This window comes from Mercenaria mercenaria, chromosome 12 (assembly GCF_021730395.1).
Source record: "Mercenaria mercenaria strain notata chromosome 12, MADL_Memer_1, whole genome shotgun sequence".
Taxonomy (NCBI): Eukaryota; Metazoa; Mollusca; class Bivalvia; order Venerida; family Veneridae; genus Mercenaria; species Mercenaria mercenaria.
The window spans coordinates 71,136,819-71,205,442 of record NC_069372.1 but is presented as its reverse complement, the minus strand read 5'-3'; the positions used below and the strand labels follow the sequence as shown (position 1 = coordinate 71,205,442).

At 33.3% G+C, this 68,624-nt stretch overlaps 2 protein-coding genes across 2 annotated transcripts; one reads left to right on the top strand and one right to left on the bottom strand.

Annotated features, from left to right (window-relative positions):
- The first annotated feature begins 9,494 nt into the window (after positions 1 to 9,494).
- On the top strand, positions 9,495 to 11,557 carry LOC123534802 (tomoregulin-2-like). The gene is made up of 4 exons (XM_045317226.2): positions 9,495 to 9,634; positions 10,097 to 10,202; positions 10,637 to 10,927; positions 11,455 to 11,557. The coding sequence occupies exons 1-4, from the start codon at positions 9,595 to 9,597 to the stop codon at positions 11,519 to 11,521; spliced, it is 504 nt and encodes a 167-aa protein (XP_045173161.1). The 5' UTR covers positions 9,495 to 9,594; the 3' UTR covers positions 11,522 to 11,557.
- Positions 11,558 to 12,350: 793 nt separating this feature from the next.
- LOC123535494 (uncharacterized) lies at positions 12,351 to 43,926 on the bottom strand. The gene is made up of 3 exons (XM_053520640.1): positions 43,403 to 43,926; positions 13,068 to 13,298; positions 12,351 to 12,550 (listed from the first exon to the last, which is right to left on the bottom strand). The coding sequence occupies exons 1-3, from the start codon at positions 43,842 to 43,844 to the stop codon at positions 12,351 to 12,353; spliced, it is 873 nt and encodes a 290-aa protein (XP_053376615.1). The 5' UTR covers positions 43,845 to 43,926.
- Positions 43,927 to 68,624: the final 24,698 nt, after the last annotated feature.

The window sequence follows — 68,624 nt, the reverse complement described above, 5'->3', positions numbered from 1 at the left end:
TTAAAACCAGTGAGCAAAAATATAATGGTCTGATATCATTTTACGATATTTCAGATATGGACTGGAAATTATTTTAGGGACTATATCATCCGCTGGCTTTACAGACCTTCATTTTGGAAATCTGTATAGAAATGTTGTTTTATTTCATTTTATTTTTGAAAAATATATTACGTACTAGTAAATCAAACAATAATTTGTTTCTAAATGCTTAAAAGCATCCAGTTCAGTTAAACGGTCAGAAGTTACTTCATGAATGCAATTACTAATAATGATGGCGGGTTATGGTTTTATCGGTCACACAAAATATTGCAAAGGGCTCTGTCTTACCTACCTTGCAGTATTTAAATTATATGTACACAGAGTATAGCTTACGGATAACTGATCAGAGGCTAATAAATTATATATTTCGAGGAATCATTGACGAGGAGTATGTATTAAACAGTCGTATTTTACATGCGGAGAAAGCTATATCCATAGGGAATCTATGGAAGACCGGTGCGCAATCAACTGCCAAATGCCGAATAGTTAATGTTAAATGCCAATAACGTAATGCAAAATTACAGTTACTTATTGCTAAATGACAGTTATTTTATGCTTAATGCTTCATACCAAATGCTTTATACCATATAATTAATGCTGAATTCCTAATGTTAAATGTCAATTGATAAATAATAAATGCTAATTGTCAAAATCTTGTACAATCTGTGTTGTTCAGAGACAATCGATCCTGCAGTACTTTCAGTCCTTTGATTGATATTTGTTTGTATTCGAGCTGTAATTTGATGCATAGACACACTATAAGAACATTATCACGCATGCAAATGGTCTAAATATGTACGATACTTACACAGGCAAACATTAGCAGTAATAAAATCTCCCTTAAAAAAATATGCCAGTATTTTTTTAAAAGTGGTGGCGCTATCGCATTAGTGATGGCGCTAAACAATAGTGGTGGCGCTGTGACTATAGTATGCGTTTTCATTTCAATTGCGGCTTCCAACGTACACATCTACCTTGTTTAAGTTCTGAGCAAATTGGACAGTTTTATTTCTCATATTACTAAAACATCTCAAATCAGTAAAATAAAATACACACAGAAAAAACAACAGTTCGTAGCTAAGACCTATGGCCATTTTCCCTCGAGAAATGTATCGTTATACATATCTAATCAGCTGAACTCCATCTGCATTGAATCATTTTATTACATCTAGAAACAACATACATGTAACATCAGCATGTGTGGCCACGACTCTGAAATGACAGAAACTCAATTTTTACATTTTCTTTTTCAAATATTTCCAGAACATCTATTATTACTTCTGAAATGGTTTTCTCTTTGTTAAGAAGAAAGGAATCAATCAACTTATCTGCCTATTTAATGACAGAGTCTTCACGCGCACTAAATTAATACAATTAAGTGTCGCATTCCTCCATTTCGCTTATATTTTCAAGTACTTCTCCATATTCATTGTCATGGTTGGAATCGTCTCATATCTTAAAGTGTTTCTTGATTTGAAAGTGACTGACATGTCAAAGGTTTTGTGTTTTATTTGGAATGTGATTTCAGTTTAATGACCAATTTTTTTATCTGTGAACAAATTAAGCCCTTTTTGAGTGACTGTATCTTGGAGGAGTATTTGTTCTTGTCGTAGAACTTGCCTTCAGTGGGATGATTGTGTTCATTTGAATCAATCCCTTCGGAGAAAAAGGCTTGGCAAGATATTGTTCTAATTTTAACTTGTTAGGAGAGGTCTACTTTTCTCTTTTCGCCTGAGACTTCCCATCTGCAACGGATAAACATTGTCTGCATGATACTTGAATATAAAAAAAGTTTTATAATGAGATTAAAAAATTAGTCGTTCAATCGTTATTCACACACATGCTTCTCTTAATTCGGAAATAACTTTAGGACATTAAATTCAAAAAGGTTAATGACAATCCCTGTAATCATATCTTATTTCTGATGAATAAAACTACTTATTTGTAGTCAGACGTTCTAACGCTAACCGTCCGCCACAGCGCCACCACTACTGTTTAACGCCATCACTAGTGCGAAAGCGCCACCACTTTTACAATGCTGGTGATGTATGTCTGTGTGAGTATCATAGACATTTAGACCATTTGCATGCGCGATAATGTTCATTCAAAATTTAGCTGGAATGCATACAGATGTCAAAATTTACAAACATTAGAATCAGGAGAAAAGCTCTTGACACCACAATTTAATAATATCTTAGCGACATTACAGTCAACCTATAGTAAAAATGTTCTTACGCGGCACTACATTCTCCCATTTTTGAAATAAGTTATATCGACGAAAGTGTAACGTAAAGTATAAATTTTCTTGCATACCAGACGGGGATTTCCGGTATTTTTACCGGTGCTGGAAAAATCCATCTAACACCCCGGGTGTAAGATGACTCTCGTGCTGTAAATGACGTATTACGAACTACATATATGTAGAAGATTTATGTAGTAATTTATATTTTATTTAGATTTTTTTTAAAGATTTTCCTATGTAAAATCAAGTGACCCCTAGGGCGGAGTCAATTTTGACCCCGGGGGACAAGGTTTGAACAAATTTTGTAGAGGTCCACTAGGCAATGCTACATGTCAAATATCTAGTCTCTACGCCTTCTAGTTTATTTTTACAAAATTTTTGAAGATTTTCCTATGTAAAATCAAGTGACCCCTGGGGCGGGGTCAATTTTGACCCAGGGGGTCATGATATGAACAAATTTTGTAGAGGTCCACTAGGTAATGCTACATGTGAAATATCTAAGCTCTAGGCCTTCTGGTTTATTTTTAGAAAACTTTTGAAGATTTTCCTATGTAAAGTCATGTGACCCCTAGGGCGGGGTCAATTTTGACCCCCGGGTCATAATTTGAACAACTTTAGTAGAGGTCCACTAGGCAATGCTACATGTCAAATATCTAAGCTCTAGGGCTTCTGGTTTTTGAGAAGAAGATTTTTAAAATATTTTCCTATGTAAAATTAAGTGACCCCTGGGGCGGGGTCAATTTTGACCCCCGGGTCATAATTTGAACAACTTTAGTAGAGGTCCACTAGGCAATGCTACATGTCAAATATCTAAGCTCTAGGGCTTCTGGTTTTTGAGAAGAAGATTTTTTAAATATTTTCCTATGTAAAATCAAGTGACCCCTGGGGCGGGGTCAATTTTGACCCCGGGGGCCATGATTTGAATAAATTTTGTAGAGGTCCACTAGGCAATGCTACATGTGAAATATCTAAGCTCTAGGCCTTCTGGTTTATTTTTAGAAATTTTTTGAAGATTTTCCTATGTAAAATCAAGTGACCCCTGGGGCAGGGTCAATTTTGACCCCGGGGTCATGATTTGAACAACTTTAGTAGAGGTCCACTAGGCAATGCTACATGTCAAATATCTAAGCTCTAAGGCTTCTGGTTTTTGAGAAGAAGATTTTTTTTTAAGATTTTCTTATGTAAAATCAAGTGACCCCTGGGGCGGGGTCAATTTTGACCCCGGGGTCATGATTTGAACAAACTTGGTAGAGGTCCACTAGGCAATGCTTCACACCAAATATCTAAGCTCTAGGGCTTCTGGTTTTTGAGAAGAAGATTTTTAAAGTTTTTCCTTTCGGTTGTCATGGCAACCAGTGTTCTGCATGGAATTCAATTCTTTGAACAATTTTGAAAGGGGGCCACCCAAGGAACATCCCTGTGAAGTTTCATCAAAATTGGCCAGTTGGTTTAGGAGGAGATGTTGTTTAAAGGAAAGTGTGGACGGACGACGGACGGACGTACAACGGACGGACGGACGTACAACGGACGGACGGACGCCGGACGGTGAGGGATCACAATACCTCACCCTAAGCACTTTGTGCTCAGGTGAGCTAAAAACGAAATAAAAATTCAATACCTTGACAGTTCCTATTGGTTCCTGATGATATATTATTCGATTCAAATCACGTTATTTTATCAAAAATTCATAACGTTACGCTGCAACTGATAAAACAAAACCGGAACTAAACATTGTTATTTGTTTTGAAACGTCATGCCGCTCTTTCCTGTTTACGGACGTTGCTTTCCCGCGCTTTGTTTAAATACACTGCTATAAGAAATAGTTCTAAAAAGAAAGCTGTTCGATTGATTTTATTTTTATCATTATTTCTTGAAATCGGCATGCAAGAAAAAGATTCTGTCACTGGTTATAGGTGCAGATGGAAATATCCGGCTCTCGGGTAACTGTTTAGGCGGTAACGAGGCTCCCTGCCGACAGTTACCCTCGAGGCCGGATATTCCAATCTGCACCTACAACCAGTGAAAGAATCTTATAGTACTCGCCTGTTTACATTTTGAAATCGGTGATAGCTGCAACACAGAAATGTCGATATCTCTTTTCCTTACCACATTTTGGTGGTGGCGCTAAGGTTTAGTAGTCGTGTACTCACTTTAGAAGACGGAATGTGTTTACTAAAATAATGCAAAATCACACGCGGACATGTGTACTGTACTGCGACAGATGCATATTCGAGATCAGTTTTAAGTTTTACAGCCACATCAAATCCAATACTTAAACGTGCGATCAGATCAATGGTTTGTCAAATATTATTTTTTACTCGGATAAAGGCAATGGCAGACATGTTTTGAAGCATTTTGATAGTGACAGAATCAATATTTCAAATTTGTCACTGTTTATAGCCTATACTACTGCAGTATTGTAGCGAGGATTGTTTCGCCCAATTAACGGCGATTTTTTTATATTTCATTTCAAAAGCTTTTATTGATGGAAGAAGAAATATGCAAAACAAAACTCAAACATTTCCGAATGCTGTGAATGGTCAACATTATAAAACACTACCAATGTCTGAAAATGGTCCAGAGGTACCGCCCCTGCTGCAAACGAATTGAAAAGGAGCAATTACAATCTGGCACGTAATCAAATGAGACCAAGAAATCTGAAATATTAAGCGTATTAACATGAGGGGTGTCTACTTCCCTTTAAAAAAAAATGTTCCATGCAAGCGCAGAGACTTTTTTGCTTGACGTGAAAACCTATGAATTCTTAGGAAATATACATATTGGGAAAATTAGACCAGTTGTTGTGAAAATTAACACTATTAGATGCAGTAATCATTTTTTTCGAAATGATGAATGATCTGTGAGTTATATATCAATGGCATCGCGTCCTGATATGTCTTGCGTACGTGTGTGTGTGTGTTCGTGTGTGCGTGTGTATCTAAGCTTATCTATAGTCATCGCCGTTAACTGACATGGGCGACCCCACCATAATAATATTTTTAATAGTAATAAATATTTTCAGTTAGAGGACAGACCTAGACAAAGATGGCGCTCCAATTTAAGCTTTACTGGTTCATTAGTAGGTCAGGTGTAATATATCCATACACGAGACTTGTTATTTAAGTTGGAAGTGCAAATGATCCCTGGTTTTCTAAACAGGCAGTGGTAACACTGGACCACCGTGTGCTGTGATTTCCGGCGGAAGCGGTCACGTTTATAACAATCGGAAACGGTCAACAATGAAGTAGTTAAACTGATATCTTGTTGGTCTGAGCTGAAGACTTAATTCATTTGATTTTCCAACTAAACCGACAGGCCAAGCTGTTGCATTTTGATAATAAAGAATCAATACACATCGTTACATTGAACAATCGGTGACACTGGAGTATTGTTCTCAAAGCCTATAATGAACGTTGCTACACACTCGTTTTTACTCTCCGTTAAGTTAAAGTGGAATCCGAAACGTCAATAATTTTCCATATAGACGCTTGAATTTCCTATGCATATCGGTGCATACGGTGTTCCGTTTGGACAATCGTGACTTGTTATTTAATACTAAACCGCGATGCACGATGGTACGATGACGAAAACGCGATGGCGCGATGGCACGATGATGAAACAACGATAGTACGATGTTGAAAACGCGATGGCACGATGATGAAATCGCGATGGTGCGATGGTACGATGGTGAAATGTCGATGTGATATCGCGTTTTCATCATCGTGCCATCGCGTTTTCACCATCGCACCATCGTGCCATCGCGTTTGCATCATCGTACCATCGTGGCATCGCGTTTTCACCATCGTACCATCACGTTTTCACCATCGTGCCATCGCGTTATCATCATCGTACCATCGCGTTTTCACTATCGCACCATCGTGCCATCGCGTTTTCATCATCGTACCATCGTGGCATCGCGTTTTCATCATCGTACCATCACGTTTTCACCATCGTGCCATCGCGTTATCATCATCGTACCATCGCGTTTTCACTATCGCACCATCGTGCCATCGCGTTTTCATCATCGTACCATCGTGGCATCGCGTTTTCATCATCGTACCATCACGTTTTCACCATCGTGCCATCGCGTTATCATCATCTTTGTACTTTATGTATGCATGAAAGTAAGTAAAAAGCTGGATGTAATAGTCACAAGGTATTATTCAAACTCAGCTTTTTCTTGTTAGGATGTAGAAGGTACATAGTGCAATGTGAAAATGAGATTGTATCAAGCCTGTATTTTACTGACACATATACTGTACCACTGCGCATGACCACCGGAAGGCGATGGTACGATTGAGAAAATGCGATGGAACGATGGTGATAACGCGATGGTACGATGGTGAAAATGCGAAGGTACGATGATGAAAACGCGATGGCACGATGGTGAAAACGCGATGACACGATGATGAAAACGCGATGGTACGATGATATGATGGTGAAAACGCGATGGTACGATGATACAATGGTGAAAACGCGATGGTACGATGATGAAAATGCGATATTACAACGACATTTCACCATCGTACCATCGCATCATCGCGAATTCATCATCGTGCTATCGCGTTTTCATCATCGTACCATCGTTGTTTCATCATCGTGCCATTGCACCATCGCATTATCGCCATCGTACCATCGTACATCGCGGTTTAGAATTCAATAAAAAGGTCACGATTGTCCAAATGGAACACCGTAGGTGCATGACGTAATTTCGATGTGAAATACGTCAGTTTTGTCTTTCTTTCATGCTATTTAAGTTCATAATACTTTTATGATATTAGTATATGTAGATACGTATGTAATAAAAAGAACAAGAAAAATGCATTCTTTCTTTAGTGGAATAATTGCGCTCCTAAAGTCGCATAATATTTTCGCTTGAGAACTCGTGCATATTTCTCAATAATAACCTATCAGTATTTGTAAAACGGTGACGGTATAGACCGGTATGGCATTTAATCTACAACTAAAGTATATAAGTGTAGTGAATAGTTATACTGAAACTAAAAGAAATATTCCAATTTTTAAATACCTCCATATTACTTGTAATTGGGGAAGGATGGGGGTCGTGGTGATCATGAATTTTCACGGAAAAATAGTGAATCATACAATTCTATGCAACGAGGTTTTTTGCTCCTTGAATGAATTTATAGCAGATTTAAAAAAAAAGAAAAATGTCTTAAAATGTCGCTCTGATACGGTGTTCCGTTTGGACAATCGCGACTTGTTATTTAATACTAAACCGCGATGCACGGTGTTCCGTTTGGACAATCGTGAATTGTTATTTAATACTAAACCGCGATGCACGATGGTACGATGACGAAAACGCGATGGCGCGATGGCACGATGATGAAACAACGATTGAAGGATGGTGAAAACGCGATGGCATGATGATGAAATCGCGATGGTGCGATGGTAGGATGGTGAAATGTCGATGTAATATTGCGTTTTCATCATCGTACCATCGCGTTTTCACCATCGTATCATCGTACCATCGCGTTTTCATCATCGTATCATCGCGTTTTCACCTTCGTGCCATCGCGTTTTCATCATCGTACCATCGCATTTTCACCATCGTACCATCGCATTATCACCATCGTACCATCGCATTTTCACCACGCATTTTCATCGCACTTCCGGTGGTCATGCGCAGTGGTACAGTATATGTGTCAGTAAAATACAGGCTTGCTACAATCTCATGTTCACATTGCACTACGTACCTTCTACATCCTAACAAGAATAAGCTGAGTTTGAAAATACCTGTGCCTATTACACCCAGCTTTTTATTTGCTTTCTTGCATACATAAAATACAAAGGACGTGGCCTTGAAGATTTTACAGTTTTAATGAACTAACATTTTGAAAAACATTTTGCGAAACAGCAGAATCTAAATGGTAAATTTCTTCTCACAAAATACATTGAGATACATTTAAGTATTGTTGACAAAATACATGTGCACGGGACTACGCATTTCTAACCAGAAGGCGATGGTACGATGGTGAAAACACGATGGTACGATGGTGAAACCACGATTGTACAATGATGATAACGCGATTGCACGATGGTGAAAACGCGATGGTACGATGGTGAAACCACGATGGTACGATGATGATAACGCGATGGCACGATGGTGAAAACGCGATGGCACGATGGTACGATGGTGAAAACGCGATGGCACGATGGTGCGATGGTGAAAACGCGATGGTACGATGATGAAAACGCGATATTACATCGACATTTCACCATCGTACCATCGCATTTTCACCATCGTACCATCGTTGTTTCATCATCGTGCCATCGCGCCACCGCGCCATCGCGTTTTCGTCATCGTGCCATCGTGCCTCGCAGTTTAATATTAAATAAAATGTCACGATTGTCCAAACGGAACACCGTACTCTAATGTGATTGACTACCTTTAAAGTTTGACAGATATAACTCACTTCGCCTCTAGAGGATATCATTACTCCCAATTGTGTTCCAGCATTGTCTCGTTTATTTTTCGACATTGAAAATCTGCAAACTTTCTACTGACAAACAGACACATCTTACTAATATCTTTAATGCATGTACTGTAAAAGAGTGTACATCAAAAGCTCCTTGATCAAAACTCCTTTTACTGAAAAAAAAAAGACAAGATGTTACAAAATCCCCTTTATACTTTTACAGGGTGTAGCATAATCCCCTCTGTGAAAACGTTCACCAAAAGCTAGATATTATCAGATAGGTATGTAATGTGTTTCATATCATCATTTCCTATGACCATTGTGTCGGGTAAATCAATTGTTTTAGATATGTTGGCTTCCCCCTCTGAATAGAATACAGACATATCTGGGGTACCAGGCCAGTTTCGATGTATCTTGTCTTCGGCGTTGGGATTGGGTTTGCGTTGCTTTTGCTGAGTGCTTTCAGCAACTCTGTCTGACTTTTTTATTTCCTTGTCCAGAGACTTTTAAGTAATTAAAACTAAAACAAGAAGACTGTATCATTATTTCACATAGACTTTCTATGGGAGAAAGGTAAAGTTAATGCTTAAACAATATTATCTGTCAAAATACATGTATATTGCTAAATAAGGTGGCACAAAAGCACGCTAAGAGCCAGATTGATACAACGAGTAGATAGTGAATCAAAATCGTGATATCTAGTGGAGAAATGGAGAGTTTATAGATATATTAGTCTTAATAAAACTGCTTACATAAATTCTACAGATAGGAACCACGACATACTTTGATAAGCACGATTATTAATACATTTATCTTATTTTATGCTGTTCCAGTTCCTTTTTTGTAAGATCTGTAAAGAGTAAAGAAATAATTATGTTCGGATATTTGTTTCTGGTAGCCTCTGGGGTTGCAGGTAGGATAGTTGTCAATGGTTTTGTTGTCAGCAAAATATTGCTTGATGAACAATATAAACAGCTGTTACTCATTCTCTTGAATGGCAGAGAATGCTGTTATTAAAATATCTTATTTTAGACTTTTTGATACTGTATGTGTATATGGAAGAATATAAATTTGTAATTTGCTTCGTCAAAACATTCCATAAACGAAGGCCAGGCAGTCGGAGGAGAAGGTTTTCTTTATGAATGTATAACCTGTATTTGTAATTCTACGTTTCAAATAACACAGAAATACGTGTTTAATCAATACTTTATCGATAAAGACGGCTATGTACAAATCGTCCCGCAATTTTCTAAACCAATCGTCCTTTTACTGTAAAAAAATTTAATATCTATTTATTAGCAATCTTTTAATATGGATTTTCTTCATTGGAGTTTTCATCATTCTAAGTTGATTTTTCTTTTTCTTTTTTTTCTAGTCGCAAGCGGCCAATTTTTGAACTGCAACTGGGTCAACAAACTTGACTGTGTGACCTATGCAGCTGGAGTGATATGTGCAAGTAATGGTCAAGATTATTCCAATCGGTATGTACATCATTGTCCATAAGTAAATCTCGGGTTTGGTACACCTGCGGCGAACTTGATTTAAAACTTATCTCAAAAGGTTGAATAGTCCACCACTTCATTCATTGTTTTACACCGAATTCATCCTAAAGAATACATGGTGCTTAAAAATATCATTGTCAAAAATGATATGGCAAAAATATGCATATTTGGAAGAACCATAGTAATTACTTATTCACTTTTATGTTGTTTTTGTTTCTTTATTTATCATTATTATTAGGTTTTTGATAGTTCTTTAGAGACTGAAAATCAGTTTTGAAAACATTGTTTGATTGAAAATATTGCCGTTGAGATCACCACAGATGCTCACCATATGGATCAAATCGTATTTTCAAGAATATTTGTTTTAATTTTATTGTAACCATCTCATACTGGCTTCTTGTTTAATTTTATAGTTGCTACTTAGCTAAAGCTCAATGCGCAGACAGTACATTGCGAACAGTGAGTGAAGGGACATGTGCATCTAGTGGCATTACCAAACCTCCAAGTAATGCACCTATTGTTACTTCCGGCGCCGTTGTCACTGCCGGGGCAACGAAACCAGCAGGTCCGACAACAACCCGAGAACCAGTGTTTGTTAATCACAACCAGCTTTTAGACTTCTTCTGCCTGGAACTGATGCACGAGACATGTCCGACAGATACTGAAAAAGTCTGTGGAACCGACGGGGTTACTTACGCAAACTTGTAAGAACGACATAAACATAACTTATTATATTTGCTTAATAAAAATGGCTGTCTACGTAGTTAGCTATTTTTTTAATTGAAAGCGCTGTATCTATTTCAACATCGGACAGATTTGTAAAACTTTTTCAGCGTTATAATTGGTTGGACGGATAGGTTTCATATAAAATCAAGTAATTGGTTAGCTGTCTCTTCTGCTTTACATAAATGCAACATTTTCATATAAAATATTTAAAAACCAAAGCGCAGTTCATATGTGTTTAGCAATATATTTTTTCTAAATAGGAAATATGTTTATGCAGTGCCACTTTGATCTATCGCATGCAAGTTATACTCCCAGACAAGACAAGTGTCTTAAAGAAAATGAAAAGCTGTAACAAACGCTACATAACTATATACTTATAAGGTCACTGTCAACTTGAACAAATGCTGTTTCTTTAAAATCACTGAAACATTTTAACCCAAATCTAAAGTTATAAAAATTGAACCTTAAATGTCCTTTATTAAATGGTAATATTTTCGGTTTTCAGCTGTGAATACGAAAAACAAAGATGTGGACATCGTGATCTACAAGTGAAAAACTTTGGTGATTGTTGAAATGTTTTCTTGAATAAATAAATGACTATTAAACTATGAGTTCACTGATGATTTAGAAAACAATCGATAAAGAAAAATGTTTGTATTTCTATGATACTGATGTGTTTATACCTCTGTTATGTGTCCACTGTCATAATGGAACTACATAAGTCCTTCGAAACAAAATCTATGCATAGAATAAATAGCACTGTGCTAGTTTACACTTTGAAACTTTTTTGATCCTTTAAATGTAAGATCGAGAAGTACAAAGTTCCTTATCCCTCATACTTCACTGTTTCTAATTTAACGTTAGTGAAAAAATCGTATGCGTGAAATCGTAAAGGTCATGATTTCATGCTTCATAATTTCACTTTTTATCAAATGGTAAAGTCATAAGGTGTGTATTAGTCAAGTTCATGCTGTAATTCTTTACAATATTACGCATAACAAATCATGAAGTCGTGAATAGTTCGTAAACTCTACTAATGATTGCTGTCAAGCTCTTCCATTATCTGCAGCAGGATTGATTGATTTTCTGCTGGCTGATTGACAAAATCACTACGCAAGAGAACATGACATAGCTACTTCATCTGATCCAAAAATGTGCAAGAAATATTAAATTTTTAACTACCAGTAAAGCTGTCATGAAAGCATTACATTTTGTATTACTTTTGTGTCAAACGAGAGGCGGTCTTGTCTAATACACACAATGAACAAACTGCTGCATACTTTGCGGTTTTTTTTCTATGAGAACAGACAATAAATGCTAAAATAACATATTATTAGTAAACAAAAATCTTGGCTATGACTGTCAGTAAAATGTTTGCGATAAGATATTGTATGGTATTTTCTAAGAATTATCAACAGTTTTGTCTGTATGATAATGCGCATTAGCGTTGTGCCTTGAATTGTCTCTTTGTGTGGATTCTGCACACTCTGCATTGTCCTCTGCAGTCTGTATCTTTCTTTTCAGGAAGAAAATAGTACTAGCCAAAATTACCAGACCAGCAAGACTTCCAAACACAGCTCCCAAAATGACGCCAATAGAGTCTTAAATAAAACAGAAAAAAAAAGATTATCACACCCTGCTATAACGTATTCTATGGTACCCATACATCATACAACTTTATGAGTATCTTGTAAATACTCGAACTTCGAACCCTATCAAAGATAGCGTTTAAAAACATTTAAGAGAACTTTAGTAGCAGTCGTTGCACAAGAAGGATGTTATCGCATGTAAAAATGATGTTAAAGGTTGTTAATCACCACATGTTGAGGCCAAACAAAAATGTACTGCCTAACTATACAACTTTAAGTTTCTCTTCTCTTTTAAACATTGAAAGTTGCCTTATGACCTTAATGTTGCAAACCTATTAAAGTAAGAATTGTCCTAAACGGAGTATATAGTAATCTTAATTAAATCTCTAAAATAATTCACCAAGCTTGTCATTTGGAGAAACTATTATATATGCTATTATATATACAGACAGTTATGAATAAAGGGTCAATAACGTTTGGTTTTTCAATATACGTATTGACACAGACAACAACAAAATGTTAAGCTGACCTTGTGTTCTTTCATTTTCACTTTCTCCAGTACTAAAATTGGCATGAGACTGAGACCCGTTTGTAGACTGGACTGAAGACGTTGTCAATGGTATGTCACTGTTAGCAGAAAACAAACTTGATATCGAAATAAATGTTGATGTCTGTGTATCGGTAGATTGTTTGGTAGTAATGAAAGAACTTGCCGAAGCATTTTTTACTGACGATGACGGCGTTGTTATCGATGTAAAATCTGCAAATGTAAACAAGAAAGATTAAGCAAATATATCATGGCTTCAAGAGTAGTATAGTAATTGTTTGTGCGAGCGTTATTTAACCTTACCTTTACCCCTCCTTTAAAAAATTCAACACCGGCCAATTCAAATTTAAAAAAATCCAAAACCAGCCAGTCTTTAAGAGAAATAGAGTTTCTATCTTTGATGGACGTAAGGTTGAAGGGATAAAATGAAAACCAAGGTCCACTCAAATTAAAACACATTAATTAAACAGAAAAAAACGGAAGAAAATGTCCTTATTAATTAAAATAATTTATAATTGTTTGTTCATTTACTCTTTGATTGTTAACTTTTAGTATTTTATATAGTAAATCATACAACGGTACTTTGTTTTGTAACATTTTTATGAAAAATAAACAATAGTAACCACAGAGTGTACTTGTTTTGTTTTGATATTGAACATTGTTGTACTTTACATTTGGTATATATTCAATTACCTCCTTCGGCGGAGGAAGTCCAAATGGATCAAAGTACAAAGTATTTAAATAACAAACCCAATGTGTTCCAGACCCAACAGAGTCATCCAAATTTATAATTCCACATTCTTTATTTAATTTTGTTTTTGGTAAACCTGTGGTCTCCGAGAGTTTCACTCTTGGTAAATTATTTCTACTAAATACACCCCTTAATTTTTTAATTTTTAATTTTTTAACCCATTGTTCAATTTCAAAGTTAGAAATTGGTTTGTTTATAAATTTTTTTTTTACTATAGGAATTCGTCTGTACGGCCTCCGTTGGGAATCAATCGTTAATCCTTTCCCACTTAACAAAGATGTAATCAAAGGTATTCCTAGACTAGCAGCCAGCATACTCAAAAAACCACCATTGTTTCTCTGTTTTTGTGTTAATTTAATCACCCAGACCCTACTAGTTGCTTTCTTTGATTAAGTGTAAGATATGGCGATATCATATTTCTCTTATCATTAGCTATCGAAATCATACCATTCCCAAGTAACTTACTAACACCGGTACTGGCTAACCCAGAGAGGGCTCCGATGCCTAGAGGGGCTAATATTTTTGGGGCTATTTTTGCTGCCATTGGAAGAATTGTTTTTCCTAACAAACCAGCCAAAGCTCCTAAAAATCCACCATTTTGACCCTGACTGGACATTTGTTTTTTTGAAATTGTAATTTCTAACCCCTTATTATTTCTAATAGACTTTTTAATTTGATTGATTTGTGTTTTTGTTAAAAGGAAAGGGAAGTTTCCACGCAGTTGTTCATATTTTAATCTAAAATTATATGGAGTTTTATTATTATAAGCCTGTGCTAAATGTTTCTTTTGCCCATCTGTTAGGTTAACCTTATATTCAATATAATTTGATACCATTATATACTTTATATTTATTTTAATTTTATTTTATTTTAATTTTATTTTATTTAAACAATAATAAGTTCATTTCCAATAGTATTTATTTCAACTGTTTCTTCATACAATACAATTGCATAAACACGGACATTTTCTGTCGGCCGAACATTTAATTTAGCTGTTAATGTAATGTGTTTAGGATCTTCTGTAGTTACTTCCTTTTTATATTCCAAGTTAAAATGAACAAATCCAAATAAATTATTAAAGTTTGATCTATTTAGCAGACTTCCAGTAGTCTTATTATTTTGTTTATAATAATAATTAATTACATCGTCATATATTCTTGATATACTTGTGTATTCTGTTTCTGGATAAAAAACACCATTACCAACTTCAAGACGACAAGATTCCAATGTACAATCATCATCTGCTTCATTAACTTTAAATGTATCTAATAAATGCGGATTCTTTCTTTGTGCATTACTTTTATTAGTCGTTGTAAATAAATAAATACATGTTGTGGTTTTGTTACACCAGCTGTTATTCTAAAAGTTATGTTCGTTTGTCGTGTATCAGTTGATTGTGTTATCATTTCCCGAAGGTATGACCACCTTGCTTTTGTAAATCTTTCAGCAATTAGATTAAGTCCAAATTCATTGAAAATTAAACGCGGAACCCATAGAATTAATTTTGTTACAATTACTCTACCAGCACCAGCAGCATTAACTCTAAAAATTAATTCATCATCATCTGTCAGCTGCAGTGTTATTTGAATTTGACTTGGAGGTAAAATATTAGTTTCTAAACCCTGAAAAAATGAATGATTATTTAGTGGAATTTTAACATTTACCTCATTACCACCCTGGATTGATAACTTTCTAGAAGCAAAACCTTTATTATATCCAGCTTGGTCATCCCTACTTTCGGCATCAACAGTAGTATCTAAATAGATAAATTCATTTGTTCCAGTTGATTCTGCATAATCATTAGATAATTCAACTAAATTTTTTACATTTATTACTTTGTATAAATTATTACAATCATATACAATTTTTCCATTTTGTTTAACCACTAACTGATCAATTAATGAAGCTGCATTATTAATTAAAGCAATTTGATCTCCATCAGCATAATTAGCACCATCAGCAAGTTTATTAACCATAAAACTTACTTCAAAATGACCATTAAACCAATCAAAATATGAGCTTCTATCATTAATTGTAAAGAGATATCCCAAGACATATATTAAAGCTGTATCTAATTGAATAGGAGTTAGTTCGTATCTTTCACAATATTGTTTTGTTCTAAACATGTATATATTATTTTATTTTTTATAAATTAATCTGTTAATACGTTTTTGTCAGCTAAAGTCCCCGATCCTGTCAATATTCTTTTTATTCTCATATTAATATCCTCCTTCTTATTATTTTTACTGTTATTCTTTTCTTGTAATTCCTTAACAATTAAATCACCAACTGCCGGAGCAGGTTTCTTTTTAAATTTTTCAACAATTTTATTAGCAGCTAAATTTCCAACTTCCATTCCAACCTTTTTTGTTCCACTATCTAGCGCGGCTTTCCTGCTGTTTCCAGAGCTTTTTTTTTCCAGCTGTGCTAATTGAAGATGCGGCTGAACTTGAAAGCAATTTCGTTAAAGTGTCAAAGATACCTGTGCCGTGTATGATTTCTTTTCCCGTGTGAGCATCAACATAAATAAACATTCCTTTTTTTATCATTAACTTTCTTGTACATTATATAAAACTAAATTTTAATTAATTTCTTTTAATATTAATGTAAAACTTGTTTCAACCTCATTAAAATTAATTATTCTACCAAATATATCTGTAACATATATTCTTTTTGAATTTATAATATTTTTATCAATTTCAGAATATCCAACTCTTTGTGGTTCTTTTGTAAACGGATAAGCTCTTGTTTAATCTGCAGTACTTAAAGCATAGATAATATCACTGAAATTACCACCAACAAGTGAATTACAATAAGATCACAATGAATATAAATTGTATCCACAGAGTTAGTTATATTTGGTGTTGTAGTTCCCCATTCAGTATTTCTCAATGCTTTTTTCTCAAATCCAAGCAATGTATGAAAATTTGACATTCTTAAATCCAACATAAAATTATCTTTAATTGAAATCAAAATCTTAAAACTACTTAAATCAAATTCCAAACTTATTGGAGCAATGTCTGATTTATTAATTCATAATCATCATTACTTATTAATGTTTCCTTTATAGTTATTTAATATCAGTGTAACTGTAAGAACCATTTGTAAATATAATATCTTTCCAATCCTTACCATTATTATAACGATTCTTTTTTATCATATTCATCACTAATACTATGCAAGAATAAGTCATAGTGTTAATACTATCTAAACCAACAGCATAAGTTTTTATTTTTATCTAAATTAAAGACGACCAAATCTGATTGTAAATCACTCGGAGTATTTTTATTATCATCTTTAACTGTTTCAGAACTTAATACTATTTTTTGTTCCATTTATATATTCAAGAAAATATTTTTTATATAACATTTCATGTTGTTTTGGTAATAATTTATCCATTTTGATAATTGATCTATACCTAATACCCTCATTTTTAGTTCTTCATTATTATTTCCAGCATCAATCGAACCACAAATTAACTCCAAGTCATTAACCAATTCTTCTGGATTACATGGACAAACGTCATAACCCTGTCCCCTAATTACTTTTTTAAATTTCATAGATCTTTTATTGATAGGGAATCCTGATTTTTCTGTTAATTCTTTAAATATTTTTCTAGAATGAATTGAATGTTTTTTTATTATTGTTATATCTTTTATTAATCAAATCAATCAAATCATTATCTACTTTAGTGTTAATTACTTCTTTTCCAGTTATTCTATCCTTAGCAATTAATTTGTTTTGACCATAAAGATTATTTAAGCTAATAATTAAATTACCATAATGTCCATTTGGTGAAACTTTATACGGATTATGATATCTTATTCCTTGTCCATATGTAGAAGCCATATCAAGAATATGTTTTAACCGGTCTTTATACTTTATGAGTTCTTTTTGTTCATGTTTTGATTCTTTTACTTCTTCTTGCTTATTTAGATCTTTTGATCTTGATTTGCCTACTATTAGACCACCTAATCTTTTGATATCCTCAGTAACATCACCTATTGTATTTTCAAGTGTTTTTTATTCATTTTATTAGGATCAGATTCATCTGCAGTAAAAAAATCAAACATTTCAGACGATTTGTAATATTCATATTCTTCTAAAACATCATTATCCAGAAAAGCATCTAAATCTACTGTAGGTAATTTTTTTCTTTTGGTCTTGTTCCCAATTCTTTTGGTCTTTCCCTAAATTCTTTTGATTTAGGTATGAGTCTAACAGATCCATCTGTCCTATATATTGGTGGCATAAAGTTTTTTTCTAATTTTTTAATTTCTTCTCTTGATAATTTATTATAATCTTCTTCTGCCATTATAATATCTGCTGGTGGCGGCCATGCAATCATTCCTGCAGGCATTTCCATCTTTTCTCTTTCATAATCTTCCAGTGTTTTTTCAACTTCTTCTCTGGTAGGTTCTTTGTTTATTTCCCTGTATTTTTTATATTCCCTCGCCAGTTCTTCAGGAGACCATGTAATTGGCAGTGGTTCTTGGAATAGCTGTGGTAAACCTTGATATGTTTATATGTCTTTCATTTCATCACCTAGTAACGCTAATTGCTCCAGGTAATGCTTTTAACTGACTCGATATTTTTTCTTTTTGACTTTCAATTCCTTCAGTAATTGGTTTATAAATTTCAGTGTACATATCCCGATTTGTAGCTTTTCTAATTTTTTCTTTCATTTTTTCTTCTCTAAGAGCCCTCATCTTTTGTCCGACTAAGTTTTTTCTTATTCTTATTTCATTAAGTTTTGATTGCATTTATATAATAATGTAAGATAATGTAAAATAATGTATAATAATGTAAAATAATGTAAGATAATGTAATATTATTATATAATGGAAATTCCAAATTATGATACAAAAAGTAATAAATCCAATAACTTTAAACAACATTATCCTTTTATGCCGGATTCATGTTTTAGAATGTTAATATGTGGATCTTCTGGATCTGGAAAAACAAATACACTAATGCATATACTTCGAAAACCTCTTATATATTATGATAAATTATACCTGTATGCTAAAAACCTAGAACAATCTAAATATCAGGATTTAATTAAACTTTTAAATGGAATTGCAGAAAAAAATAAAATAAATCCATATGAAATACTTGAATATTCAGCTGATCCCAACCAAATTGAACCTTGTGAGAATTTTGAATCAGAAAAACAAAAAGTAGTAATATTTGATGATTTTGTATGTGAAGATAAAAAGGTTCAGAATGAAATAACATAATACTTCATTCAAGGACGCCACAAAAACTGTTGTGTTATTTATTTAAGCCAGTCTTATTATAAAACACCAAAAGATATTCGGATTAACTGCTCACATTATATTTTATTTGAAAGTCCAAGTAAACGAGAAAATGATATGATTTGTAATGAACAAAATATTAACCCTAACTCTTTTGCTAATGCAACAAATCAAAAATATGTTTTCTTATATATTGACAAACCAAGGAAGTTTTAAGAAAAACTTTCTGGTAATATATAGATGGGAGTTTTTAATGATGTAAAACAAATTAATCAACCTGACAGTATAAGTAAAGTTAAATCTGATATTGATTTAAGTGATTATGCTACTAAAAAACAATTCAAAAAACTTAAAAAGGAATCGGAATCATATCTTCACAAAAATAAGGAACTTGATAACAACAAAGAATTTATAAACCTAGGAAATCCAAAAAAACCCAATGATGCAGTTTCGAGACGATTTATGTTTAAAAAAGTTCAAGGCGTAATAGATGATTATAATCTTGAATATATCAAAAGTATAAAACAGACACTAGAAACAGAAGTAAAGAATATTGAAGAATTAACAAAAGATTTTAAAAATAATTCATTATTAATAGTTTAAATTACAAGATAAAATTGAAAAAGAAATGAAAGCTATGGTTGATTCTATTAAAGAACTTGAAGAGAAATCTGATTTGACAGACGAAAACATAAAAGAAGTATTTCGAGTCAATTTAAACATTTTATACACTCAAGTCCAAGAATTAAAAGATAATATGATTAAACATGAAGAACTAAAAGACAAGATTATTGAAGCTGAGAAAAAGTTACAAAATATGTATCAGTTAGAAATCAGAACAGAATAAATAAACTAAATACTGAAACTGAAAATAAGTATAAAGATTTATTAGAATTATTTCAAATAAACTTGCAGATATAAATCTGAACTGGAAAAGGCAGCTTCACAAAGAGGTGATGATCATGACACAGCATTAGATAACCTTAAAGAAGAGCTTAATTCTAAAAATAGATGACTTTAAAAAACAACTTCGAGTTTGGATTAGTACTGTTGACAACCGTCATAATTTGAAGTATGCAGACTTAAGTTATATTACAAAAAAAAATACAAGAAGATATTAATGAATTTAATGCTAAAGTTGAAGAACATAAAAATGAACTTGACTTTGTAGTTGAAATATCAGCTAAACAAGGAGAAGCAATTAACATAATTAATGATCAGCTAGAAAATTTGAAGAAACAACTTGTAGATATAATTAATAATGTTGATGCACGTCACAATATAAAGTACGCAGACTTAAGTAAACTTACAGGTTTAGTACAAGAAGATATTAATGAATTTAATAATCAAATTAAAAAATAATAAATGATCTGGACTAGTTGAAATATCAGCTAAACAAGGAGAATCAATTACTGCTAATACCCAAGTAATTTCTACTAATACTAAAGCAATAACCACTAATGTTGAAGAAATTTCTACTAATACCCAAGAAATTACAAAAGTAAAAAATGTTTTCTTAAAACAAGAAACACAGTTAGCTAGAACAAAGGGTGTTGTTGATAGTTTATCTGCTTTTGAAGTTGCTACAACAAAACGACTTGATGATTTAGCTGAAATAATTCTTAAACTTAAAAAGAAAGACAAAAAAAAAAAAAAACATAAAAGAAGAATTTGAAAAAGAAATAGAAAAAGTAAGACGACGTGAAGTGTTTCTTTTTGAATATAACAGCGGTTATTATGATGAACCAAAACCAGAACCAACAAACTTTGAAACATATTCATACATAAAAATGAAAAAGTATTTCAATCGCCACGGTGTTTGGATATATTCATTATATACTATAACTAAAAGTGGTATAGGCTATTTTGATGCATTTAATTTGGAATCTGGAAATATCGTAGATTATAAAGATTTTATAAACACAAACCAAGAATATAAACTACCTGTACCAGATGTACTATTAAAAAATGTGTTTTTAGCCAAAAAAAAACCCGGAACTTATATAATAGATATTAGGTTTTATTTAACGGTGCCCGGACTGCAGAGGGAAAAATGCAAAATATCACATTTTCTTTTTAGGTGGTGGCAAGATGGTTTTACATGGTACATTTCCTGGTGGGAATGTAAATATAACACCCAAAGTCAGTGAATTTGGGCCTGAAACGGATAGTATATGTTTATATGAGAAAAAAAAAATAAAATTTTATTTAACAGAAAGGACAATGTTTGACATTCATCCTTATGACGATTCAACATCTACAGAAGTATCATTTATGCTTTTGTCGGATAGTCATGTCAAATTCTACATATTGGAGGAATATATAAATTATAAAGAAAGTAAACTATTGAATTAAAACCTTAATTAAAACTTTAATTAAAACTTATTATAACTGTGTTTTTTATTTAACTGGAATAATTAATATAAGGGAATATTTAATAATATAAATGAAAAAGTAAATAAAATTTAGAAAACAAATAATAAGAAAACCTCCATGTTTTTAACATGTTATACCCAGATACCGATAGTGGATTATTTCAATAGAAAACTGTAAATGCTAGTCCTGGTTTAGTTCAAAATTGTAATAATGTAAGAATTAATTTTAATTGTATTTTAATTATTCTTGTTGATGCAATTAAATTAGATAAAGAGAAGCTAAATTACAACTAAAAAACAAAGAAAATTTAATTCTTCAAAGTTATGATGTAAAAAATAACAGAAAAAATGAATCTATTTCTATTAATTATGCTAATAAAATTTAACATGAATGATCTTATTTATATTAATTCTTTGACGTTAAAAAATATTCAATTAACAATTTATGGTTCTATTATTTAAGTAGAAACTTATGTTTCTCCTAAAACAATCATAAAAACAGAAAACTTATGTTTCTCTAAACGGAGCTAAAATTGGGAAGTGATGTCCCAAAGAGAATATTACATCGTAAAAGATGTCCTAAAAATAAGAAACTTGTTCTTTCTAAAGTGTGAAAAATTACATCGTAAAAGATGTCCTAAAAATAAGAAACTATGTTCTTTCTAAAGTGTGAAAAATTACATCGTAAAGATGTCCTAGAAATAAGAAACTATGTTCTTTCTAAAGTGTGAAAGATGTATAAATCTTTAATTTTTTATGTATAAACCTGGGTAGTAACCCCGTCCTCGAGGATATATCTTTTATCATCATAACATGATAATGATGTTTTATTTATAACATAACTAGAAACATTATGTTTTTTCGATCTTATAACTTTAAATTTATGCATACTTTGTGTTGAGTTAAACAAAGTATCTTTGTAATCTTTATGAACTATTGTCTTCTTAACAACACTTTTTTTTAATTCCTTTACATTTTTTAATATTAATCTGAGCTTTATGCTCACATGAATTTTCTAATAAATATGAATACATTTTACTCCGTAATCCAACAAACTCAACTACTGGAATGCCGGCAGCTTCATCTTTAAATTTTCCTATTACTTTTTTATTACCGAAGTAAAATTTTGAATTACTTTCGTAATCACTATTATCAAATATTTTGATAAGTCTAGAATGCACATTCCGACGTTACAAGGTCTATTTAATAATAAACTTTCTTTTATTCTATGAATCCCAAAAAGATTCTCGTTAAATTTTGTTGCACTAATAAATGATGGTTTGGCAACATGTTTTAATAAAATATTTTCGTCATGAGTTAGTTTAATATTAACCCTCTTGCGTAAATTCTCCATCGTCTTACCGAATACAGAGTTGTTCATCAACTTAAAAAAGTCCTTTTCAAATGATTTTTTTGCTTCAGATCTTTTCTGTGTATTAAAGTCAATATATTCTTTTAACTAGGGACTTTCATCAAAAGTTAATACTCTATGTATTTTGGTTACTTTTAAACCGAGTTGTGTATACAGTTCAAGATTTTTAAAATGAACAACATATTTTTCCTTTTTCATTAAAGTTGGAACCAACTTCTTTACATTGCTTTTTCCTTTTTCAAATTTTTCTTTAATATTTTTACTGTAATTAGATAACCATTCATCTGGTATTCTAATTTTTTCTGGAGCTAAAGGATAATCGCTGTGAGCAGAATGTAATTCTTTTGGGTATTCCAAATCGCATTCAATTATAAAATTAGTTTTACCTTTTGTAATTAATTTCTTATATTGTTTTTCGGATATGAATTTAAAGTTCCCAAAGGGCAAAGGTGGCGACATGGCCGTAAAGGTTATTGGCGTCAAGGTACATAATGTATTTACTTTTTTCTTTTGGATTGTAATCTTTCATATATTTATTATTTGCTTTGCTATATCTGTTCGAAATATAGCTAATTCCGCCTCTAAGGCCCTTTTCAATAAATAATACATATCGATATCAGTTATTAAATCTAACTGAATTCCGATCATTTTAAGCATTGCATCCAGGCTAACCCAGGACTACTAAAATATGGCACGGATCTAATTTATAATATGATAAACACAACCTTCTAAAATTTTCTAAATACGTCTGCTAGAAGCAGTACGTCAGTTTTTAGGTAGAGATCATGATAATCTCCCATTGTTTTTATTTTAAATTTTTTTTTCAGATATTTTTAGCATGTTCGTATTCATTATCAGAAATATTAGTTTCATTTAACGCTGAATAAAATTCTTCTTTTGATGGTAATTTAGTTTCTTTGAATTTTTTGAATGAATCCATATAATCATATGGATAAACACCTTTTGTTTTTAATAAATTAAGTTTATTTTTAGGAAATTCTTGGGATAAATATTTAAAATCTGGGATGTTTTTTACTAAGTTATCCAATGACTGCGACATAAATTGGAAACTGTCAATAAAAATTAAATCAGAAATCATAAACGCCATGTATTTTTCCATATTGTTTGGAATGACGTTAATTTCTTTTTTGATTTTCCCTATTTGCTGCATAATAAAATGGCCGTCATAACCTCTTAAATTATGAAAAACATCAGGAATTTTATGTGTTAATCTAAAATTAATACTGCACTCTGAATGAGCACTTCCTCTGAATTTTCTAGTTATATGACAGTGATCCCGGACTTTTATTGAATCTTCTGTATATTCTTTTTCACAGATATGACAAGAGGTTTGTTTTTTAAATAAAGCTTCATCTTTTTTAGACATTCTTAATTCTTTGTTAAAGTACTCTTTAAATATTTCTTTACAATATTCCTCTTCCTCGAGCATTTTTTCAATAAATTTATAAACTGCATTAGGGCCTCTGTAAATCTGAGTTGGTTTAGTATATTTGTCGTCATAACAACAAACAACTTTGTAACCATAACCACAATCTATATGTTTTTGATATTCTTCGGTAAATGAAGATTCTGGATTTGGCTGGGCACTTGAAACTTTTTTAGTTATTGTTTCAAAATCAGCATAGATAACAAAGCGTACTTCTAATTGTTTGTGGTAGTTTTTAAATTCTACTTTACTACCTTCTGGTGGCATTTTAACACCCTGAACACGTTGATTGTTAAACAATTTTCAACATGTTCTTTTAATATTCTTTCTTGGGTAAGTGTTGCAGGCAAGATCTACAAAAATGTTTCTTGTTTGTATTTTTTGTTTTGTTATTCATTAATCTATTAAAGTCTTTTATCCAAACATAATGTGATTTTTTATCATTATTAATTAACAACATATCACATCTTTCAGAATAATGATATTTTGATATGTACAATGGATAAACGCCTGAAGGTTCTTCATATCCAAATATATTAAATGAAATGTCATTTAAAACTTCTATTTTAGGTATTTGTTTAATGTAACAGGAAACTTTATTCCTTTATAATTAAGTTTTTCTATATGTTTTTTATATTTTGAAATTTTTTGAGGATCTTTTTCAACAGAAAATTTATAAGCTAAATGACACCATCTAAAACATTCGTTATCATCATTCTTTATATTTATTAATCCTTTCATTGAATTTTGTAATTTCTTTGGTAATTCTAAATAACTTGAAGCAGCCAATGGACTATACTTATATCTATTTATATAATAAGCATCAACTGACTCTATTCTCCAGCCGCTTCCTTCTGAAATCCAATTACCAATTCTATTTATTTCATCAAAAGCTTGGCTTAAAGTGTTTTTTTTTATTTCATTTGTGTTAATAATTTCTAAAGCCTTTGATTGAAAATAAGCTGATTTATATATTGTATCAGTTTTATCCATTTTTGCAAAAGTTATTTTTAAAACAACGTTTATTTTTATATTAAAGTTTTAAGTTCAGATTTAAGTATTTCATAAGAGTCGTTTATAGTTAAATATAATTGATTCTTCGGATCTTGTCTATATGTAATTTTAATTTCAAATTTCTTATAATATTGTTTTCTAGATCTCTCAATTTCCATCTATATATTATATTTAGAAAAAAAATCTTCAAGCAAAAAAAAAAAAAGGATTAAAAATATAATAAAATAAATAAAGTTTAAGAAGAAATAAAATATTTAAATTTATATCTTTTTCCATTAGTTTTTAATATTCCACATTTTACTCGGTTTGTCCTTCACAACACATTTTTATTAACCAGCATTAATACTAAATTCTTTGGATGCTTTGTAAGTGCTTTATTGTTTTTTCTTCATTAGTATCACAATCGGTTACAATAACTTTTTTAGGATTGTTTCGATAATTATTTGGTCTGGGACAATCACATAACCTTTCAGTATTTTCTTCTTCAGTTAATAGACAACCACATTCCCATTCAAATAAATTTCTTTCTAATAGATAAGGATCTATAACATTTTGTAATTTATCAATGAAATGATTTTTATATTCATCGCTAACTATTTGATTAAGTTTTGATTTAATAACATTTCTTCTTTTAAGAACTTTTCAATATGAATTTTTGTCTGGATTCATTATTTCTCCTAAAGTGCTAGATAATTTTGACATAATCATTCTATCTACCTTTCTATTAACCATCTATATATAATATACTTTTAGAAAAAAAACTTTAAAATACACACGTAAGATTTAATGCTACTCTTCTTCTTTTTTACTTTTATATCCGTTAAGTTTAAATTCCTTCATATATGTTTCAAAGGGCATTAAATAGTTTTTTTCTTTCTGCATTTCTAACAGTATTGTAAAAATATCTTGAATAACTTTTTTCTCTTCTTCTTTTCCAGAATCATTGGGGTTACGGACAGCTAAAGCTGCAATCCGTGCTTTTGTTATTAGTTGTTATATTTTGTGATGATGTGCTTTTAAAATAAATTTCTTGTCGCCAACTTTTAGTCTATTAATAAATATAGTAATTATTGATGGAACAGCACCAGCAACTGCTACAAATATAGGAATAGCTGGAACAAGTGCTAATGCAGCTGAACAACCAAAGATACCTGCTGTAATCTGTAATCCTGTATTTACTCTTCCACAAAATTTATAACTTTTTCTGTAAGCAGCAGCTAGTTTAGTTAAGTGGATAATTAATTGATCTATTGTTTCTATTTTAGGAAACCCGTGGTTTCCGAAGACTTTATCTTCATTAGAGATTAGATTTTTGTCACTCATTTATATAATATATTTTCAATTTAAATTTCTTCCAATTCACTAAACGGAACCCAACTATTAAATTTTTCATTGTAACCTTTCCATTTTATTAAAGCTTATTTTTTCTTATAGTCTTGCCTGATAACTTTTTCTATTCTAAAAACTTCTTGCGTAGTAGGTAAAAGTTCTTGTTCGTAAAATGAACCCTGAATTATTTCATCATTTAAATCTTTTATAGTGTATGTTCTGGGATTTGTATTATTAATTCCATGAATTATAAATATCTCCTCTGTCCAGTTTGGTGTATATCCTTTTTTAAAATGTCTTTTCAGTTTGCTTAAGTGAACACGATCACCAGTTTTAAATTTTGCTTCACTCTTTGGTATCTTTAAATTACCATATAAGTTAAAGTAAACAGTACCTTTATTTAAGTTTTTACTGGCTTTGGTTCGTGTCATTTTTATACTAGAGTGTTTTGTTTTGTTATATTTATCAACCATATCCTGCAAATTATCTAAATAAGTATAAGTATTATTTGCTGTACAATATTTCCACATTATTCTTTTTAAACTTCTATTAAATCTTTCGATTACTACTGCCTTTCCTTCATTAAATGTATGATACATGTTAATCTTATTTTTATTAAAAAATGATTCAAACTTTTTATTATAAAATTCTTTTCCTTCATCTACCCATAAATTTTGTGGAATCCTTGCAGTCTTCGGGGACTTTCGTCCCTGAATTCTATCTTTTAAAATTATTTTTTCAAATGCTTCAGTAACAGATTCTCCGGTTTTATTCTTTAATGGAATAACCCAAGCATATTTACTGAATATATCAATAACGGTTAACAAGTACTTTACTCCTTTATTATATTTTGAAAAAGCTTGCATATCAACTAAATCGGCAGACCAAGTATCATCAATATCATTGACAATCACTCGTCGTTTTGTAAATTTTCTTTTAATTGGTTTATGTAATTCTTCTGCTAATTCATCACTCCAGTGGTAGCTTGGTACAGTTATTTCGGGGGTGTACTTTACCCCCTTTTCCCGTTTTTTGACTTTCGTTTTTGTCCAAAACCAAGTTTATATTTCGTTTTAATTATAGGTTTTACAACTAAATGTTTTGCAATCTTTTCTCCAAATGTTTTTGGTTTAGTGTTATTTAAGTTGGAAAGCATTTGTTTGTCACATATACCCTTTTTTTACACCGCTGTCATAGCAAAAGTCGTGGGTCTTACATACTGCGTCCAGTTCGTTGACAGGGGGTCCATTATCTAAAGGATTTCCTGGTCCACAATAGTTATATCCTGGAAGTGTTAACCCTTTTTTAGGTAATGAAGGTAACACTGCTTTATGGATGTCTAAATTACCTGCTGTCATAGTACTTTGAACAAACTTTGATTTCATTCTTCCACAAGACGAACAAGTAGCCATTATCATTTTTCTCCCGTTTTTTTTTTGTTGTAACATAATGAGGATTTATATTATCAGTAAATCTTCTTCCTTTCAAACAATATATTTTATTTTGTAAAGTCATCTATATTATATGTATTTTAATTTAAATCACACAATATCAAGCCAAAACAAGTACACTCTGTGGATATTATTGTTTATTTTTCATTAAAATGTTACTAGATAAAGTACCGTTGTATGATTTATTGTATAGAATACTAAAAGTTAACAACCAAAGAGTAAATGAACAAACAATTATAAATTATTCTAATTAATAAGGACATTTCCTTCCGTTTTTTTTTCTGTTTAATTAATGTGTTTTAATTTGAGTGGACCTTGGTTTTCATTTTATCCCTTCAACCTTACGTCCATCAAAGATAGAAACTCTGTTTCTCTTAAAGACTGGCTGGTTTTGGATTTTTTTAAATTTGAATTGGCCGGTGTTGTATTTTTTAAAAGAGGGGTAAAGGTTAAATAAGGTTAAATAACGCTCGCACAAACAATTACTATACTACTTTCAAGAAATTGAAAATAAAAACAATACCTGTCACAATAGTCTGTTCGTACACATAGTTTTCATTTAATAACAAGCAATTTGCATACAGTAAAAATAGTTATGTAAACGCATTTATGTACGTGTTTGAATTTTTTGAAATGCAGGAATGTAACTAATTTGAGCCAAGTGAAAGTTATCTTCTGCATATATGCAAAAATAAGTTGTGCGTATTTCTTGTCATGTGAGCGGGAGTGTAGTCCAGTTTCCTACTGAACTCACGCTAGCTCCAAGAGCCCTACATAAGGAAACAATAGTCGGCCGCCTCATTTTCAAAGGCTGTTATTCGTCATTAATGGTACATACAACAAACTGCTGATGTTAATGAACATCAGAGGTACTAATATTGACTAACAGTTTCGTCGTTTATAGTATAGGTTTTGTTCAAAACGTTCAAGGGATATTTACCAGTACGTTTAACATTGGTTACATCTAGACTTTAATGGACTCGCAAGATAGTTTCAATAGCTAAAAAGATATCTGCCACAGACAATAATGATGAATCATTTTTAAAACACATACATTTATAACGGGACTTTATACAGATTTGAAGTGGCAGTTATAGCGTTATCTAAGATAACTAATTCGTTTTTATGAATATATGTATATATTTACTTTGACGGACATAGTATCAAATTGAAATTCAAAACATAAAATCAAGCAATATGTATCTTTTTTACTACGTTAGACCAACACATCTTAATACAGGGCCAAATAGTATCTGGTAAATATATGTGCGTGAAATTAGCCATAGCAGTCAGAGTAGCCAGAGTTCAGCCAGAGTTTAGCCAGAGCAGCCAGAGAAGTCAGAACTCTGGTTACTCTGACTGGCCAGAGTAGCCAGAGTTCAGTCAGAGTAGCCAGAGTTAAGCCAGAGAAGTCAGAACTCTGGTTACTCTGGCTGGCCAGAGTAGCCAGAGTTCAGCCAGAGTAGCCAGAATTCAACCAGAGCAGCCAGAGAAGTCAGAACTCTGGTTACTCTGGCTGGCCAGAGTAGCCAGAGTTCAGGAAGAGTAGCCAGAATTCAACCAGAGTAGGCAGAGTTTCTAGGTTTTTTAACAGTAGCCACAGTAGCCCAAGTCACCAGGATATCATTTGCTCTGGTTACTCTGGCTGTTTCTAACAGTGTAACCAGAGTTCAGCCAGAGTAGCCAGAGTTTCTAGGATTTTAACATGGTCTTGCTACTCTGGTCAGCCAGAGTAGCCAGAGTAACCAGGTCCCGTGTTCGCAAAACATTTTCAGTCTTAGGCCACACCAAATTGATAAGTTGTTCATCGGATTTTTTTCTGAAAAACTGAGGCGGCGAGCGAAAAAAATAATTTAAATATTTTTTTAGGTTTTTGAGAAAATCAGGAGCGAGCGAAGAGCGAAGAAATATATTTGTCTTCATTTGGCTCTCGACTGACTAATAAAAACCTTAAAGTAGAATGTATAGCCCTTTTAAATTAAAAAGTAAGTCCCCAGGGATTGAGAAAATCGGACCTGCAGACGCACAACAAAGCGAACTCGTGAAAAAAAGGTAATAACAGTCATACAGTACACTGTAATCTAATAATGCATGCTTTTGAAAATGCTGTTAGAAAATATGTAATAAACAACAATGCATAACCTTACACCATACTTATCACATACATATGTGACTTGAATATTTACTGCTATGAAAATGTAGCATTCTTAGCTGACTTTACAAAGTTTTTGATACATCAAATATCTATGTGAGTGTTACTAGATCTATTAAAGTTTCTGATTTGAAACTTAGAACAGTTATTTACTGTCAAAGTCTACACCTGGAGAAACAATACTCTTAAGTCTGAATCTAGACAGAGTTATGCCCCTTTTTAACATAGAATATTTTTAATTAAGTTTTATATAATGACCAATAGCTCTGTACTTTCAAAGCTTCTGACTATTATGTCCCTTTTACTGGCAAAGATCTGATTCAGAAAAGTCGAGCATGATGTCTATGTACAGCTCTTTTTCTAACTTTAAACTTTCATAACATATTAAATTTGTTGAAACAAAGTCTCAATTAAAGTCCGAAATGGAGATTAACGTGCATTAACATTAGTTTACTAAATGATTGGAAAATTTGAAAATCGAAACTGTTCTGAAAACAACTCATAGTGTAAATTCCTTACCCCACCAACTTTCGTATGCAAATGCTGATCATTTGGACAGGAAAAACAGATAAGTGACATGCATCAATAAGTATTTACCCTTACCAAAATAATGAAGATTGATGTTATCAAATAAATTAGTATGTTTTTCTTCTTCCAGTTTTCAATGAAATAAATCGATTTTGTAGCATGTAATTTGGTAAACATTTGAAGAAAATGGCGTAACTGCATAAAGGGGAAACAACTTTAATGCAACTAAATATAAGTGTTATGATTTATTATAAACGATGTGTGCGTAGTATGTATTTATTTTGATTAAAATCCATTTGAGAACAATCTAGGACTAGAATAATAAGCATTTATACACTTTTACGTCCGAAAAAGGAGCGCACCAAAAATTTTTGGATTGATTTTTTTCAATGGGGCGAGCGCAAGCCAAAAACAAAAAAAAATATTTTGTGTTTCTGAAAATATACGAGCGGCAAATCCGATGAACAACTTTTTAATTGGTGAGGCCTTAGCTGAGTTTGATTATGAAACTTAATATGTCATTTCTATCTAAATAGCATATTTAACACTGCATTTCAAGTTAATAACTATTTTCAAGTGGTTAATTAAAGTTTTCAGTCTTAGCTGAGTTTGATTATGAAACTTAATATGTCATTTCTATCTAAATAGCATATTTAACACTGCATTTCAAGTTAATAACTATTTTCAAGTGGTTAATTAAAGTAGCTGTTAATTAGAGTAGCCAGCGTTTCTAGGGTTTTAACATGTTCTGGCTACTCTGGTCAGCCAGAGTAGCCAGAGTAACCAGGTCCCGTGTTCGCAAAACATTTTCAGTCTTAACTGAATTTGATTTTGAAACTTAATATGTTATTTCTTTCTAAATAGCATGTTTAAAACTGAATTTCAAGTTAATAACTCTTTTCAATTGGCTATTTATAATAGCCAGAGAAGCCAGAACTCTGGTTATTCTGGCTGGCCAGATTAGGCAGAGTTCAGCCAGAGTAGCAAGACTTTATAAGGATTTTAACATGTTCTGGCTACTCATACCAAAGCAGTGTAACATCAATGCTTGAAACACTTAAATCACGGTGATGATGCGTACACCGGATATTGCTATTTAGTGATAAGGTTTTTTCCGAAAACGTGTATATTTTTCGTCAACATGGTAAGTAAAACACCTATTTACTATTGTATTATACTACTATAGAAGAAAAGAGCATTACTTTTAATAACTAGATACTGTGTATATGCTGTCACGGGCATACAATGAGTCAATCTTATTAAGAAACGCTAGAATTTGTGATAAAATGGCAACTTTATCATCTGATAAATGCAGGTCGGGGACACATTTCTCCCGATGTGTTATTGTCTTTGATAAAAAATGTAAATCGTATGATTTATTTAGTTACATACAAAATTTCAGCTTTGTAAATGTTCAAATGACGGAGAAATCGATGATAAATGAGAGTCGATGGTGTACTGTGTATTGCAAATATATGTACTATGTATTGACCTGTACCACATTTTACTGTACTGTGTATTGTTTATATTATCGCTGAGTTTTATAGAATTAATCTTACAAAATGTACATTAGCATTTCCTTTTCAAAGTACAAAACAGTAATTTCTTTAGTCCTGATATTACATGAACTATCTCAAAAAGGTATCTTTTTAAATTTTGCATTGGGATGCCACTAAGCCTTACTTTCAATATCGTGCAGAAAGCCCGACGCTACTAATAAATACTATATTGTGATTTTTTCGTTGCAGATTCAACCTGTTTTTGTGTGTTAATGGCTCAACGAACGAATTTAAGGACATTGTATGTCATTTTGTTGAACACCACCCAAATGACAAGAATAATATAGTATGCTAACGACCAAAACCGCAAAAAGTAAATTACAAGATAGCACCAGGCAGATGCAGAGAAAAAAAAGCAGAAAACAATACTGTTGATTCAGAAAAACATCAAAATACATGTTTCAAAAAGGAAACCGCTTACAAAAGGGACCACTTCGCAACAGAAAGAAACCGTTGATTTGGACAAATGGTGAGGAGCCTGTTTACTAACGGCAGTGGAAATGTATGCTACCTACCACGCCATCTAGCAGAACTCAATATTTACATAATGCTACCAGTACAAAAATATGATCAAGAGACACATACACGGAGGTGTACATGGAACATTCAATGATACACAATGTGCAATTCCAAGGACAGACAGGTTTTCGGAGAGTATTGTTATTAAGTTTTTGAAAGAATGTGACAAAATAGATGGATGAATAAATAGCCTTTAATCAGTTTGTTTTCCAAAAAACGTTTTCTTTAACTGATATAGTTTCCTATATTTCTTGACGTTGCAAAATGTTTTCATCAACAACTTAGTTAATATGAGGTATTGTGAAGACTGCAAGTTGTTTTGAAGAATAGGCTTAAAACTCTTCCGATGATTTTACAATTATACAACTGCTTGCATAACAGAGACCGCATTTCTGACGCTAAATTAAGAGGAAAGAGAAAATCAAGACAGACAAATACTTATTGACATTAAAAGAAGCAGCTACTTACTGCATAAATGTGATGAGTGTACATTACTTCCACGTAAGACTGGGCATTGATACTGAAATAGGTTCTGTTGTGACAGATTTATTTTACCAAATATTATTTGACAAGCAATATTGTAAAAAGCATGTTTTACTTTGATAACAAACAAGTAGTCATGTACATTGAAATATCTTTTAAACAAACTTAAAAATGTAAACACAAAAATAAGATATTATAAGATTTGTCATTCGTTCTTATCCTTTCCACCAACTGTACTTGTAATATTAGTATATAAATATAGTTGTGTATAATGTTGGGAATAAATATGTTTTAACCAAAGATCATAAACATTTTACATTCAACATTTTGAATACATGAAAAATCGGAATGATCTTAAAGTCAATTCCTGATCGTTTGTTATGGTTCAAAGTTGACCTTGACAATAAATATACTGTTCTGGTTAACAGGGAAGTTGATCACATAAAAGTGATAACGAACTGTTTGCATAGAAATGGCATATATCTTGCAAATGAAGTGTGCAAAATATATTACAAGAATAACACATGACACTGTTTCCTCCTACTTTTAAAACAAATTGCTCAGTGCATATGACACCCATTTTGTTTACGAAGCAAGTAGTGAGCTAATTATCTTTCAGAACAATGCATTTAAAGCAATAAAAATAGCTTTGACTATATTGTTTTAAGAAAATTTCAAGTGAAACTAGTTCCAAGGTTCTACGTCAAATGAGTCTAAGGTTATTGAAGAGAAACCATTTTAAAAGTTCAAAGCTCCTACGACCTTGACCTTTGAACTATTAACACAATAATCGATAAAGGTCGTCTATTGACCAAGGTTAATGTCTCTTTGTAGTTTGAAGGCAAAAGGATAACATATTTCCATGTTCGCTCCTCTTATAAGGGGAGACCTTTTCCACACTTATTGTCATCATATCCTGTGTTACATCATTATAAAACTTCACGGCTGAACTTGTGGCTGTGTCTTTACTCGGCAATGGCTAGTCTTTAGACAGTTTCTCGGAGTGAGTATTGCCATGCTGTAATTGTAAGTTGTAATAAAAGTGTTCAAACTGGTCCTTGTTATTTTCGCTGTGAAGTCTAATGTCATCTGCAAACAGAAAAAGACATTCTATCATTTTGCCAATGGAGTTATATGCCTTGTCTATTTAATGACCATAAATGCTAAAAATATGCACGTTATTTTCAATATCAATACTCAGTACACCAAACTGCAATACACAGTACAAATATTACTTTGAAAACTCAATACACAGTACACCATCGACGCTCATTTATCACCGATTTCTCCGTGATTTGAACATTCACAAAGCTGAAATTTTGCACATTTTTTCTTTGTATGTAACTAAATAAATCGTACGATTCAGATTTTTCCCAAAATGCAAATAGGTAATAGTATCGGGACAAATGTATTTACGGCATGCATTTATCAAATGATAAACTTGTCATTTTATCACAAAGTTTAGCATTTCTACTTAAGGTTGACTCATTTTATCCTTGTGAGATCATATACACAGTATCTAGTTATGAAAAGTAATGCTCTTTTCTTCTGTAGTAGTATAATATAAATAGTAAATAGGGGTTTTACTTACATTGTTGACGAACATTATACACGTTTTCGGAAAATACCTTATCACTAAATGGCAATATCCGGTGTACGCATCCTCACCGTGTAAATTGCAGTCACTACAACATAAAAGAATACATGCATCCCGAATAAAGTTGTACAAATAACCATTAATCAAATCATTCAGTTTCAGTTTTAACATTGCATATGCCATGTGTTTTGTGATTTTCCTTCATTTCTGCGATATGTCACATGTGTAATTGTTAAGCGCCCTTGAACGTATATTTTATATTAAATGGGCGCTCAACAAATCTGGTATAACAACAACAACAATAATAATAATAATAATGATAATAATAATAAAAATAATAATGATAATAATCTCATATGCTAAGTTTTTCTGTCATGGATGCCATATGGTGTTACAGTATTCTAATTGTGGGCGAACGTATGTTTTTAGGCAGTTTCTTTGATATTATTGTTATTACATTGTACATATCTTTTTTTTCATAAATCTGAGAGTGTTACTAGGGTTTGAAGATGTAATTTCAATAAGTGTTTCCAAGTTAAGTCATCACTAATAGTAATCCCAAGATATTTAGCATTTACTGTAGTTTTAGTTCTTGATTAAGTAATTTATATGGAAATATGATATCTATTTTTTGAGATTCCTATTACTTCGCATTTATCAAGATTGAATTCAATAGACCAGTTACGTTCTCATTCTTCTAATTTTGTCAAATCATCTTGAACTTTGTTAGAGTCTATTAACGAGTCAATGTTGAGGTATATAATGGTGTCATCAGCAAATAAGCGTATTCTACATTCTACAGAAGGTCATTGATAAAACAAAGGAAGAGACAAGGGCTCAACACTGAACCTTTAGGAACCCCCTGATAGAACTGGTAAAGAGTGTGAGCCTTCAGCTACTACAGATTGAGAACGGTTACTAAGGAAAAATTGAATCCAGGATAGAGAGATTCTGTAAACACAAAGTTTCATGAGTTTATAGAGAAGGAGTTGATGATCGATCTTGTCGAAAGCTTTCGAGAAATCCATTACAATGAGATCTGTTGGTTTCCAGATTGGAGATTGTCAAAAATTTCTTGTGTAAAGGAAGGATAATAGTTGAGCCTCACAGCTATGTTTGGAAGGAATATCAAAATTCTGTTTGGCATATTGGAAGATTACATATGTATCTTTGTAGTCAATTAAATATTTTGTCAAAATATTTTCAAAAGTAGTGGATCGGAAACGTCCAAAATCATGGACGCCTACCAGTTCAAAATAAATTAGATGTGGGCTGTAATATCAGATATCAATGCTAATATATACTGCCACAGACCTTGCAGGCTACTTTGTATAATTATAACTTACATAAAAAAGTCCTGGTCAGCCTGTTTCATAATTGTCACATTGTCTGGCTACTCTGGCTGGCCAGGGTAACCAGGAATAACTGAAATGCGCACTGGTTCTGGTTACTCTGCCTGGCCAAAACAGCCAGAGAAAATACAGTCAAACATGTAAACTAGAGCCGTTTTTTAAATGTATGACCCTTTTTCATAATAATCATATTATTCATAATTAGGTTGCACTAACTGTTGTATATAATTATAATGTAAATAAAAAGTTAGGCCTGTTGCGTGTTGTGTGTGTGTGGTATATGAAGGCTGAAATTCACAAAGATTAAAGGTCTGTATCTTTCTGGTAGATGGAAAATCTTTAAAACAAGCCTAAAAAATAAAATAAAATAACAACAACAACAACAACAACAAAGAAACTGTTAGACGGCATCATTTTCGAACAAAGTTAAGAGTAACACGAACCAGATTTCTGGCTACTCTGGCTGACCTCTGGCTATTCTGGCCAGCCAGAGAAACAGAATTCCGGCTACTCTGGCCTAACTCTGGCTACTCTGACTAGCCAGAGAAACCAAAGTTCTGGCTATTCTGGCTAAACTCTGGCTTAACTCTGGCTACTCTGGCCAGCCATAGTGACTAGAGTTCTGGCTACTCTGGCTACTCTAATTAGCCACTTGAAAATAGTTATTAACTTGAAATTCAGTTTTAGATAGAAATGACATAACTTGAACCGTGCCAAGAGAAAAGCAACATAGTGAGTTTGCGACCAGCATGGGTCCAGACCGGCCTGCGCATCCGCGCAGTCTGGTCAGGATCCATGCTGTTCGCTGTTCGCTAACAGTTTCTCCAATTCCAATAGGCTTTAAAAGCCAACAGTCTGGATCCATGCTGGTCGCAAACCCTGTATGTTGGTTTTCTCATGGCACGGCTCAATTATTAAATTTCATAATCAAATTCAGCTAATACTGAAAAACTTTTGTGAACTTTTGTGAACATGGGACCTGGTTACTCTGCCTACTCTGACTGACCAGAGTAACAGAACATGTTAAAATCATAGAAACTCTGGCTACTCTGGCCGGCCACAGTAACCAGAACTTGAAAATAGTTGTTAACTTGAAATTCAGTTTTAAACATGCTATTTAGATAAAAATGACATATTAAGTTTCATAATCAAACTCTGCTAAGACGGAAAATGTTTTGTGAACACGGGACCTGGTTACTCTGGCTACTCTGGCCAGCCAGAGTAACCAGATCAAACGAAATCCTGGTGACTGAGGCTACTCCGGATACTCTGGCTGACCAGAGTAGTCGAACATGTTTAAATCCTTAAAACTCTTGCAACTCTGGCTGAACTCTGGCTACTCTGGCCAGCCAGAGTAACCAGAGTTCTGGCTACTCTGACTACTCTAAAAATCCACTTGAAAACTTTAATTAACTTGAAATTCAGTTTAAACATGCTATTTAAATAGAAATGACATATTAAGTTTCATAATCAAACTCAGCTAAGACGGAAAATGTTTTGTGAATCAGGTTACTCTGGCTACTCTTAAAATCCTAGAAACTCTGGCTACTCTGGCCAGCCAGACTAACCAGAGCAAATGAAATTCTGGTGACCTGGGCTACTCTGGATACTCTGGCTGACCAGAGTAGCCAGAACATTTTATCATCCTAGGTACTCTGGCTTTTCTGGCTGAACTCTGGCTACTCTGACCAGCCAGAGTAACCAGAGTTCTGGCTACTTTGGCTGAACTCTGGCTACTCTGGCTGCTCTGGCTAATTTCACTCACATGGTAAATATAAATAATTGGATTTAGCAAACCAATTTTAAATTAAAGTGTTGAAACAGATCTGCAAAAACTGGACACTGATACGAATGGAACATGAATAAACAACGTTCTTCTTCTCTTGCGTCATACCTAGAGGGCTGATATAGATACTGACGGTGATAAATGTAACCATTAATTCCCTAAAGTGTTTGTTTATATCTTCATCTTGGGTACTTGACAGTTTGTTAAGGATCTTTATGAGTATCTGGTAAATACTCACTCGAACTTCGTACCTATCATAGATAACGAATAAAAACATTACTGAACTGCGGTACCATTGTTGTATAGTGACCCGTATTAACTTTACATATAGTAAGAACATTCAAACAAAATATGAATATATTGTAATGTTGAATTTCCTATTACTAGTATTAATACTTTAATTTTCCATAGGCACATCACTTTTCATGTTACTCAGCCAAGGACGAAAATGCTGTTGTTTTTACCAAAAACAAAACCAATTAAAGCAACGAAATTTATCTTAATTTATGGTTGCATTACATTGCATTCAAAAAATTACCTTAGAGAGAATAAATAGATAATGAAAAATATTGGAACTGACAAAGAACATCCTATTTTACGAAAAATCTAGTAATGAATTATCCACAAGAAAGTATTTTAAATGAACATGAGTTCAGATGCGTAAAGCTCGAATGTATTTTGCTTGAAATTAAGTGATTAATATGTGGCATAGAGCCATCATTAGCTTGTTTCTATATTTGTTTTGCATGTTGTGTTGTATATCTATGTTTAAATAAATTCTAATTCTAATTTTAGTAAATTTCATTTTAAAAAATATGATCCTAAAAGCATTGTACCCCACAGACACTATGTTGATAGATACTCCTACTTTGAACGGTCGAATAGATTACCGTGTTATTACAAAATTGAAACTTAGAAGTCGTCAATATCAAAGTGAAAAATATCAAATACATTTGGGTGGAAGTGTCTCAGATATGAAAAAAGAGGTAAAACCATAGAGAGCCATGAAATAAATATTTCCAATGTGTTTGTTTAACATTTAAGATCAACAATTTGTCGCTCGTTAATACCTATTTGTACATACACCACTCGTTACACACTCATGAAAATAACACTCGTTAATACCAAATCTAACATTTTCACTTAAAGCAACACCACTGACGAAATATTTTGATCTCAAAATGAAATAAGCAAATATCCTCTATATGCATGTGTTTACAAACGTTTGTAAGTTTTTTTTTGTTATCAATAGGCTCAACCTAACTAAAACTTAGCCTGTTTGATTATGATTTCATTTCATTATTAGCAATCATTTTGAACGAAGCCTTTATCTTAAATCAGGCAGTATTAGAGCTCACTGAATAATAACAGTCACGTATAACTGTGCAAATTAAACAAGAACTGTCTTTAAAAAGACACACGGCGTAGAGGTTATACTGTCTTGCGCATGAAAAATTCAGAATTAAACAGAATGTACAGACAGAAAATATTTGGATATGCATATATGAACACATTATTCATTTGCAAATATTTCAACTAAGCAGCAAATATCAAGAGGTATCCTTTCAGTGATAGAAGGTAATATGATTTGACGTCCTGGACTGATTCTGAAATAATTTCTTGTTGGGTCAGAATCCCAAATTAGTAACCCACTAGCACAATAAAGTGACCCCCATAACTCAAATTACTTGATTAAGTTCTAAGTTTAAAAAAAAATAAACTTAAATCAAAAAGTCAAACATTTGCAGATTGGGATACCTTCAATAAATGTTGAAATCTTTTTATCTGGGTAAAGTAATAGGTAAATACTTACATAATATATGATGGAATAGTGATTTTTAAATTCAATTTGCACATTTTTGTTGTTTGCATAATCATTATTTTCATGAAATTAAAAAACTTTCAGCTGACCTACTGGCCTCCATCTGTGTTGTTTTTGTTTTTGTCTGCACTTGCCAGAGCACGGCTCCAATGGGGAAAGACCCCTGGTGTCAAATTATGTTGGAAATTTCTCAGTTTCGTGAAATAATAAGAATTGTTAATTTTTCTTCTTTATTTTCACGAAGAGCATGAATTTGCCGTGTGTGCGAAACCACGTACAGTCCAACACCGGGTACACCGACTCTACAATTACTACCAGCCACCACCCATTCATCCATAAGCGGAGTACGCAACGGGGGAAGAAGTTAACTTTCGATTTCTCTTGCGGTGATAAATTACTAAAAACTGTAAATTAGAATAAATCATTTTAGTTAAGGGTAACAAAACTACTAAATATATTCAATTTAATATGTGCCTTCTGATAATCAATGTCATTCAAGACTTAATAAATGGTTTATCTTCTCAGCGCGCACCTGTTCCGTGTCCCGATTACCACAGAATCTAGGTCAAAATCCATATTATTCAGCTAACACCGAAAAATGAAATGAAACAAAGCAAAAATATGTGACCTCATTCTCATACAGTATATATTGTAGGTACAGATGCGAAGGGGCGCAGTCCGAACGATATTAATAATACGCATCTGAAACATCTATGATAAATGATTAAACATTAACGATTTTATTCAAGAGAAAATCTATACAGGAGAAGAAATATATAATAAAATCTGTAAAAAAACTTTCGTTCTAATCCTTTCCATCAACTTTACTTGTAACGTTATAAAAGTGTATAAACATAATTATGTATACAGTTGACCAGAAATCAGACTTTATCTTGCAGAACACGAATTGAGTTTCAAGTTTAAATTCGCGCATTTTTACTAGTTTAGCTACATATAAGCCTATATTTTTGATAACAGCCCCTTCGTCTCATTGCATTTTAGTGCCATTCCTAAGATATTGCCTGAAAGCGGATTATACACATGCATTTATATACCTGTACTATTTGATGTTGGTGATGATGTCGCAGACGATATATCTATCAACGTAACACCAACAGGCGATGTTTCCTTACATATTTCCTCATTTTTGAGGCACATTCTTTAGTACAGTTGGCGTACTGTGTATCGCTGTCAGCAGAATAGTTACAGTGTTTCAAACACAGAGGTAATTTAATATTCTTTTCACAGCAAATTGCACGTTTTCTGAATTGAAATTGTTTAGTTTAAGTATAGCCACAACAAGAACAATTCCATGGATACCATGTACTCCAGTCGCATGTATTCGACAGATTTTCATTACTGTTTGGACCAACATTGTTACAAATGCTGGCAGCAGAGTCTATGCAAAGCGATGGTATCAAAATAAACAGTAATAATCCATACTTTCTTACTTTTTAAAGACGGCTGCTGCTAAAGTAACAAACATTCTTAAAGTGTTGCTTAATATCATCTGTTTGAAATTTTTTTTTCTTTTGTTACTGTACTGTCAAATGCTACATCCTCTCAACATAGAGGACAAGTAGTGACCTAAAGCTAAGTTGCCGATGCATAATAATATTTTAAGATAAACATTGTGTGTTTATTTAGACACTGGCTAAGGTTACTGTGTTAATCTGAAGGGTCTTCTCTAATTCGTTTGTTTTCGACTGAGTTATCACCTTTGACATTACTGTGTTACAAATACCCACCTATAACGAAGACTTAACATGTACAGTCCAGTATATTATTGTCTAGATATCTAAATCTCATTTGAAACACAAATAAATTTCTTGAATAGCAAATTGGCGTTTCCGATGATTAAACCAATGCCGGCAAAACACAGCTGACCCACCGTACAAGATTCGTGCTGTTAACGACAACTAAATTTGTGCAATGATTATATACATACTTTTATGTAAAACTCAATAAGAAGATTAAACACTTATAAACTGAGGAGACAGGTTGTTCTCAGAGATGCATGTGGAAACACAAGCATGGCTTTTACGGTATTGCTTTCTTTCATTGTATTGTCAGACACTATTATTTACTAAGCGTGTGCAGATGCAGTTAATTTTTCTTCAGTTAACATAGATAATATAAATGCAAACGTATTTAATTAGCTAACAGACTCGAACGTTTTACAGAGGTTATATGGCATTTAAATGTTTCGTTGTTTTATATGTTATGCATATTGTCTTTTACATTGATGGTGTTTCTTCTCTTAACCCTTCCCTTTATGATCCTCCATTTTTATTCAAACCACCCGTTCGTGCCCCTCACCGCTTAACAACAATTCCCCTTCTCGCCGCTCCATTCTCCCCCCACCGCCCCCCCCCACCCACGACACACACACCCAAGTTTACATACTCCCTTGTATATCTTCCATATAATCAAAGTGTAGTAACCCGTCTACTATACCTTACAATATTTTTTTTATTTGTGGTTGGCCTATCTTGCCCTATGTAGCTCTCCTTGTGTTTGCTTTGTTCACGCTATATGATGCATCCAAGGATCCTGCTATTCCCTTTTATTTATATGTACAAGTCGGTTATGGATCTTTGAAACCAGATCAACTAGCCTTTTCATTTTAATTCCAATTCCGCATGTATACAGACAAATGAGTCAGATGCTTTAATTTTGAGAGTGACCTCGGACAATGGTCTCACGTGATTTATCCAAAATAATATGAATAATAGCTGATGTTGTTGATAACGATAATTCATAATCACCTAAAGTGAATGCTCATACATCTTCTACTTGGATTTTGAAGGACATTTACTACTTTCTGATCTTAAGTTCGGTTTAGTTAGCACTCAAGGATATCGAACGAAGTTAAAATGTTTGCATTTCTTCGACCACTTATGTTAATCCGATATATTCCTTTTACTATTTATATCAAGTTAATAAATTTCATTTCAAGTAATAATTCTAAAGTTTAAGTCTAGTTCTGTATAAAAATAGAACTTTCTGAAAAAAGAAAAACTAAAGAAAGGAAAATAGATAAACAATTGTTAGAAATGTTAAGAAGATTTAGCATAATGTAGGTAAAAGGAGAATAAACAATTCAGCATGATATTTACATACTTCAGTTCTTTTAAAAATAAATAATATTCGTTCGAACGAGTGGGTGTTATGGAATTATTTTTAAACTTATACAATACTCACCCATGCCTTGAATTAGAAATCAATGATAAATATTTTTTCATTAAGACATGTATCCACAAATGTAAGCGAAGCTTGTATCAGGCGAAAAATTTACTAATTAGATACATTTTAATGAATATGAATGGAGTACTTGGTAGATCGTCAATGGAGAAAGTTAGTGCCTAAATTTAGAGTAGAATATTTTTCATTTACTTTAGTTAAATCTGGATTAAATATATATCACATTAAGCGAAAAAGAATGTATATACTGTTCAAAATACGTGGTAGTTTGTTAAGTGTGGAATTAACGCATGTTTAAGCTATCACATGTAAATATACCTGCACTGCGTGATGGCGATGCCGAAGTTGATGAAGATGGACTTATCAATGTTATATTAACATGCAACGGTTCCTCACACGTTTTCTTTGTACCCGACGCACATTCGTTACTACAATTTGCGTACTGTGTATCGCTGTCAGCAGAAAAATTACAGCGCTTCAAACAGTTGGTTAAATTAACATTTTTTTCACAGCAAATTGCACGCTTTCTGAATTGAAATTGTTTAGTTCCGTTAAAGCCACAACAAGAACAATTCCATGTGTACCACGTACTCCAGTCGCATGTATTCGACAGATTTTCATCCCTGTTCGGACCAACATTGTTACAAGTGCTGGTAACAAGGTCTGAGCAAAGAAATAGTATTACAATAAATAGTACTGATAATAATCCAGACTTCTTATAGAAGGGTGTATCTAAACCGTTCCACATGTTGCTCTGCATGTATTGAAAGGATTTTCTTTTGTCTTTTGTTTGATTGAACTTAAAATGCAACAGGATGATAAAGGAATGAGAAATGGCTCCATGCTAGATTGACGAAGCAGGTATTATCAGACTGGTGATAAAATGTATCTTTATTTAGATACTTACCATGGGTACTGTGATAATCTGAATGGTTTACTTCTAAATGGTTTGTTTTTAGTCAACTTATCACACAAGCTGTTATTGTCTAAAATTAGCCACAAAACTACATCATGTCATTAATTTCGATGAGTACACAGTTAAACAAGTAAAAAATCTTCTATCTTTGCAAAAGATAAACTTTACATGGATTTGTTTAGTTTTAATTTGTTGGTCTCAAAATACAGACTTTTAAAATTAAATGATGTGTCCGTCTTCGGCACAATTGCTTCTTTTCATCCTTTGAAAATAAACCACGCTACAAAAAGAGATTGAAGGCAGACATATACAAAAATACAAATATTTTTCTTTCTAAATCTCTCAAATATGATATTGCTCTGGTTGTGTTTAAGTTTCTAAATAATTCTGTGTGGAATAAGGGTAACAGGAGACTAAAATACCGTCCTTAAATAACATCTATGCATGAGATAAATAATGCTTTTTGTAGAAAAGCACACGTCTCCCTAAAAGCATAGTAGCAATAGGCAAGAGTTCAAGAGCGGACAGGAAACGAAAATAAAAAATACACTGATGGTTGGTTTAGTGACTGCAATGAAGTAGAGATCATTTACTCGAAGGGCGAAACATCCTATAAAGTTTGAAGGTTCTGAATCAAGAGGCTCTCAAGTCATTGATCGGAAACGGTTTTCCATGTTCATGCTCCTGTGACCTTGAGCTTTGGCCGAGTAGCCCCAAAAGAATAGGGGCCATCTACTCCGTAAGCCCTATCACTCTATGAAATTTGAAGGTCCTGTATCAAATAGTTGTTCAGTTATTAATCGGAAATTAATGGTGACGGATGGATGCCCCCTTTGACCTTGATGTTTAACACCCAAAAGATAAATAGGAGTCATCTACTCGGCATGTCATATCATTCCATGAAGTTCAACGTTCTGGGTCAACTGGTTCTCAAGTAATTGATTGGAAACGGTTTTTCATACTCTGGCCTCATTGACCTTGACCTTTGATCGAGTAACCTCAAAAGCAATAGAAGTCATCCACTGTTTAAATCCTATCACCTATGAAGTTTGAAAGTACAAATGGTTCTCAACTTAATGACCGAAAACGGCTTTTCATGTTCAGGCCCCCTTGACCTTGACCTTTGATCGGATGACCCTAATTCAATGGGAGTCTTTATATATAACTTGCCTAATCATCCATGAAGTTTCAACGTTCTGGGTCAAGTGTTTTTTAAGTTATTGATTAAAAACGGTTTTCCATGATCTGGGCCCTGTAATCTTGACCTTTAATTGAGTGACCAGATAATAGAAGTCACCTACTCCGTAAGCCATATCACCAGATGACGTTTGAAGGTTCTAGGTCAAGTGGTTCTCTAGTTATTGATTGCAAATAAAGTGTACTTGATGGATGGATTCTTTGACACTGATCTTTAACCCAGTGACCCCAAAATAAATAGGAGTCTTCTGCTCAACATGTCCATTCACTCCATGAAGTTTCAACGTTCTGGTTCAAGTGCATTGGAAACAGATATCCATGGTCTACCCCCTGTGACATTGACTTCTGATCAAGTAATCCCAAAAACAAAAAAGGTCATCTAAATTGTAAGTCTTATCATCCTATGAAGTTTAAACGTTCTGGGTTAAATGATTCTCAAGTTATCGATTGGAAACATTTTTCCATTTTCTGGCCCCTGTGACCATGACCTTTAAGCGAGTGACACCAAAATAAATAGGAGTCGTTATTTTGACATGTCCAATTGTCCCCAAAATAAATAGGATTCATCTACTCGGCATGTTCAATCATCCCATGAAGTTACAACGTTCTGAGTCAAGTGGTTATAAAGTTATAGATTGGAAATGGTTTTCCATGTTCTTGCCCCTGTCACCGTGACCTTTGATCGAGTAACCCAACAAAACCATTAGGGTCATCTACTCTTCACTTCTAATCATCCCATGAAGTTTCAACATTCTGGGTCAAGTGGTTCTCAAGATATTTATCGGAAACGGTTTTTCATATTTAGACCCCTGTGACCTTGACCTTAGATTGAGTATCCCAAAAAGAACAGGAGTAATATACTCCGTAAGCCCTATCACCAAGTTTGAAAGTTCTAGATCAATTGGTAATGGTTCTCTAATTTATTGATCGGGAATGGGTTGTGAGGCCCAGCCCGAGCCCATATTTGCATACTTAGGTGGCTATAAGAACAATATGTAACTGTACTTTTTCTTCGACTTCATTCATCCCGTAAGGCGTTTATCCACATAAATACCCGTAAAATAGGTTCCTACAGCCACCTAAGTATGCAAATGTAAGCTCGGAAGGATGGACGGACGGATGGACAAGGCAAAAACAATATGTCTCACATAATACCATTACAGTACTAAATACACATGTTTACCTGGCTTAAAGATGCAGTTCCTCATATATTACTGGTCGGAAGACGTTTGTGTTCAAGTTCGTATTTGTTTGACATACACGGACGCTTAAATACATGTACTTCTTGGATTGATTGTTTATATCTGAATCACTTCCCGCGTTTAGGCTCTTAATTAAAGCGGCATGCCTCCAGATCGTTCGACAACAAAAAAATATTTTTTTTAGATATCTTGAAATAAATACTATATTTCTTAAAATGCTTTAAAACTTAATTACTGACAAACTTTATGTTACGGAAACACATGAGAATTTGCTGTTTTTACTACTTTTTACAATGAAAATCGAAAAGCGTGTGTCACGCTTTTACTCCAGGTAAACTGTCTCGATTATAAATATCTATATTTTTAAGTCATTATTCACTACTTCAGCTATAGCGCTATTGGTTAAGACGACGGGAAAATGTCTTTACAGCCGCGGCGGTCCGGGGTTCGATTCCTGACGCGGTCATCTTTTTTTCTTGATTTGGAATTTTAAAAATATTTTAGAAACAACAATTCATATTCTAATGTTCATGATATGACCAAAACTTCAATTTGAAAGAAAGATCATTTTTTAGCCAAATCTGGAGGCGTGCTGCCTTAAATCGTTCCGTCGCTATCTTCCACATCAATATTATTAAATTGGCTTTCGTTTTGATTGTAGAAAAATGAAAAAAAAGTAATAAATTGCATTCTTTAGATGAGTTAGATGAGCTAGCGACGTTCTCCCAATATATAAATATTTTATTTTAGCACATGTTTGACGTCGCGGGAGTGTAATAAAGCCATTTAATAAAAATGATAATACACTAGTGTAATAAAGCTTTGACGTCGACGTCATTTACAGTACAGGTGACGTCGGTCAAATTGTCTAGTTTATATAGTAAAAGAAAGTCGATTTTTTTATGTTTCGACAAGGAAGGCTAACATGTGATAGAAAGAATATTACATTTGTGACTTTCCACATTGAATTTATTAAACTCGTTGAATAAAATTGATAAAATGCTCGGCAGAGCCTCGCAGTTTATTATTTTATTCAACTCGTTTAATAAATTCGATATGAAAAGACACTCATGTAATATCCTCTATGACATTCCAGGAGCAAGACTCAGTAATTGTCTCTGCGTCAGTATCAAAGCTCTACAGTCCTCCACCTGTTGCTGAGACTGCATGCCTGTTTACACCTGCTTCAAACTTTCCTGTTAATTGAACTAACTTAATTTGGTAACCTCCTATATCCAGTAATATGATTCCGCCGGTCCTACCTTAACATGTTATAAATTAGTAATACCCTCAGCTATCACCAATAGCTTGCATACTATTTATAGTACACCTTAACTGACTTTTGCTGATAAAAATCGAGCGGGAATTGCTAGTTAAATCCTCGCCAGACGCTTATTTTGTCTTTGATAAAATGGCCATACTGTAGTCTTGAAAACATTTTCTAAAACTTCCTAACAGTTAAATTCATCAGGTACGGGAGTGTAGTAACAGATGATTTTTTACTTTGGCAAACTCACTAAACACTTTGCTCCTTCTCAGATATCTTCTTATTCCGTTCACGCTAGGTTTCAGCGTAGAGAGCATAAATTGCACTAATTTACCTCTATAACTTACGTGACATGATGTCCCTAACGGAACAAAGAAGGAACATAATTTTAAAATTTAACATTTCCATTGAACATACATACACTAAGATTTAAGGGTTTTTTACATTTACAACATTCCTTTTGCCTTTTTCTTTTGTATAACTACAGCATACGCGTTATTGTAGAAAGAGCGTTCCCTTCGGTGACAAATATGCTGTCATAAATGCTAGAATGTGCAAAGCAACGTATTCAGATGATTTCGAATTTGCTTTAATACTTTTGAAACGGTGTTGCTGTTTTGTTTTTGCCATTTTGTTATACTTGTTATTTTTTATTTCAGTTCTTACTGTCGTAAATCGTCACGTTAGCTTCCGGTTGGACATGCGCACATGCAAATATTAAGGTAACCTACCTCCTTAATACAAATATATTCTATATTTGCGCTTTTTGTCACGTTGACGTTCGCGTCCAAACGGACGTGACGTCTTTTGTATTGTACGTTGTTATTTCTGACGAAGACATAAAAGTCGAAACTAGTAAATAATGTGTTGTCTTGGTAATTTCAAATCCTTTTGATCTGTATAAGATGGCAAAATTTCTGCATCTAAAATTCAAGCTATTTAAATTGTTTTAGCCGAGACTTCATACATCGATGAACCCCTTTCACCATTTTTGTATCCATGCACGTATTTCAGCGTTGCATCAATACAAAAACCGCTATCAGGCACAAGACCACAGTTATTTGTCCTTGGTTGACCACAATACGGGAGTGGTTACGCGGAAAATAGTTCCTCTGTTTGATGGTGAATATTGGTGAATTTTTGAGTGAAAGACCTGCAATGAATAGCATTTTTAAATAGAAGAGATACGAAATAGTAGGTAAATGTACAATTTGACAGAATGAGAATGTCAGAATATGCATAACATGACTTTTTGATAGGGCCTGTTTTGCCTGTTTGCGTCCATCTAGAGAGTATTCTTCATACGCATGTGATTTGGTTCAAAATGGTGGAAAAAGAGCCGGTCAAAACAATGTTTACTGTGGCTTGAATTTTTTCTCTTGAATAGTTCTGTTGAGTTCAGGTTTTTCTATGGGGTTTGGAATGCATGCAAAATTGCTATATAGTGTCCAGTGCCTATATAGAACATATAGTAAAAATAAGTGTAGTCTTAGGCCATCAGTAACCATCGAAAAACGGCGATTACTTTCTTATTATGAGTGTGAGTACTCATTTTTAGATTACTTCCTATGCAATTATCATTGTTTCAATTTAAAATATGATAAAAATTAATTTTGATGCGGAGAACAAAATCATGGTACAGAAACACATTTTCTAGGATATAAGGATCAAATTCTGGTGTTCATGCATGTGTAAAAGCTGCAGAATAACTAATTGAATAAAGCCTCGAATATATTTAAATAACATCACTTAGAGGTAGGTATGCAGCCTTGCACACTTTTTATTTCGTTTATCAAACTTGAATGGATAGAGGCGCTATACAATTTATATCTCTTTAAATCACACGGATCAATATTTAAATTGTGATAAATTAAAACAAAAAACATATTAATAAATACGCTTGTGTAGTATCATTATTTTTTTTTTAACAAAAATGAAGTTAAAAAATCAATGGAATTTAGCTGTCTTTTAGTATAATCATACAATTACTTCTAACTATTGTTATTTTACAAATGTTACCAAATGTTTAAAAGTGGAATGTAGAAAGTATTACTTAACGGACGGACTAGATAGATTAGTGTCCTATGTCTTGCTTACTAATGCCCGTGCAAAATGCATCCTTGTTGCTTGTATTTAACACCATGCTAGATTCTATATTTCTGTTGAAAGCGATTATGTTTCATTTTATCAAACTAACTGTATTTTTTCTTTAACCATTATATAGTTATTAACTTTATTTTGAGGTTGGCATTTTATGTGTTTCCCTTTTTTGTCTATTCATTATGACATCAATAATGTGAAGTATTTTCTATTTTGGCTGATTTGTCTAACAGACTAAATAAAGTAACTGCTTTGATTCTGAGGAGCCATTTTGCTTGAGCTGGTGTGTTCGAGATTTGACGGTTTGACTGTGAACAGACAGTAATTGTACTTGTTGAGAAGTGGACGACATGACGAATTGTAGATAATGTTGGGCTAACATGAAATTTTACGGTTTGACTTCGAAGAGCCAGTACTTGCAGCTAGTATAAGGCTTACATATGAAGTGGAACGAGTTGACTTTGAAAAGGACACAAATTAAATGTCTCCTTTGTAACATGACTGGTAAAGGATGTTCCAGTATTAATATTAGCGCAGTTTGAACAACGGTTTCTTTTACAGCTTTCAGATGCGCAGATGTTTGTATTGTTCGTCGTAAACTCTGTGCTGACCAAACAATCTTGCAAATTCTTGGGGCGATTATATGTCACAGAAGATTTGTACTTTCATGCACAAAATTAACGTCTTTATTATTTTTATAGCTTTAGAAGGTCCGAAAATTTATGAATAGAACCGCGAATATTTGGTTATGATAGATTATATATCACTGTAAATGGAAGTATATTTTTCCTGTCTCTAGTTAGAATTTTACCCATCACTTTACTCTTTTAAATGTTGTATGTATGACATATTTAGGATAATCTCTGTCTAAAACGAGGGCACGTAACAGATACTTGAATCGTCGCCCAATATAATTCTCTTATATCGTTTGGTCTGGCTGTAGCGATTCCATCTTAGCGTTGTTTCGAATAGCATATGCAGTCGAAGTATTAATGGTTGCTTGTTTCTTTCACATAAAGAAATATTTCAGTTTTCTTCGAAATTTAACGACATCGGTGAAACTTTGGCTCGGTTTCACGGATGTAATTTTGAATGTTGCACAGGGACAAAAAAGAGAGAAGAAAATAAGAAAAGAGAAAAAAGATATATTTCAATTTGAAGCGAATCGCTTTTTTGATACTTGTACATCAAGGAAGGGGACATCCTTGTTCGATATGGTGTGAGTTAATCTAATGTCCGGGTGGAAATTATCTTTTTTATTGATGAATGAGTGTAGCTCGTAAAGTGAATAGTCACATATCATAAACACGTCATCAAGAAACCTTAACCACAGTGTTGATACCCCGGAATATATAGAAATCGTACACAAACTTGCCTATGAGCATAGAAGCATATGATAGGGCCCATTTCCCAATTTCCATATCCATCGTTTGGAGGTTAAACTTGTCGCCATATTTAAAGTAATTATTTTCAAGTACAAGTTTCAACAAATGGGCAATTTCTTCACCCGACAGTCTGCTGTTATGGCTGTCCTGTTGTAAAAATATTTGCAGGCGTTAATTCCGTCATTATGTGAGATGTATAAAGAAATGATACATCTAGCGTTGGCAATTATGTGTTTTCGCTTTTGACTTTAATATCTTTCACTTCTTTGATAAAGTCAGTAGTGTTTCCACGTATGATGACCACAGGTGTTGGAAGTTCTATCAATAAAAATGTATGGGCTATGCAGGTTAGATCTCTTGAAGAGATCGTAGATCTCTGAAAGAGATCCAAAATGGCAACTTCATGCCTCGGTTCGATTTTAAGAACGGCGATTCTGAAGGCATATGATGACGGATTGCTGTCGGCTAAACACCAATTAAAAGACGGAAATTTTATTTTTAAATTTACATAACGGGTCATTATTGTATCTAAAATATACATATTTTAGACAAAATATAGCATAAATAGACCTTATTATGAATATGATGTGGCAAAAGATACATGAAGTTAGTTCTACAACAAAAATGAGTTTTGTTAACCATGTATCTAAAAAACAAAGTTGGCCAGAACAACTCGAAAGTTTTGTTATCGTGATAATGGCAGTTCTTTTAAAGTTTGAGTGATATCCTCTAAAATCTGTTGGAAGAGTGTTTCGGAAACTAAATACTTGACAGACAGAGGTACAAACGGACGTACAGACAGACAGATAAAGTCAGGCGAAATCAATATGTTTATTCCCGTGAAAGGAAATGCATAACGAATAGTCACACAGTACACAAAATGTATCTAAAGCATTCTTACTATGCTATTTTGACAGAATATAATATGCAATATGTCCAGTTCTTAATAGCAAGTTAAAGATTTGAAATTAATTACTAAAATAATATAATTAACATTATAATAGCAAGTTAGATAATTAACAATAAATAACTTTTAATTGTTTACAAACACTTCATGCCTCCATTGTAACCAGTCGAGTCATGATGGTGACACTGATATGCAACTTATAACAACAACAACAACAACAACGACATTTATTTACATAATCGACATATACATGCCTTTGGCTAATGAACAGTATTCAATAATTTTAAAACTGTTTTGCACAACATACGTATAAATAAATGTAATTAAGATTTCAAACCCTTAATAAATAAACTTCCTTAAAATATTTACATATATTTAATTGGTCTTTAATTTCTTAGCAGATCACTCCAGGAGAACTACGTTCCAACGTAAGTCAAGTCTCATCGATATCATGTGACATACCTCAACGATGAAGCTACGGTATCGCTTCGAATGATCTTGTTGATTCACTTATTATGTGTAATTAAGCATATATTTTACGTTTTCATAACTGAAAAGATAAGTTTGATGTGTAGAAGATATATTAGCTATTTGCAACATTTTGCAAGATACAACGAACTAGTTACAAAATTTGAATACACTTACGTAAGCTACATAAATGTTGCAAGGCCGCAACGATAACATACATTATGTGACAACGTCTCACATACAATGTTGCGAAGTCTCAGCATCATAATTACCATTTGAACTTGTAGAAAATTACACTTATTAGATAGTACGTACATGCGTACACCGGTAATCAATACTGTATAGATAATCAGGATCGTAAAGCATTACCTCAAGAACTTTCCATATAAATTAGCTATTTCGTAACAAATGTTTTCAACACAATGTGCAGGCGTATTGCTAATTTTGTTCGCATATAATAATTATTATTACGCCGTGCAAATGTAAGACGTCATAACTCGTAACCATACAAGGCGCAAGTGCCCTCAGGATGGATATTTCTGTCGAGTTCGTAAACACATAACTGATTTTTTTCTTGCATATCGTATAAAAATTAGCGTTTCATTCTGAAAGATCATTTTTGTTGCATGCTGTATTTTACAAATAACAACAGAAATTTAAAAGCAATTAGAAACACTTCATTTCCAGTACTTATTTATATGGCAGAGCATGCACCCACAGCGCGGGAAATGAACGTCCGTAAGCCGAAGTGACGACATTATATTCAAGAGAAGCACAATAACAAAGTTCAACTTTAGTTTTATCGTTTAAAGCGCAACGGTATGTTCTTTCCGTAAAATAACGTATTTCACACCGACAAAAATACTACATGTAAATAGGACGAAGAGAAGGTCTCAAGGTACATGATATTGGCTAAGTTCACATATACAATACCATATAATATCAAAGCAGCACAAGTTGTCGTAACCAGCACGAGAGCCATCGCATGGGGTGCCATATGGGTTTTGCAGGCATTGGTGAAGTCGACGGAAAGGCCAGTCCGGTGTATTTTCCTTATTACGTATTTAACATTATTTCAATTGAGTTTCAATGGACTGCGATCATGCAATATTTTTCCTTATTATATACGTTACTATAAATAGTAACAAAAAGCCGTTTAAAACGGTCATTACGGCTTCTGTTTATGTATCCATAATGGCGCAGTGCGCCTCTGGCGCCATAACCGTAACGGCCCCGGGTAACCAGAACGTCAGCGCGTTTTGATGTTGACGTCATGAAGCAACATTATTTATGGCGATTGAAAGGTCGCTGAATCAGATCGATTGTCAAATATTGATGGCATTGTTGATAAAAAAGCAAAACAAATAATTCTTTTAGGTGTTTGGAAAATATATAAAATGAAAAAACCAAAATAAATATGAAGTGAATGTATATGATAAAAAAGTCAATAAACGGCTGGTTGTGCCTTCTGGCCGCAATGGCACACCTAGTTTCATAATGGTCCTCGGAATAAAGCCCTTGGACGATTATAACACTAGACGTGCCATTATGTCAAGAAAGCACAACCCAGTCGTATATTAACTTCGTAGCAATTCTTCATGAAATGATTTTCTTTTCAACCCTAAAGTATGCTTTATGTAAGAAAGTACAACTATCAAGTCATTTGATTTTATACACCATGTAGCCTCTTATCTAAATGGTATAGAAACTGAAAACCCCCAGTAAATGCTTGAACAAACAAAAAATGCATTTTAAACTTTTCTTACACGATTATAGGTACACGTGTAATAAACAGGTAAATAGATGGGAGAACGGTGTCTTTTAGTGATAATGGCCCTAAAAGAAAATAATAGCCCTCAGGCTATTATCACCTTGGCAGGGCCATTATTACCAAAAGGCACCACTCTCCCTTATATTAAACTGTACATATTGCGGAGAACGCTTTCATATCGGAGAGTAATGTTTTCTAAACGTTTAAATGGAAAGAATCGCGTGATGTCCATGACGTCCACGCGCACGTTGCGACATATATGAATGCGCGTCAGCTTGATTTGTTTATTAGATTTTCGGAGAAATTCTTCTCGTATTTTTCCTGTTTTTCGTACCAGAAAGAAAATTTAGACATAAAGTAATTAATTGATAGTAGGTATGTAATAAAAACCTTACCAACTTTGTATGTGGATATATGCACACGTTCTTTCGCGGATAATATTGCGCTCCTAAAGTCGCGCAATATTACTGCTGCAGAACAATTGTATTATATCCACATACAAAGTCAATAACCTATAAATATGTATGTTTTAGTTTTATTTCGGGTGCGTGTCGTCAATTGTGACGTCAGTTTCATGGATGTCGTTATGTTTTTAAGTTCTTTAACTAGGACATTTTCAGTTCCACTTGGGTGAAAGGACAATTTTTTATCATTGATATAATGAATAATACACACGTAGTAATTATAAAAAAGATTTTTAGATTGACATCGATAAATAAGCATTCATTCGTCATAAAATCGCGCAATATTTCTCTATTTCCACTGCAGAACGCGTGCATATACCTTGATACAAATCTAATAACATACGATTACATGCTTACTTCAGGTTTCTTAGTTGCTTCAAAAGAGTCTTTTTACAGACTTAATAATAATTAAGGTGTGCGCATGCAATAGTATACGTCAATTCCGTGCTACCCCGTACATATTGCTAGTAAGATATCTTGGGGAAACCGTCAAATGATAATAAAAGAAACGGATAAAAATACTAGTACATATGTACATACTTTGAATAAAATCTGATTTTCAGTCACAGACTTGCTGGTACATTTCACTCGAATATATGTAATGTTTAGCCGCAAGACTTCGATGAGTGTCAGTAACGCTTACCTATGTCGCGTTTAGAGTTAGTAACATTATCGGTTAGAATGAGGAACATGATATTAAATAAATATTGCCTGTTTATGATAAAGAAGTTGCAGTAATATATTTCTAAGATTAACTGGCATTGCCTTTAATCGATCATTGACGGTCAGTAAGTATTGCTGTTGAAAAGTGTAGTATACTTGTTTTATTCTGGAAAATAGCAAAATGCTTCTATTTTCTAAATAACAGACAACTGATTTTAAAATTTAAATGTTTTAATAAATTTATGCGATTACTTTTGGAATCTGAATACATGTTCAATTCAAGACATAAATAAATATCATAAAAGTAATTGCTATATATGAAAAAAAATATAAGCCGTGTCATATTGAGCGATACGGTAACCAGAAGTCGTTGAGATATGTCACATGATATCGTTGAGACATGACTTACGTTGGAACGTAGTTCTCCCGGAGTGAGATGACAACAAATTATCATACATTTTCAGATTTGGCCAGGATATTTTTGGCAGATATTTTAAACATAAGTTTTATATTTAGGACAAGTCAGTAACACATGATACTCAGATTCTATTACATTTAAATTAAAATTTTGACATATTCTTTGATCCCTAGCTATACCACTATACCTTCCAGTTTCGATAGCTAAACAATGTGAATACATTCTAAAACAACTTAATAATTTCTTTAAGTAGTCATTATCTACATTTGTGAGATACGGTTCAAACATAAAAATCGTTTTAATCTTGAATAGTATTGTAGTTTTGGCATGTTTATTATACTACCATGCCATTCCTGTATATATTGGTCTCGTAACCGTTTTTGCAGCATTGGAAAATAGTTTATATTTTGCGCCATATGGTTTCATAAATATCCATATCCTAGTTGTGCTAAAAGAGGTTTAACATGTCTCGACCAGTTTGTACCATTGGGCGAATTGATATTATTACACATCGGTCATGATAGAATCAGGATTATTTGTAAGCTTCAACCAGACTTTTTAAAATTATAATATTGCGGCCTTATACAAGCAATTCTCAAAATTCGATTTCCCTAGGGATACAACAGTACATTAGTTATGTTAATGTGAAGTTGCTTATTACAATATAATTTCGTCATTTATTATACAGTTATTGACTTATGTTGAGGTCAATATGTGTTTTTACGAACCTGTAAAAATGATATTGACTGAGGACGCAGTTATATATCGAAATGTTAATCTACTGTCGTAAACAAATAGACACATTTCTTTTTAAATCGCTGTCATAAATTTGATAGATGACATATCAAGACGCAATATCATTCTTTATCAGCTCACACTTAAGGTAAGCACACGTTAACCTTCTTACAGTTTTCACAGATAAGTTTGGTAGTCAGTGTTATTAGCTCTTTGTTGTGTAGATAAACAAATAAAAATACGTACATTGTATAAGAACAAGCAATACCACACGTATTGATCAAACGTAGTGAAAGAATGCAAAAATAAATACATGTATACAGAAATTTTCTTTACTCTTCCAAATGAATAAATATATTGCAAGACATAATTGAAATAAAATCAAACCTATGCTGGCTGGCACAGGCAACACAAATGCGAATGTATAGTTCACAAATTCCGAACTAGTTATTCAGGAATTTATTCGCTATCATACATTTGATAGATGATATTCCTAATTTAGAAAAAAACAACAAATATTTGCACCTTCCAAAGTGTTCAACTCGCACTTTTGAATTCTGAATATATCTTGGATATTGTTGGTCACAAAAGAAGTTTGTATTGTATAATATTCGTTTGATTTTACGGCTAATGAAAATACAGAAAATAGAAAAATCATGTTTTATTCTATTTCAATACTTACAGAAATTAGACAACAAACAAGGCCAAAATTCAGATGAGCTTGAAGATCACCAGTGAAGTTGAACTGTCAGAAGCATTACTTTCAACTACAAAAAAGCTATTTATGCATCCACTATTACCATTTCAGTTGTTCTTTAAAATGATTAAAAAGTAATATGTTAAAGGAAACTGAAAATAACCCTCATGAGAGAAAATGTGAACTAAACATTATTTCATAATCAACAACAAACGGTATTAGGACCATCATAACAGCGAGAAATTCTAATTATATTTATAAGCACACAATATACATTTTCCCAAACACATGTTGTTCGACTAAAACCTCGTCCAGACTAGCTGTTCCATTCCCTGCATGTCTAGATTAACAGCAGTAATCCACAAACTACCATTCCCAGAACAAGGCCACTTGATTGTACTGAAGAATCTGACCGAGCTACTAAAATGTACAAAAACACCATATGATATTTGTTAGTCATAAAAAATCAGGAGAGCAAAAATAAATCATTGATCATTCTTAAACATATACGCATTTGTTATCTATTTGAATTCCCATTTATCACTTTATGAACTGATTACAAATGTATATTGGAAAATTCTGTAATTTATTATGCTAACAAAATATTTATCAAATACCTTTTACGTTAGTATTCGATTTTATTTCAGATTGTATCTAAATGATAATTCGTCTTACAGCATACTGTAATTTAAACTAATGATGATTTTTAAAAAGGTGCTTTACTATTTATCTCAATTAATTGTCAATATGAATACGTTTATCATATAATTAATAACTATACATAGAAAGATATGAAAATAATGCAAAAATACAACGCTAAAATCAATCAGCACATGCTGAATAAATTTGGTAGTGTTGTTTTATATAATATTACTGCTTAGTGTCATGTATTACTTTTTCAGTGTCATTTATTATTGCATGTTTTGCTATTAGTCCCTTGTAACACGGTTTCGAAGGCGCAATGTACGCATGTTTAATGGTTTTATTCCTGTGCAGACTTTATACGGCTATGTACATTTATTAAATAAAACTTTTTCTAGATCGACCAAAGAATTTCTAAAAGAACATCAAATTACATCTTGAACTTACTTTTCTTATGGAAAAGATCAAAACTGAGACACGATTATGTGACACTTTAACGATTTAAAGATGTATATAATAAAGCTTTGGAAGGAAATTACAAATAAACCTGGTGGATGGGTCTTTTTGGCAGTTCTATTAAGATTCTGAAAAAAAAACTCGATATTCAGTTTAATTTTCTCATACTCGAAGAAAGGAGTGAAAAGTTTTTTTTTGTTTTTGTTTTTTTTTTTTGTATTTATCGCTATGGAACATATTATATTCACCCAAGAATCGCTCACCTTAGGCTAAACGCAGAAAAACACAGTCATTTAATACACGGCATTACTTTGTTTATTAAACAAGCAAATATTACAGATAAGGATATTGACTTTTAAAAGATAGATTGTCATATTCATTTATTAAATGTAACAAAATAAAGGAATCATTCCATTCCTGCCTTATAAGGGAATTCTGTACACATGTTACAAAATGTATTTGTGCATTTTATGATATCTTAAAATTGGGTTTAGGTCGAAATAAAATGACAGCAGTACACCATCTTGCTGAAATTTTACTATGTTTAGCTTATGCATTTTTCTAAATATGAAAGAAATGATAAATGTACTGTTAGTAATACGAAATATATTACAGAGAGGCTGCTTGTGAAGTCTTGTATCAGTGGCTCAAAGTGCTAGTCGTGCGTTGGGTCTATTAACTGCCAAAAGCAAAAATACTGGGGCGGTACCGTATGATGTTTTAGTAAATTATACGATTCCCTTGTATGGCCAGTCATCAATGACAGTGCTCTGTTGTAAAATTGTTTTTTTATCATTAGAGAATTTCTCAAAGTCAATAATTTGCAAGTATATGCAGATATAGACCATTTACTACCAAAGTCGTTTATTATTGATGATGAAACGGTGTTATTTAATGAATATATCAACAAGCGGTCAACTATCAATGCTGTGGTAGGTCATTCCGGCAGAAGGTGTAATAAACTTCGGTTTTATAAATTGTTCAAACATGAGTTTTTTCTTGAACAGTACTGCAAATTGATAATGCATCCTAGACATCGTGCAGCTTTTAGTAAATTTTAATGTGGTGTAGCACCAATAAGAATTGAAACCGGTCGTTATGAAAGCATCGAACTTGAAGGAAGAATTAGCCGTCAAGGATGAGATTGATGTGATGTTAAATTGTCCTGTATATAATGATATAAGGCAGTCGCTGTTTCAAAAGGTAATTGCTTGTAGTAACAATTTTCATTCCATGTCTGAAACGGATAAATGTATATTCTTGTTTTCTGACCCAAATATGATCAGGACTAGCGCCAAAACCTGCTTTTTAATTCTCAAAAGACGTCAATTTTTAACATGTTAGTAGAGATTTTATGCTGTAAATAAGGAAGCGCTTTGTTTTTGTTTTTTTGTCTGTGTTCAAATATTTTTGTCCACTAAAAGGTTATGCTAATTAATGCAAGGCTGATCTTATCGCCAGGTTTCGGGTCACCTACAACCATTTTTTAAAAATTATTACAGTGTGTTAAATAGTACAATTTTTCATTTTCAAATATTATTATGTTTTATGTAGCTTTCTATATATATATAGTTTTTTTAGCAAAAGTAAAAAATTAGCAAAACTAGTTCGGTTATATTGTTTTATAGTTTTGTAGAAGCATTGGTGTAGATATTATTGTGTAATAATCTCTTATAGCTCCAACATGGAACGGTGTAGTACATTTGTAATTGTAAATATATGTAACTGTTTATTTGTTGTATGTATTTAGATGAGAATAAAGATTAAATATAGGAAAAATGTTGATATCCTGAACACGTTAATTAGGTTTACATAGCTATCAACATTATTTCGTGTAGATGATTGGCCTCAAAACACATTCAACATGCCCGTGGTTACCATATCCATGCAAAGTAATTTATTGTGTCATCTTATGTTCAAATGATTGTTTTTCCCGATATTTTACGAATGTCATTCTGAAAGTCTTGCAACTTAGTACGCGTTAGGAAAACTGAACATATAAAAAATGTTTGACTAGTCCAGACCTTCGAAGTATTCACCACTGACTTCGACACACATTTTCAGCTATCTGATCCATTGGGTAAATGCCTTCCGGCACTCACTTTTATGTATATTATTAGTGCATTGGTACAAAGCTCTGCCAACAGACACTCGAGTCTCAGATTTGCGTCCTCTCAGGCGTTGTTTGAGAAGAGGACTCAGAAAGAAATGACATGGGACACGATCTAGGCTAAACCGCGGATGTGGGTGACAATGTTTTAAGTCTCTGGGAAGTCAGTAACTCTTGCTCGACTGCGGTAACATAAACCGCGGCATTGTCGTGCAGCGGCCTCAAGCCACGCACTCCGGTCTTTGGGACGGGCCTTCATTTAGTGGCGCACGACTCCTGGAAGACCAGTTTCGTAAATGCCGGTAAAATAAACCTGTGTCAAGGACAGGAACATGGGCTGTCATACATTCTACATCACAGACCTTGACCGCCGAATAATTTGAGGCCTTTTTATCCACCCGGATTTTATTATTTCTTTTCCATGAGGCTTATAGAATGAAATCCATATTTCATTACTTGTTATGATTTCAAATATTCGCCTATCATCACAATAATCAATCATATATGGTGATCAGATCTCTTTCATCCCGCGCACATATCTTACAAACCAGTTAAAATGCTAAAAACTTCCCCAAGCTAATGCCACGTCTATCTGAAACTGAAATCTCCTGCAGAGTGTATCGGGCATAATTGTCAATAAGCTTTTTTATGGCAGAGACGTCCTTATCTTTGGTTGGGTCTTCCTCCACCATCAAAGCTGGAAAGTCGCCATATGACCTATAATTGTGTCGGTGCGATGTTAAACCAAAAACATACATCTTTGCTCATCTCCAAGCGACGATCCGTCTTGCTTAAATCGTTGTGACCATCTCGCAACTACAGCACATGATAGGACAGTCTCTCTCTTAACAACATCTAAGTTAGCTTTCCATAGGAGAATAAATCAGTAATGTGCAAATTTTGGTCTAAGCTTTCCAACCGCTATGACAGCTTATTCCACACGAAATTTACTAAATAGCAAAGAAGCCCTATAACATGTTTTATAACGATATTGTCATATTTTAATAACTAGGAGAAAACATCCAAAGTTAACTAGTTTTCTTCTATACTCCACTGAAAAATCCAAGGAGAAAAAAAGAAATAACGATAGCTATTTTAAAGAAAATTAACTATCAAAACATTCGAGTCTGGCTGAAATCAAAAAGCCGTCTATAAATTTATGGTTTCTGTCTAACTGCAGTTACCATGCACCGCTAAGCGAACATTACCAAAGAAACCCAAAACAAACAACTGGTACAAATAAATTCGCAGATTTCTGAAACCCTGCGTATTCAGTGCGTTTTCATGTCGTCATATCATGAGTTCCGCGTGTATTGTTTTTATTTATCAACGCAGACAGGATTTACCCTATTCATACATGTATAGTTTGTTAAAATACATATTGTGCACGAAGAGACCATGAAATTACAAGCCTTTCAGAATGCTCCTTGTATATGTTATTTGTTAATTTTTCCCGCTACATGCATTTGTAATTTTACGAAAACTTCTTGGTTAACATTTCCTGATGTAATGCATGTTTCTCAGTGACAGTTTATCTAAATCTGTTAGTGGTTTTCTTTCTTTCCGATACTAGGTCTCGAGTTCATGAAAGGTAGTACATATCAAAGGTATAGATTTATAGTACCTTGAGTTCTGACAGTCGTCGTCACTTTGGTATATGACATTGTGCCAGTTGATCTGTTTGGCAAAGTACTCGACTTCTGCACAGTAACAGCTGGTTTATTTATCGTTGCAGTTTCAGTTTTCTTATTTGTAAAACCGGATGGCAAAGTACTCAACTTCTGCACAGTAACAGCTGATTTATTTATCGTTGCAGTTTCAGTTTTCTTATTTGTAAAACCGGGTGGCTGACTAACATTTGGTGCAGAGTTGCTTGCCTTTGACGAGGAGGCATTAGACACAGGTGTCGTTTTGGAGAAGCTAGAGTAAACTGTTGGCTCTTTAGCAACCGTTGGTGAAGGACCACCTGGAACAAAACATAGATTAATCATGTTTTATGTTAAATAATAGAATTTCATCGTTTTTTAAAAGAATGACGCTCTTTTGGAATAATAAATATCACACTATTATTATGAATTTTATGTCTGTTGATGTTTGGTTTTCTCGTTGATAAACGAATGGTTCACATATTCACTTACACTTACATGTAATCAACTAATATAAGATGACTATCTATAGTAGTTTATCTGTGATATAACTGTATTTATGAACATGATATTTTAGTATTAATTTTGATACTTGTCTCTTGTAATTGTAATTGTTGAATGGCTATGTACATTTTTTGTTCATGTATATTTGATTATTTTCATTATGTGAATGTATATGGATTAGACATAAATAGAGAATAAGTCTAAATCTTAGTCTGTCAACAAGGTGTTGCATTTTTTTTTCAAACATACGCAAGACCAAGATATTAGCTGTGTAGCATTTCAAAAGTCTCGATTTCTGAAAGCAGTGACATGGTTTCGTTTTAGTCTTTTTCATAGAAGAATCCCTCTGTAACTTGTTTGATTGATGTAGACTGAGAAAGTTAACATCACTTTTACATATTAAACGACTTTTAGTTCAGTAAGCTTGTTTTTACGTTTTATAGGAAATAAATATTCTGTAACTCACATCGGCCCAAATTTAGTGTAATCTAAATGCTTTCTAGTATATGGATTGTATTTAACATACTCCTTATATCACTTGTCCATACAACGGCCATCTTTTGCGTTATCTCCTTTTGAAAAACAAGTGGCTGCATATCTTAGAGAGTAGCTGGGTAACATTTAGTTCGAATACTATATACAGGTATGTTATGAGAGTTTCCGTAAAAAGTACAGTTCCATGACAACCATAAGCCCCAGCTGCAAGGAGCTTCGGTAACATCACCTTTGATCGTGAACTGATAAAACAAACACAGTATCAATATGAAATCAAGAACATGTAATTCTAGAATATTTACCATTTTAACTAAATCTAAAGCCAGTGTGTCAATTGCAAAAATATTTAAGTATCCCTGAAAAATAAGACAAGAGGGTCATGATGACCCTTGATCGCTCACCTAATAATATGAGCTACATGTTTCAAATGTCAAACTGATGCTAAAATATTAAGAAAGTAGGTCAGTAGGTCATATTTATGGTCACTGAACGTCAGTTTTAAGATCGGTATACAAAACTGTACATGTCATCCAAATTTCCAGACTGTATCTTAAAAAGTAGTTCAGTAGGTCAAGTTCATGGTCACTGAAATTCAGTTTTAAGATCAGTCTGCAAAACTGTACATGTCATCCAAATTTCAAGGCTGTATCTTAAAAAAAACAAGAAATTTGGTCAGTAGGTCACATACATGGTCACTGAAAGTCAGTTTTGAGCAAAACTGTACATATCATCCAAATTTCAAGACTGTACCTTAAAAAACAAGAAAGTAGGTTAGTAGGTCACATTCCACATGACCCAGATTCGAACTTGACCTAAAGATCATCAAGGTTAACATTCTGACCAAGTTTCATTAAGATATAGTCATAAATGTGGCCTCTAGAGTGTTAACTAGCTTTTCTATTGATTGACCTGGTGACCTAGTTTTTGACCCCACATGACCCAGACTTATTCTTGACCTAAAGATCGTCAAGATTAACTTTTTTGATTAAGTTTCATGAAGATATAGTCATAAATTTGGCCTCTAGGGTGTTAAAAAGCTTTTCCTTTGATTTGACCTGGTGACCCAGATTTAAACCTGATCTAAATATCATCAAGATTAACATGACTAAGTTTCATAGAGATATTTTTATAAATGTGGCCTCTAGAGTGTTAAAAAGCTTTTCCTTTTATTTGACCTGGTGACATAGATTTTAATTCAACCTGACCCAGATTTAAACTTGACTTAAAGATCATCAAGATTAACATTCTGACTAAGTTTTATTAAGATATGGTCATAAATGCGGCCTCTAGGTTGTTAGCTAGTTTTTCCTTTGATTTGACCTGGTGACCTAGTTTTTGACCTCACCTGATCCAGATTTGATCTTAACCTAACTATCATCAAGGTTAATATTCTGACCGAGGTTCATTAAGATATGGTCATAAATGTGGCCTCTAGAGTGTTAACTAGCTTTTCCTTTGATTTGACCTGGTGACCTAGTTTTAGACCCCAAATGACCCAGATTCGAACTTGATCTACAGATCATCAAGACAAACAGTCTGACCAAGTTTCATAAATGTGGCCTCTAGAGTGTTAACAAGCTTTTCCTTTGATTTGACCTGGTGACCTAGTTTTTGACCCCACCTGACCCAGATTTAAACTTGACCTACAAATAATTAAGATTAACATTCTGAGATATAGTCATAAATGTGGCCTCTAGTGTGTTAACAAGCCTTTCCTTTGATTTGACCTTGTGACCTAGTTTTTGACCCCAGATGACCCAATATCAAACTAGTCCAAGATTTTATCGAGGGTAACATTCTGAACAAGTTTCATTAAGATTGGGCCAAAATTGTGACCTCTAGAGTGTTAACAGTCAAAGTGTTGACCACGGACGACGACGACGGACGACGGACACAGGACGATCACAAAAGCTCATCTTGAGCACTTCGTGCTCAGGTGAGCTAAAAAACACGAAATCCAACTTTTCTTGTAACTAGTTGTTTCGCAGCGCGTAAAAAGTTTGCAATATCCTTATCAGCAGACTTATCGACAGAGATTTATTTCAATATTTTGTCACGCGTACAATGCTTTTATCTAAATGCGCGTAACCATGTTCGTACAATTTATCTGTAGAACATTAATAAAAAATAGTGGGATTAGGAAACCGAACCTTTCAGGGTGACGTGCAATATATATCATTTACTATTTGTTTGATTAGAGTGTAGTCTTAAGAATTCCGAAATAAAAATGGCACTACTTCTTCAACAAATGCAGTTTTGTTTTATATATTCATGAGTAGACAATTTAATTGGCAGAAAGACAATTTCTGATTCTTAAAGGTAAGATTTGCATCACAAAAGGTAAGTTTGGCCCAACGATCTAGACCACTACGCCACCATGGAATTGTCTAGGTAGATCTATGCAGATTAATTAACTTACTGTCAGAGAGTGAGATAAATTTGCAGTCAGTCAGGGGCTCGAACCCGGGACCTCTCGCTGACAGGGCGAGAGCTCTACAGACTGAGCTTACCGGCTGCCTGACACATATTCTCTCCTGACGTGACCCAGTCCGTATCATGACATAATGTTGACCTTGAACTTAACACGACTGATCCCGTATACTGATATAAACACCTAAACTTGTTTTTTTTTGTAAGCTACCTATAGGCCAAGTCTGATTTCAATACAATAATGCAGACTAAAGTTTTTGAGTTGAAACCGTTTTTCTTTCTATTTTAAGCAGCAGTGACCTTGACCTTGACTCTGCTGACCTCTATGCAAGGTACATATATATAAAGTTTCGTTGTAATCGACCATTCTAAACGCATGTTATTGAGCGAAAACCAAAAGTTCGGCAGGTCGACATTCGAAAGGACTACGTTTTGCGGGACGACGTTTGTTAGGGCGACGTTCGGCGGGGCGACGTTTGTCGGGGCAACACAACAACGTCTGGAATCAAGATTAAGCACAAATCTCAATAACTTATTTTAAGTTGTTTGTAACTTGTTTTTTAAGACTTGAGTTAAACCATTATATCAGACAAAACAAGAGTAATCAAAATGACACTGAGTTAAGGACATAACAAGCAGTTTTTTTTTGGTATGTTGAGTAAAAAAATCTTTCTTACGGTATAGAAATTTTAACCTAGCATTGGCTTTTATAATAACTGAACCGGCCATGGCACCAACAGACAATTGCTGATCTATAGTAACCTCAAGATACTTCACAGCTGTGGTTGCTTCGATAGCTGTACCATTACAAGTTACATTTAACCTTGATTTAGACCTTAGTTTGTGCTTTGAACCAAACACAATAGACTCAGTTTTACCTAAATGCAATGATAACCTATTGTCAATAAGCCATTGACTCACTAAACACAAATCTTCAGATACATTTTCTACATCAGATAAACTTTTGCCAGATACCAGTATTCCAGAATCGTCAGCATATAACAAAAGTTTATTTTTTCACTACTGATGACATATCATTAACGTAAGCTAAAAAGAGGAGATGCCCTAGTACTGAGCCCTGGGGGACACAACAAGTAATATTTGAAGTAGATGAAAAGACACCTGAAACATCAACAAGTTGCTGTCTCTCAGAAAGATATGACTTGAGCCACCTTCAAATGTCATTACCAAGACCAGAAGCTTGAAGCTTCATCAAGAGAATGAAATGATCAACAGTGTTAAATGCTTTCTGTAAGTCTAACAGAACCATACCTACAACATTACCCTTCTCATTTTCATGCCTGATAAAATCTGTTAAGTAGATCAGACAAGTATCAGTAGAAAAACGAGTCCTAAAGCCAGACTGAAATTTAGATAACAAGTATATCTAAACCCGTACTATGGGGATGTGGTTTACAAACTTCGTAAGATTTTGGGTCATGGCAATTTTCCAATTGTATTTAGTAAAGTCATTAAACGCTTTGTTAAAAGAAGTTACGACCCAACTGCTTTGAGACACACCGCATGTTTGGTGTTCAGCCCTTTTACAGTTGGACGCTACGCTTTCCTCTTTGATTGTGTCTGACGGAACAAGTGGAGGACTCTATGATAAGTAGTTATTAAATCCCACCAGGACTGAGCTATTTTGATTTCCGTCTTCTTGATTTTGATTTCCGATGTCATAAGAGACTTTATGTTGAGCCTTTCTCCAGATATGCAGGCAGATATTATAACTGCATTTAATAATACGTCACGCTATCTGGATGATATTCTTAATATGGATAATCCATTTTTTGGTCAATTGATGGGTACTATTTATCCTAGAGAGCTTCAGTTAATTAAAACTAACAATTCGGATACTGATGCTTCATTTTTAGATTTACATCTCTCTATTTATGACAATATTATACATACCAAAATTTATGACAAGAGGGATGATTTTAATTTTAGTATTGTAAATTTTCCCCATTTGGATGGTGATGTACCTCAGGCTACATCTTATGGGGTATATATTTCTAAATTAATTCGGTTTGCCAGAGCGTGTAGTCATGTCAAGCATTTCAGTGAACGTAATCAATATATTACAAGTAAACTTCTTCAATGCTACATTAGTGTGTAATTCCATGAAAAGCGGCGTATGGTCCCCAGTTAAAATAATGGGTTTGCCCTTAACGAGAAAACAATGAGCAGAACTAAACAAACTGGAATTTAGAAAGGAGATCTGAGGTTATGGAGTCTGCATATCACGGGAACTGCCAAAAGACAATATTAAAAAGCAGGCACCATATCCAAGGGGTGATTAAACAATACCCAAAGCTATGAAAACGGGAGTATTGGAACCACCCAGGCCGAAATGTTCATGCTGAGAAACTAAACAGTACCAGTAACACGACATAAAAGTCGTGCTGAACGATCTGAGAAGATCGAAATATAACAGCCCTGATTGAATCTACCGGGAGACTTTTTACGGCCGCCACACGGCACAAACAACGCTGCTGTGATAATAATATAGAAAAAGTGGAAACTCCACAGGTCGCTCAATCTTGGGTCATGGTAATTTCCCAAATGTATTTGGTAAAATTATAAAACGTTTTATTAAAAGAGGTTACGACCCAACTGTTTTGAGACAAACCGCATGTTTAGTGTTCAACCCGTTTACAGTTGGAAACTACGCTTCCCTCTTTGATTGTGTGTGACGGAAGAGGGGGAGGACTCTATGATAAGCCGTTTTAAAATTCTACCAGGTCTGAACTGTTTTGATATCTGTCTTCTGGCATGTTTCGTCGGGCCCTTAAGGGTGTTTCTCTTGTTGCTCTGTCTTCTGAAAAGGCATTGAGTACATACGTTTTTGGTTCTAAAGGTTTGCTTTTTTTATATTTATACACGAGCATTTTTGTGTTTTACATGCCATGCCTTTTTGTTTCCATTACGTGTGTTAGAGATTCACCTGGAGGGGATTACTTTTATTTACACTGTCCCGTGTCTTTGGAACATGGTGGGGGTAAGAGTGAGGTTGGGTGCCAACCATAAACCGGTTTAAGCTCCCCAGTGGTGTTTTTGCCACTGA

Coding starts and splice junctions, on each gene's coding strand:
- LOC123534802 (XM_045317226.2), top strand. CDS start 9,595: ATGTTCGGATATTTGTTTCTGGTAGCCTCTGGGGTTGCAG. Junction 9,635..10,096: donor GGTAGCCTCTGGGGTTGCAG/GTAGGATAGTTG, acceptor TTTTTTTTCTAG/TCGCAAGCGGCCAATTTTTG. Junction 10,203..10,636: donor GGTCAAGATTATTCCAATCG/GTATGTACATCA, acceptor TTAATTTTATAG/TTGCTACTTAGCTAAAGCTC.
- LOC123535494 (XM_053520640.1), bottom strand. CDS start 43,844: ATGCAGAGCAACATGTGGAACGGTTTAGATACACCCTTCTATAAGAAG. Junction 13,299..43,402: donor ATCGCCATCACGCAGTGCAG/GTATATTTACAT, acceptor TTACATTTGCAG/ATTTTACATCGATAACAACG. Junction 12,551..13,067: donor TGAAAATGAAAGAACACAAG/GTCAGCTTAACA, acceptor GTTTTATTTAAG/ACTCTATTGGCGTCATTTTG.